At 38.0% G+C, this 72,089-nt stretch overlaps 3 protein-coding genes across 3 annotated transcripts; 2 read left to right on the top strand and 1 right to left on the bottom strand.

Moving 5' to 3' along the window:
• Positions 1 to 10,559: 10,559 nt before the first annotated feature.
• Positions 10,560 to 11,681, bottom strand: LOC127234225 (neuropeptide Y receptor type 6). The gene has a single exon (XM_051201073.1). It carries the CDS (start codon positions 11,673 to 11,675, stop codon positions 10,560 to 10,562), a length of 1,116 nt encoding a protein of 371 aa, XP_051057030.1. The 5' UTR covers positions 11,676 to 11,681.
• Positions 11,682 to 44,066: 32,385 nt separating this feature from the next.
• LOC127234279 (ovomucoid) lies at positions 44,067 to 46,838 on the top strand. The gene is made up of 4 exons (XM_051201174.1): positions 44,067 to 44,121; positions 44,968 to 45,005; positions 45,897 to 46,009; positions 46,793 to 46,838. Exons 1-4 carry the CDS (start codon positions 44,067 to 44,069, stop codon positions 46,836 to 46,838), a joined length of 252 nt encoding a protein of 83 aa, XP_051057131.1.
• A 10,633-nt stretch (positions 46,839 to 57,471) lies between these two features.
• On the top strand, positions 57,472 to 60,046 carry LOC127234278 (ovomucoid). The gene is made up of 4 exons (XM_051201173.1): positions 57,472 to 57,523; positions 58,233 to 58,270; positions 59,140 to 59,252; positions 60,001 to 60,046. The coding sequence occupies exons 1-4, from the start codon at positions 57,472 to 57,474 to the stop codon at positions 60,044 to 60,046; spliced, it is 249 nt and encodes an 82-aa protein (XP_051057130.1).
• Positions 60,047 to 72,089: the final 12,043 nt, after the last annotated feature.

Genomic DNA, 72,089 nt, shown 5'->3' with positions numbered 1-72,089 from the left:
TTTGTGTGGGATCAACAGCAAATTAGAGACAGTAAAAGAAAAGATTAGTACATTTGAAGAAGTAATGACTGCAACTATGCAATATGATGGCCAGAGAATGAAGACTGGGGAGAAAAGAGAATGACACTTAGCAGGCTATGGGGCAACTTCAAGCCATCTATCTGATGTATATATAACGGGTTGGAGAAGGGCAGAGATTCCAGGGAAGCATTTGAAGAGATAATGGCTGGAACAGTTTTAGTTGTCTTAACAGGACCTACAGGTGTCTTTTGTATTGCATTGAACAACTCTTCAAAAAAAAATGAGAACAATCTCATGAACACAGATGAAGCCTTAGCACCTGCAGAAACCCTTTTAAAGTTTCTTGTGTACTTTAAGGCAATGAATTGTGTAGTTTCCCCCTTGGAATTACCCATGAGAAATTTTGATTTATTTCTTTTTGTTTTTCTCTTCTGTTTGGCCTTAAGTTGCTGTCCATTCTTCTTTAAGGAAAGTATTTATTTATTTTTATTTTATGTTTTGTCTGCATGCATGTCTGCTTTGTCTGCATGCACATAAGCTCTACATGTGGGCAGTACCGATGGAAACCAGAAGAGGGCTCCTCTGGAACTGTAGTCACAAACAGATGTGAACTGCCATGTGAATGTTGAGAATAGAACTTGGGTCCCCAGGAAGAGCATCTATTGCTCTTAATTGCTGAGTTATCTCTCCAGCCCTGAGTATCCACTGTTGTTAACATATAAGCCATCTTTCTAGCCCCCTGTCCACCATTCCTAAAGTGAATACATTCTTTCACACACCAAATATGTTCAACATGCTCCTGGTTGCTGGAGGAAGTCCTATGCCAATTTCTGAGCTGCCTCTGGACTGCAGGCTCCTATTCATATGCACATCGACACTCAGCTTCCCTAATATGAGCTTTTGGCTAACTTTAGTTTTGTCAGTCAATTCATTTTAAAGGCTAAGTATTTATAATCAAATCAATTCTACAGGAGTTGGTGAATTAATGAACAATACTACCAGGTTAACATTCACCCTTAAAAAACATTCAGAAATACATTGTGATTTCTATTTTTTCTCTGCATAGGCCCAATTACAATATTATTCCTTCAATAGACACTTCTCTATCAGTGCCTTGAATCATTCTGTGCTGCAGCACAGCAGAAAGAGACTTACAGAGAAATGCAAGTTGTTAGCATACAGGGCAGCATAGGAGATGAGATCAGAAGTGATGGCGCTCACTGAGGGATTTGCAGTGGTTTGGACAGTGAGAAGGTGAAGGAGACGGCAGGCAAGTGGAGAATGATCAAAGGCATAGAGCTAACAAGCTAAGGTGCTGTTTGATCACCTTTGGTATCTTTAGACAGACACACAACTCTGTATCCTAGTTCACTTGCTTCACACATAGACACACACCTTTTAAAATGAGTGTTTCAGAGTTTTTCCCCCTATACTTTATTCCTGTGGTCACAGCACAATTCATGGGAGTTGTGGGTCTACCATGTGGGCCCCGGGGATTGAACTCAGGTCTTTAGGTTTGGCAGCAATCACCCCTAACCACTGAGAAATCTCATGAACCCTAAATGAGTGATTTAATAATGCCTACTTTATAGATCTAGGAACCGAGGCTGGGGGAGGTGTTGTCTATAACTTTTCCATGTTCTCTAAAATGGCAGAGCTTGGATTAGGAGCAAGGTCTACATATTCAAAGTCCATCCTCTCATTCCATAAATAACTGAAAAAATAACTCGTGTTCTGGGTGTGACAGGGTGAGAGCAAGACGGACGTGGAGGAGGATCTGTGAGGCTTGGCTTGAGAAGGGATTTATGTGCTGAATGCAAGGGCTATCATCTTATCCATATCTAAGGCCTGGCCCCTAACCATCAAGCCAGAAGGAAGCTGCTTAATGATCTTCTAATTTACAAGCACCCAATTTACATCTCACATGTGCTTACAATTTGTGTTTTCCTTAATCAAAGAACTTTTTTTTTTGTTTTTTTTTTTTTTTTTTTAAAGCATCTATTTTTAAGGTTTACAATCTGGTGATTTCGTGTGCACGCATATTGTGAAATAGTCACCATGATCAAGGTAACTTAATGTGTTTGACCTCTTTTGGTGATGATAGACTGTCATGTAGAAGTGTAAAAGGAAATTAACCCCTTCTTTCTCAATTGCTTTTGACCATGGTGCTTTATCGTAGCAATAGAAAGCAAAAGTAACACAGTGGATGAGGGCAAAGCAGGAAATCTCTGCTGTTGGCTTCAGACACTCCCTGATGACACTCTTAACTATGTGATTGGTGGGGGCTAGGTCACTGTACATTTCAAAGTGTTTACCTAATGGTCACAAAGATGTTAACTCACACACAAAGGAGGGCAATAAATGGCGATTAAGAGGCCTTGAGGTTATCCAAGATTATTTGGCTCTGGACCTGTAACATCCCAAACTCTCCACAGCCACTGAGGTTCTAATCAATTAACCAGCCTTGCAGAAGGTTCAGTGGAAGAAGCTACAGCTATTTTCAGAGAACTTTGATTCATAGTAGTCTCTCTGAGCTTTGATTTCTTCTATAGTAGAAGGGAATTGTACCAGTGTCTCCACAACTACACAGAATTAATAAGAGAGTAAAATGAAAAAAATGTAGTTAATGGTATATTGTGAATCACGTAGCACTGTAAGTATAGCAGAAAGGAGAGTTTGATTCCCTATGGGGGGCATGTAGGCTGTCAAATCAGTTCTTTCAATGCCTCAATTCTGTCACAAGGTGGCAGCAGAGTCCCATCTTTGCTCCCGTCATAAAAAATAAATATATATTTCTTATTTTACATATCGATCCCAGTTCCCTCTCCCTCCCTTCCATGCCCCCGACCCCGCTCCAATCCTACCCCCAACTCCACAGGAAGGGTGATGTCTTCCAGGAGGGATCTTCAAAATCTGTCAAGTCATTTGGAGTAGGGACTAGGCCGCCCCTCCTGCCTCTAGGCTAAGGGGAATGATCTTCCAAAGTCCTTTTGTGCAACAGGGATACATTCTGGTTCCACTGCCAGAGGACCCTTAGACTGCCCATAGACTTCTAACTGAGACCCATGTTCAGGGGGGTCTGAGTCGGTCCAATGCTGTTTCCCAGCTATCAGTCTGAGAATCCATTAGCTCCCCCTTGTTCAAGTCAGCTGTCTCTGTGGGTTTCTGTGGCCTGGTCTTGACCCCTTTTCTTATCACTCCTTCCTCTCTGCAACTGGATTCCAGGAGTTCGGCTCAGTGTTTAGCTGTGGGTGTCTGCTTCTGTTTCCATCAGCTACTAGATGAGGGCTCCAGGATGGCATATAAGGTAATCATCAATCTCATTATCAGGGAAGGGCATTTAAGGTAGCCTTTTCACTGTTGCTCAGATTGTTAGTTGGGGTCATCCTTGTGGATCTCTGGACCTGTTTCTAGAGTAAGTTTTCTCTTCAAACCTATAATGACTTCCTCTATTAAGGTATGTCTTTTATTTATTTATTATTTTTATTTTACATATCGATCCCACTTCCCTCTCCCTCCCTCCCTTTCTCCTCCCCTCCCTCCCCCCTCTTTCCCTCTCTCCCCCCTTATACACACCCCTTCCTCCCTCCCCTCCCACCCCACTCCCACTCCACATGTAGGGTGATGCCATCCAGGAGGGGTCATCTAAATCTGTCAAGTCATTTGGAGTAGGGACTAGAACTTCTGGTCCTGTCATAGGTTTATCAGGTTAGAGTCCATGGTTCCTGGGGCACAATGTGCCTTCTAGTTCCTGAGAAACCAAAGTACTCCCTCAGGCAGTGAAGCATTCAGGCTGCTTTGTGCTTTTCTGTATCTTCCCTTAGTAGTCAAGGAAGCATGGACATGAGGGGAAAATTGGTTTTAGACATTCATCTTGAGTACTCTGTATAGCTTGCAATTTAATAGCATCCTGGCAACTACAACTGTATTGATCCTGACAATTGGCACTTCTGATAAAGGTATAAAAAGGCTGATTGTTCTCAAAACGTTGTCATAGCCTCAGTCTTGCTGTGGCCCCTCCAACCAGAGCCTGGTTTCATTCCTTGTGTCCATATTGGGTGACCTTGGCCAGGTAAGTAAGTATGGGCACTGGCAATAATCCATACTTAGCACTGTTATTTTTTTATGGTCTCTGGGGAAGGCATATTATATAATGATTCACAATTATAAAGTAACCCCATTTAAGTTCCTTTTATAAAGGCATATATGTACAATTAAAGAAAGTTTTGTAGTAATAGGTTGCCATATGGCATTTTCAAAAGTCTTCAGTGTTAGCTATCTCTCCCTACAGTCACTCCTCTGTCATGACCTCACATCTCAATCGAACACTTCCTGTTTCATTATCCTCTTTCCCTTACATACTACCTGCATCTTAGCCAGTTTCCATAGAAACCCATCTTCCATGGCCCCTTATTAAGTTTCCTGACTTCTGTGGGCACTACAATTTGAATGCACTCACCTAATGATTCAAAATTAGCACCTACGTGTGAGGAATAACACATAGTATTTATTTTTCTGGGACTCAGTTACTTCACTCAAAGTGATTGTGTCTAGCTCCATCCATTTACCTGCAGATTAAATTTTCCTTCCCCATCAAATAATATCCCCTCACACTATATCTCCATCATCTATTCATCGGGTGATGGATATGTCCATTGTTTGCAATCTCTTGGCTATTAGAAATAGAGTAGCAAAGTATGCGGAAGAGCAAATAACTCTGTAGTAGGATATAGAGTCCTTTGGGAATATGGTCAGGTGAGGTGTAGCTGAATGATACAGAAGATTTATATGTAGCTATTTGATGCCTCTCTACACTGATTTCCATAATGATTCCTCTAATAGTAAATGAGTGTTCCTCTTCCCCACAACCTTCCAAGTGTTTGCTCTCATTTGTTTGTTTTATCTTAGCTATTCTGACTAAGATGATATCTAAAAGTAGTTTTAATTTTCATTTTCCCAATGGCTAGGGATGTAGAATATTAAAAAAATTTTAAAGTCATTTTTATGTCTTCTGTTGAGAACTCTATGTTCAGTTGTATGTCCTGATCTTTAGTAAGGTTGTTTGTTTTCTTGGCATTTAATTATTTGGGTTCCTTGTATATTCTAGATGTCAACCCTCTGTGAGATGTATAACTGGGAACAGCCGTTCCTCTGCTCTCGGTAAGACCACGTGGAAATACATAGAAATGGGTTAATACTTAAGACAGAGCTAGCCGATAAGAAACAAGTAACTGGGCCAACAGCAGTGTATCAAATACAGAGTCTCTGTGTGTTATTTGTGGCTGGCGCAGCAGTGGGATAAGACCAGGCGGGCGGGCAGAAAAACCGTACTCCTTACAACTTTCTACTTCTGAGACGAAGATAATTCTAGATAAATGTATTTATAAAATCATGCATTCTCTGTTATAGCCACGTTATAGTGTTTCCTGTACTTTACCCTCCTTTTCTTTCCTCCTCCATCACTGTCTTGTCTTCCCCTCCCCCTCCTCTACTTTTTCTTTGTTTCCTCCTCCTCCTTTTCCTTCTATTTCTCACTCTGCAGTGTCAGGGATCAAACCCATTGTCTTGAACATTCTAGGCAGCTACTCTACCGCTTAGCTATACTGTCACAACTTCAGTTTGTTTGTTTACTTATTTTATTTATTTATTTAGGGTTTTTCCAGACAGGGTTTCTCTGTAGCTTTAGAGCCTGTCCTGGAACTCGCTCTGTAGACCAGGCTGGCCTCAAACTCACAGAGATCCTCCTGCCTTTGCCTTCTGAGTGCTGAGATTAAAGGCATATACTTATTTTTAAGGGGCTATCATCTATGATAGACATTAAACCTGGTGAGTACAGGATTATGTCTCTCTTGCTGTCTGTTGTACTTAAGCACATAGCAGATGTTTATTAAATATGTTGTTGATTGAATGGGTGGATAGATGATTTACTTAGAGCCCAAGCTAAATATTGGATAGCCTGCCTCTTTGTGCCATGCCTTCTCATAGATAGGTTCTTTGGATTCTTGGGTCTTAACTCTATAACTTTTGTTTTTAGCATCATCCTTTCCTTATTAAAGGAAAATTTGGTTTTCTGAAAGGACAGAGCTCCATTGTTTTTGATGTTATAGATATTTTAGTTTCTCACAGAATCCTAATTGTATCACTCGCCCAGAGGCCAGCTATCCTGGAAGGCTTTTTTGTTTTAAACAAAAACCTGGCACCACAGAAAAATAGCAGCTTTTACAGCATTTTAACCCAGTCCCAAGACCTGGCCATTAGCTAACTCACTGGCAAGTAGCATTTGAGCTAGTGGTGGTTTCTGCGAAAAAAGGTCCCATAAGCTCATATATTTGCATGGTTAGTCTCTAGTTGGCAAACTGTATGGAAGGATTATGTGGTGCATGTGGCCTTGTTGAAGCACTGTGTCACAGTGGTGGGTTTTGAGGTTTTAAAAGCCCATTCTATAGCTGGGCGTTGGTGGCACAGGCCTTTTTTTAGTCCCAGCACTCAGGAGTCTGGCAGATCTCTGTGAGTTCGAGGCCAGCCTGGTCTACAGAGCTAGTTCCAGGACAGGCTCCAAAACAGTACAGAGAAACCCTGTATTGAAAAACAAACAACAAACAAACAAAAAGCCCATCCTAAGCCCAGCGTCTCTCTCTGCTTGTGGGTCAAGTAGCTCTCTGCTACTACTCTGCCTGTGTAATGCCATGCTTTCCACAATTATGATCATGAACCAAGGAAGACCCCAGTTAAGTGCTTTTTCTTCTAAGAGTTGCCTTGATCATGATGTCTCCTCACAGAAATAGAGCAGTGACTAAGACAGCCATACACGTCCACCTTGTCCTTGAATCTCCCTGGTACACAAATGGATTTAGGGAGCACATTCCCCATGGAGGGATACTTCCTTAACCTAGAGGCAGGAGGGAGGGCTTAGACCCTATTCCAAATGACTTGACAGATTTTGATGATCCATCCAGGAAGGCATCACCCTCCCTGTGTAGTGGGGGAGGGGGTGGGATGGGAGAGGGTTGGGGTCATGGGAGGGAGGGAGGGATAGGGAGGGAGGAAGAGGGAACTGGGATCAACATGTAAAATAAGACAAAATTATATATGTGTGTGTGTGTGTGTGTGTGTGTGTGTGTCTGTGTGTCTGTGTGTGAGTGTGTATGTGTGTTTGTTTGTTTGTCCTCATGTCATCAAAGATTTCATGAGTGCTAATATTCAATAGCTGTTGGGCATCTGAGGGCAGACATTGAGTCTAGGGAATTGTAGGCCCTACTTTATACTCAGGTCCACACGCCACTTTCAAGCAAAATCTGTTATCTCCACGTTATTCTACACCTGTACTCTACAGATATTCACTGAACACTTTGTGGCTGATGTTACTAGAGTTGGCCTTGGAGTAATCAAAGTGAGAAATACATTGCTGTATTCAAGGAACACACATATATTTATGGTTTTTATAAATATGCATAATCTAAAAGGGGATTTATTATTATGTTGAGAAAATAATTTTCAAAACCTTTTTTGGTTTCCAAAGCTCTTTTTCTTTGTCTATTTCTAACGCATCTATGTGCGGGGGCAGTGAAAGGCAGGCATAGAAAGAATAAAACGTAGGGGGAAGTCTCCAAAAGTTCATAGGCAAGCCCAAAGGAACAGATTCAGCTGCGCGACATGGAGGAAAGCTGGGAAGGGACAGCTACCAGTTCCAGGAGGGCCGCCACCACCTTTCCATGCCTTCCACTTCTCCCTCAGGAGAAATGTCTCAGCTTCAGCTATGAGTTCCACTGGGCACATAAATGGAGGGAAAGAGACCTCTTCAGTTCACAAGAAGCACTTACCTTCTCTCTTCTTTATTTTATCTTTGACTTCTGGGAAGAATTCCTGAACACAGCCTGAAACACTATTTTTTTTTTTTTTTTTTTTTTTTTTTTTGTCTGTTGAATCCCTTCCCCATTCCCCAGTATTCTCACTTGTGGCTGAAAAGTAAATTAATTCCACCTTTGACATTTACTCTCTATTTAGTTGGTCTTAATTTTCCTATAGGCAGCTTTCAGTCTGGCCAAACCAAAGGAAAACATTCAGAACCCTTGAGCGAATACAGCCTTGTGGAAACACACCGTAGACATTCCTTTAAAAAAACAAGAACAACAACAACAAAAAATCCAAACTTTTGGATACTCCCCTAACCTAGAGGCAGGAGGGAGAGCCTAGTCCCTATTCCAAATGACTTGGCAGATTTTGTTGATCCCTCCTAGAAGGCATCACCCTCCCTGTGGAGTGTGTGTGTGTGTGGAATGGGTTGGGAGGGTGGTTCGGGAACATGGGAGGGAGGGAGGGAAGAAGGGAGGGATCGATATATAAAATAAGAAAAAAAAATTAACAAGAAAAGTACTCGACATCTAGCAAGGCGACTCTGAATATATATTTCCAAAGGAATTAAATCAGTATGTCAGAGCCAGAACATAGGCCTTGAGTCCCAGCCTAGTACCCACTTTTCAGTGCCCACAGTGGCAGGAGGGCAAATAGCCTGTGAAGAAAGCTTCGTGGCAGCCCGGACAGCCCCCAGCTATGTACAGAGACTGAGCAAGAGTTTTCAGCCACAGGCTAAGACTTTCAGGTGTCACACACTGGCTCCTTTGGTCTGGTGCTCATTCAAGCTGGGAACTAACAGGGAAATCCCAACCTTTCTTTTACACCCATTTCCATGGTCACATGAGGGGTAGTACTGAGTGGCAGCCTGGACCCAGAAATCTCATGGGTTTTGGCAGGCTCTTTATTCCCTTACCCAAATCTGGCAGCTCTCCTAATCATTCCCCTCTTTTGCATACACCCAGCCAGGCAGGGCCTGCCAGAGCCTGTGTGAGCCTAGGTTTAGTTCTCAGACAGCCCTTCTCTACCTGTCTTAACGGAAGGCCCTTTGAAAAACTGAAGAGCTTGGTGTGGTGGCTCAGGACAAACAGAGGCAAGTCTGTTGCCCTGAGTTAGACGACAGCCTGGTTACAAGGAGAGATATCCTCTCCCAGATGTTCCTTTCCTTCACTGCTTTTCAAAGTTAAAAAAATATAATAATAAACACAAGACAATCAACAGTTACGGTGTTAGTGACTCCTACTTTATGAGCGTAAGAAAAGTTTAGAAGACAAGTAAAAGGAGCAGAATAGAAGAAAATCCACTCTTACGGCACCTGGGTGAGTCCAATAGAGGAGATGGTGTCTTGTGTGGGTTAGGAGAGGGAATACGATTAATGTTTGTTGAGTGTTTTCTCTGCTTTTAGCAATTTGAGCAGGGTTGCTTTAGCAATGAAACTAGGGTTAGTATTTCTTTACTAAGGGGGGGGGATGATTACGTTGGATATTCATTACAAAACTTGCTCTATAAGAAGAGGTAGAATGGGTAAGGAGAGAGACTCATTGTTTAGTTCACTTGGGTGCCCTGCAGTTTTTCTGTGGTTCATTCATCCTCAAGTGGCAAAGAATACAAGTTCTGATGAGAACAAGAAAAGGATGAAAGGATGCAGGAAGGGCGAAGGCACTGATAATATTCCAAAAACCAGAAAAAAATCACAGGTATTAAGAGAATATTTATTCAAAAGAAAACACATTTGCATTTGTTTACAGTTCAAGTAGGCTGCAGTCCAAATTTAATAGGTATCAGGGATGTCTAAGGGAATAGCAAAGCTGTTGAAACAATAGGTCAGTTATCTTGTTAAAAATAATCTAGCTCATGCTCCTATGTAATGTGGGTCCTTTAATAATGTTTAACTAATGAGAGAGATGATAGTTTTCTGAAATGCTGTAGTTGATTATATTGTTTCTGTTGATAAAATCTCCCAGTTTACAAAGTTACAATGACTCCTATTTAATAAATACAAAGACATCAGGACAAAAGGCCATTTTGTAATGAAATCTCTATTGATATAGATCATTCATTAGTTAAAATAGTATCTGGCATAATTGGAGTGCTAATGAATCTGTGACTAGTTTCCCTAGTCTTTAAATATAGCATGTTAGTAAAGAGAAATGTAGTATTATCACAAGTTAAGGATCTGATTCAGGTAAGGAAATAACTACAATGTCAGTCTAAATGTTACAATCTATTTTCAACTTTATTCCAGATATAATTAACTAATAAATCATAACATCATATTTTCCAATTTAACTAATTAAATGAATAGTTATGTAATTGAAAATTACAATTTCATCTGAAAGTGGAATTGCTTTGATGTGGTTTTTGCTGGCTGGATAGCACAGCTAGTTACTTTGTGGCTATTCCAGTGAATAGCAGGAACTTTGTACGCCAGCCATATCCGCTATCCTTGTAATATGCTTTCTCATCTTTGCTCTTTATCACAGCAATGGTGGCTAGGTTTATTGGGTTATTATTCCAAGGGAAAAAAAGTGTGGGGCTGTAGATGAATGGGATAGACATGCTTAACTTAAAGCAAAACTGGGCCTCAAGGTATTGTGTTTAGCTCTGGCTTCCTTTGCATCTCACCGTATTCCATGCTCTTCCTTTCCCTTCTTTTTCTGAAGGGCTTTGGTTTTGGTTACTAGTTTCTATACCCCTGTTGTTATGTGAGCCAGTCTTAACGATCCCTTGGATTCATCTGTCTGCATAGTGGATAAGGCGATATTTTCGTATCTTTCCTGAGGTGCCATACACCAACAGTGGTGAATAAGCATCATTAGGTCCTTCTGGAAATTTTTGTTGAGAAAGCCATAAAAGAGAGGGTTTATGCATGTAGAAACCATTGCAACTAAGTGGCAAACTACAAATACCAGGTCGTGGTGGCAGCTCATCAGCATCTCATGATACCAGTCAAAGATGACATTGAAGATGTTCAAGGGCAGCCAACAGGCACCAAAAGTCACTACAATGGAAATCAGCATCACATTTATTCTCTTGTTCTCATTGAGGCGACTCTCATTTTCCCTCCTCCTGTCCACCTTCTTAGTTCTTTTTCGGAGGCAGATAACAATCCTCAGGTAGCAAATAAGAATGAAACCCAGAGGGACAAAATACTGGAGCATAAACAACGACGTGGAAAAGAGGAGTTGGTTCAGTTTGGAAGGCCAGATCTCCACACAGGCTACCCGGTGGGTGTAGATGTCATTAGGGAGAGATAGATTGTGAAAGGGCTCGTTGGTGAGGTGGTAGGACAGGAATAAGGGAATAGACAACGAAAGGGAAATGAGCCAAATCAAGATGATGCCCCAGTAGGCATGAGATACCCTGGGCTTCCAGCCCCGGGGGTTCACAATCAGCTGATATCGTTCAATAGCAATCAACACAAGAGAGAATATGGACACTGAGATGGAGACACTTTGCACATAGGAAGTGAGTTTACACATGGTGTTCCCAAATACCCAGTGGTCCATCAGAGTATAGATGACTGTGAAAGGGATGCACATGACACATACCAAGATGTCAGAGAGGGACAGATTGGCGATCAGTATGTTGGTAACATTTTGAGCTTCTCTCTGCTTCTTAAAGATGATGATGATAAGAGAGAGGTTTCCAAAAATGCCCATGATTAGGACCACAGTATATGCTATGAGCAGCAAGAGTATGGCTAGAAAAGGGGGTTGACAGGACTCAAAGTAGAAAAATGCAGAGTTGTTGCTCTTGGCACTGGTTTTATTAGGTGGTGGTTGGTATAGGGGCACTTCCATTATGTCAGGATTGTAATAAGGGGTTTTCTAAGCTTGCTTGTATCATCGGTGGATGTTTGGCCATCAGTTCTTGAGGGACACCTGGCTCTGAAACTCTCAGTAGATAATCAGTGGATTTAATCTTGCTGATCTCTGTCTATATTTGGTGGAAACATGAATGATATCAGCATGCTCTTGAGATCCTAAAAATCAAACAGAAACCAGAGAATTAATGTAAGTTTTTGCTTTTATGAGAGAGGGTCTCAGATACCCTGAGCTTTTCTCAAACTCCATATGCATGAAAGGTTGACCTTAAACTTCTCATCCTCCTTCCTCCACTTCCTGAGTGCAGGGATTACAGGCATTCATCACCATACAAGATTTCATGTAGTCCTGGGAGCAGAACCTAGGATTTCATGCATGTGAAGTGAACATCTCCAGCCACAAAATCTTAACAATATAGATATTACTGTTAACAGTATAGATAATTCTATATATAGGCAATGTTCTTGAGGATGTGGACGTGAGTTAAGTTGGTCTGTTTAGCCATGCTCTCTCCTCACTTCATGCAAACATTTTATTAGTTTTACGAGTATAAGTAAAAGTGTGACAACACCCAGTTAACTATGTAAGGAAGTGTGCATATATATATATATATATATATATATATATATATATATGCATATATATATGCATCTTCTACAGCAGGATCAAATAAATATGTACCTTCTTCATCCAATAGATTATGCAAATCACTACGTTAGAGATTGTACCATGGAGATCAGGAGACTATGTTTGGATTTGTATCTGTCAGAGTATGTTTGTCTTCACTTCAAAACTCTTGGTTGATATGCATGGTAACAATATTAAGAGGTGGGATTTTAAGTAGGCCAAATGGTCTTTCCCATTATGGATTAGTGTCCTAGAAAAGGGAATAAGGCCTAAGCATGTAGCATAGTTGTAGAGTGCTCCCTTAACATATTCAAGGCTTTGTGTTCCATCTGCTCCAAAAACCCATCCACCATGCACTCATGCATGTATCCACCTATCAAGAGTTTGCTGGTTTTATCCCTCTACATATAAGGACTCAGTACTTGTGTCCGCTACAAGAGCATCACCCTGGGAAGCAGACAGTGGTTCTTACCACACATGAACTTGCTGACTCATTGATCCTGAACTTACTAGAGACCAGAACTACAAGAAGTAAATTTCTATTGATTATAAATTATATAACCTATGGTATCCCATACAGCAACACAAAGGAACTGGAGTAAGACAAGTTCCAGGCAAACATGTCCAATCTTTTGACCCTGGAACACAACATTGTCACCTACAAAGTTCATGCTTGAGAACACTGTAATTAAGTTACCAAAAAAAAAAAAAAAAAAAAAACCAAACAAAAAACAAAACAAACAAACAAACAAACAAAAACTGGAAAAAAAGCCATTCTCATAACTACCACCAGCCACTTGTATCCTGCAGGCTATAGACTGAACACCCGAGAGCATTAATGGAAATGATTTATATCAGATTCCTATCTGAATAATGGGAGTGAATAATGCCTATCTGTCTGAGTAGTGTGAAGATTATGTTACATGGTACAACAGAAGTATGTTTGGGACCCTGCTCCGATTTTGAGAGTCAAAGAAGGAATTAAATGCACAGACATCTATTACTTAGAATTAGTTGTTTTTATAACCCAATCCATCAATTTTTTTTTCCTCCAGACTCCATCTAATGTCCAGCGGATAAGGAGGCCTGGTCCCATGGCTCAGCATAGTTTAGAGTGGTTGTATTCAGTGGAATTATGCACATCAGGAGACATCACAAGCTTAATAACTAAGAATAAACAGTGATATTTCAGATTTCCACCCAAAAGAGGGCACATGGGAGAAGGATAGAAGGAAGGGATGAAAAACCTCCTCACATTTGTTTATTCTTCAGGCATCTGGGGAAAGAAGCACAAATAAAGTTGATAAAGAAAACTGAGCAATAGGAATGGGAGGGGATGGACCTTTCTTTGCTGTGTGAAATTACTTTGGCCTGCTCTTCCCTGAGCTCAAAGGCTTTGAAGATTGCTGCTGGACAGAAAGCACCTCAAGAATATTTTTGTCTGCTCAATAAATACCACAATGAAGAGCACCGTAACAACACCACAGATGAATAGGAGCCACTGATAAACACAGTATACTTTATAAAGAAAGCCTCAAGGGACTTGTTGGCGATGTGGTGATAGGAGAAATAGCAATGTTTAAAAACAGCAAAATAAAGGATTAGGACTTGGATGATTCAGGGTTTCTATAGACCCGAAGTTAACAGATATTGGCTGAAGGGAAATTTCAAAATGTATTTAAGCGCTTCGGGTCAGTTGATAGACTTGAACTATACGTGAGAAATAGAAAGCTCTGATTGCTATTTAAAGGCTTCCCACCAAGCAAATTCACTTGGAGTGGAAAAGGAATTATAAGGAGATGGGCAGTAACTACATATGCTGTCTGGTGTGCTAGTGTGGCATGGGACTTCCTCAAAGAGGACATATCTGCTGTCAGCTAGCTGCCCCTCCTCTAGTGTTCAATTTATTCATCAGTCAAATTAAATTTAAAAATGGCCTCTTCATTTCATAACTTTGTATAAGGGCCAATGGAATGATAGCTTGGAAACATTTCATAAATGGCTAAACACTATTCATTATTGCACCGTTGACCATGCCATTTACTCAAGCAGAACTAATCTGGCCTCTGGCCTCCAGACACTGAAATGATCTTGCATCTGCTATGTGGTTTATATCTCCAGTATCACATTTGTGGGGAGAGGTGGAAACATTCTAGTTCTATCTAATTTACAGAAAAACTAAGTCTCAAAAGCCCCTAAGGAGTTAGCTGGAGCCAAACAAACTCATCAAAGTAGTGTTAGTGATTTTCTCTATGGTTATTATTGTCTGTAAGAAACACAATAGAGGAGAGAAAGAAAAGAGATACCTTAATAGAGGGAGCCATTATAGGTTTAAAGAGAAATCTGGCACTAGGGAAATGTCCAGATATCCACAAGGATTACTATCTTAAGTCATCTTTCTTAAGCCTCTATCTTAAGATAGAGAGGCTATCTTAAATGCCCTTCCCCTATAATGAGATTAATGACTACCTTAAAAGCCATCCTAGAGCCTTCAACCAGTAGCTGATGGAAGCAGAAGCAGAGATCCACAGCTGAACACTGAGCTGAACTCCTGGAATCCAGTTGTAGAGAGGGAGGAGTGATGAGCAAAGGGGTCAAGACCATGCTGGGGAAACTCACAGAAACAGCTGTGGGAGTTCACAGACACCAATTTGACAGCTGGGGAACCAGCATAGTACTGAATCAGGCCCCCTGAACATGGGTATCAGTTGTGAGGCCTGGGCAGTCTATGGGGCCTCTGACAGTGGAACCAGTATTTATCCCTAGTGCAGGAATGGACGTTGGGAGTCCATTCCCTATGGAGGGATACTCTCTCAGACTAGATACACAGATCCCTGCCCGAAAAGATGTGACTGACTTTGATGATCCCCCATGGGAGACCTCACTCTCCTTGGGGAGTAGATGGGTGTTAGTGGGGAGAATGGAAGGATGGGAGGGAGAGGAAACTGGGATTGGTATGTAAAATAAGATTGTTTTAAATTTAAATACAAATTTACATAAAAAACCGCACTTCCTATGAATCCTGTGAAGACAGCTGTGATAACAGCTTTCTCTTTACTGATGTGAAAATCCACAGTACAACTGAGTCCCCAATAGATGGGCAATGGAGAAAGGAGTAAACATCAGCAGCCTTTAATTTTGCGCCTTCTTACTGACATCTTCACAATGGATTGGGGTACTCACTATCCTCCAACAGCAGGTGCAAGGCCATGTAGAAACCTGTGTACTCCCTTGTGTGTTGATTAGTATTCAAGGGGAAAAATGCAGAGAGTCTCAGAGCTCAGAAAAGTCAGAATGGGCTTCATCTGGGAGGGACTCAGAGTTGAATACAAGAGCTGCCTTGGCCAATGACCTCTGCACAGCTAAAAGACTAGTAGTGAAATTCCTAAATATGGCCTTCAAGTTGTACAATGAGCTTTGCACTGTACATAATTGGTAACTCTGAAGTTTAAATGTGTAAATCCTGCTTATCTGGAAGTAGAGTAATGCTGAGCTCAAGTTCATAAAAAAATTCTTAGAATACAATTCTATTTTAGGAATGTTCATCTTGTATTGCTCAGTTGGGAATGGTCTAGAGATGTGAGACCTCAAAGGACCAAGTGACACTTTGCTCAGTTTAAGGGTAATATAAAACAGAGGTATTCTCCAACCTTCAGCTTGATTATATCTCTATCATGGAGTGCCTATCTCAACTTGTTTCATTTATGTCTTGTGGGGTAATAATTTCCCATTAAATTAATTTAAAATGTTTTTGTGTTTATTTCAAGATAAATAAAATAAGAGCATTACTCTATGGATATCTCTATGAACGTTTTTATTTCCATATCTGGATATCTTTTTGTTAGAGTGTATCTGTCTTTCTTGGTTAGCACAAGTCTTTTGGGAGTAAAAGAAAGAGAAGTTTTGTATAGAATTTGTGTGTGTTTGCTTTTGATCATTCTGTTCTTTTCTTATCATTAACTCCCTCATGTTGTGTCTGTCTGTCCTTCTCTAATTCCTTTTTCCTTTTTTAACTAAGACAGCTAAGGAGAACAAAAGCATATTTTAAATTATTTAGAACTTTATTTGGCTTGGATGAAACTCTAAACTCTTTGGCTTGATAATGACCCTTCTGTATGCCTCTCATTTGGCACACAGCTCAAATCACCTGCCTGTCAGAGTTCCATGTTCTTGCCACTATTTTCTGCTGCTTCCTGTTATAAATTTCTTTTAAAGTTCTATATTTTATACTATTAATTGTTGAAAACAGGGCAGGGACATTCTGTAACACACACACACACACACACACACACACACACACACACACACACCAGAACTCTTTCTTCCCCCTTAAGTTTCTGATAACACATGTTCTATGGTTGTGTTAATACAAATAGGATCTTTAGTTGTTAGAGAATGAATGATTTTCAAAGTACTGCACTTTATTTTTTTTAGTTTATTCACCAAACATTCATGTACCGATAAGGTGGGTTGTCTTAATGTTATCACTGCACAATCTTGTGTTCTAACAGGAATGACACTTCAGTTTTGAGTTACATGTTATGGAAACTAGGACCCACTGATTTGTTCATGATCAACTAGAACTGTGCATTCCAAATCATTGCCAAAACATATTTTTGCGTATTTGGTCATTTAATTTGTTTAAAAATTAGTCAAATAAATTGTCCTATGAAGACAAGTGGAAGTAGAATTTTGTCCATCCCTAAGAATGCAGACCTACAGTGAGTAACCACATTTAGCATCAAGAAACAAATCGTACATTCTCATAGTTGTATTACAAGGTTCAGTTGGCCTGATCATTCAACATTATGCAAACTTCTTTATTCTGTTTAATTATCTTCCCATTAAAAATCAATTATATATTTAGCTTCTTACAGAATTGTGTTGCATCTTATACTTTGAGGATTGCATTTGAACAAAGTATTTGTTGACTACATACATTTTATTTTATTTTTTCTGCTGAAAATAGTTTGTATGTTTTTTCTCTTGAACTTGACAAGTTGCTCAGCTCATGTCAGAGGTTAGTGGATAATACACACATTTGATCACCCAGAGCTGCTCTTCAAAACAAGTCACCACACATCTTTGAAATGGCTTTACTTTTTTTTTTTTTTTTGTTGTTTTGTTTTTTTTTTTTTTTTTTTGAAATGCAATGGCTGAGCTTGCCATTTTAGGAATATTATATTCTTCAATTCTTAAAACAGCACCATATCCAATATACCACAGAAAGAAGGCTTAGCTTTGCCAATGGAAATAAGTTTCCTGGCATTTAAAGTTTACTTACTAGTAAATAAGCAAAAGCAGTTAAGTCTTCATTGTATAAATAGTAGCTCTGGTAACTTGATATTTTCCCTACAATAGTGCATTCTAAAGCTATGGATTATTTCTTCAGATCACAAAAAACAAGAAGCAAATTGATACAATTAAAATCAAAAGCAGGAACATTTCAATTTTGAGAATCTCATACTTTAAAATCAGAATATCTCTCAGCACAAAACACATATCTGAAAACCATATTTATGTGATTAAAAAATTTCTTACAAGTTTGCTTCCCAGTCTTTTACCTGCTAGAAATTTCCGGCTCTGTTACTGCCTTTTCATCTCCCTCATGTTTCTTTCTTCAGTCTTGGTATATTTAAAGTTTATTTCCCTGCAGAAGGATGCCATGTGAGCTATCTCTCCAAGTCCCAATGCTTCGTTCTCCCCTCCCGATGCATTTCTCCTGGAAGCATTTCACTTCAGGAGGTACTCCCTGTAGTTGGAGTCAGGACACAGGCAGGGACGATGGAGTTCTGCCATCCAGTGGGTGTTGCAGGTCACTGAGGAAGAGGCAGGGAGGAGTCAGGAACCTTGGCAGCAGAGAAGCTTAGCTGCTGCTGCTGAAGGGATGTTGTGAAAATGTCACAAATGTCCCTCTCTAGCTTCTGCAGAGACGATAATAAGAGTGCAACTTGAAAATCTATAGCACTGTCTGGCACGTATAGTTATACTTTTCAGAAAAGATTAGTTTTGTGAAAATCTGGAAGTTCAATTAAAGAGGCCCTGGAAAATTATTAGTAAACATTAATAGTTGTAGAAAATTTATTTTTACTTGATAGGTGGATTTCATTCTACATTGTGCCATAATTTGTGGTATTGGTAAAAGGCTTTTAATATTAAAATTAGAAAAAGATCAATTAAAAAAATCTATTTTGAGACAGAGCATCATGTCTGGCTTTGAACTTATTAGATAGTTGTAGTTTTCACCTGCCAAGGACTGAGATTACAGCTATGTACCACTATATCAGACGTGAATATGATTTTTATTTAAGACTTTGACAACTGACTGCTTATGACTCTAAATGAAAGTCAACACCGAAAATGACTTGTGCTTGAGAAACTGTTAGGAGAAGCAGACTGTTCCTCATGCAAATTTTTGTTATTTAAAATACATGTTCTGTATAAAAAGGAGGCATTTTAAGATAACATAGCAATAACTCCAAAAAAAAAAAAAAAAAAAAAAAAGCACATTTAATTGTGGCTAAAAGCCAGAAACAGTAACTAACATACACATTAGAATCATTCATAGTGAAGTCGTTGTAATAAAGAGTTAAATAAATATAAAATTAAAGAATCTGGAATTTGAAGAACTTCAGGTCAGGAACTTAAGCATCATGGTGATACACAATATCTTAATAAATGACAGATTATCACCAAAAAGTGATATAAACATTTCATCAAGTTTCAAATTTCAAAACCTGAATTGTCTGCTTTCTCTAAATGCATATGAATATTTTCTTCTATGCATGACAAGCAACCTGCACCCATAAAATCCTAGCATTATGGTTGCCTAAACCACACCTAAAAAATAAAACCACCAGTTGACATATCAGTGTGGGTAAGGGAACTCACACAAGGCTTAATTAACCCTCTAGACAAAATTCTATGTGCAAGTAATTGTTGTATTTTTAAAATATATACATTTATTATTTTTCTTATTTTACATATTGACCCCAGTTCTTCCTCCCTCCCTCCCTCCATTCTTCCCTCTCTCTGTCCCTCCAATGCCCCCTGGTCCCCTTTCCATCCCATCCCCCCCACTCCACAGGGAGGGTGATGCCTTCCAGGAGGGGTCAACAAAGTCCATCAAGGCATTTGGAGAAGGGACTAGGCCCTCCCGCCTGCCTCTAAGCTAAGGGAGTATCCCTCCATGGGGAATGTGTTCCCAAAGTCCTTTCGTGCACCAGGAATTCACTCTGGTTTCACTGTCAGAGGTCCCTTAGACTGCCCAGGGGGTCTGGCTTGGTTCAATGCTGGTTTCCCAGCCATCAGTCTGGGGGTCCATGAGCTACCCCTTGTTTAGGTCAGCTGTGTCTGTGGGTTTCTGTTGCCTGGTCTTGACCCTGTTTTCTTATCTCTCTGCAACTGGATTCCAGGAGTTAGGCTCAGTGTTTAGCTGTGGGTATCTGCTTCTGTTTCCATCAGCTACTAGATGCGGCTCTATGATGGCATATAAGTTAGTTATCAATCCCATTATAAGGGAAAGGCATTTAAGGTAGCCTATTCACTGTTGCTCAGATTGTTAGTTGGGGTCATCTTTGTAGGTCTCTGGACATTTCTCTAGAGTCAGTTTTCTCTTCAAACCTATAATGGCTCCCTCTATTATGGTATCTCTCTCTCTCTCTCTCTATCTCTCTCTGCTCTCTTCTATTCATCCCCTGATTCAATCTTTTTAGTCCTATATGTTCTGCACTCTTCCCCTTCTCTTTTTCCTATCTCCCTCTCCACTTACTGCCCCTCCCCCACTCTTAATATGCTCAGGAGATCTTGTTCCTTTCCCCTTCTGTGAGGGACCTTGAATGAATCTCTTAGGTTCCTCCTTGTATCTTAGTTTCTCTGGTGGTGTAAATTATAGGCTGGTAATCCTCTGATTTGTGTCTAAAATCCATATATGAGTGAGTACATATCATATTCCTCTTTTTGTGACTAGGTTACCTCATTCAGGATAGTTTCTTCAAGTGCCATCCATTTGCCTGTGAATTTCAAGATTCCATTGTTTTTTTTTTTTTCCGTTAAGTAGTATTCCATCGAGTAAATGTGCCACATCTTCTTTATCCATTCTTTAGCTGAGGAGCATCTAGGTTGCTTCCAGATTCTTGCTATTACATATAATGCTGCTATGAACATAGTTGAACAGATGTCTTTGTTGCATGGATGTGGATCATTTGCGTATATGCCTAAGACGGGGATTGCTGGGTCCTGTGGTAGACTGATTCCCATTTTCTGAGGAACTGCCATACTGATCTCCAAAATGGCTGTACAAGTTTGCACTCCCACTAGCAATGGAGCAGCGTTCTCTTTCTCCACATCCTCTTCAGCATAAGCTGTCATTGATGTTTCTGATTTTAGCTATCCTGACAGGAGTAAGATGGTATCTCAGAGTTGTTTTGATTTGCATTTCCCTGATGGCTAAGGATATTGAGCACTTTCTTAAGTGTCTTTCAGCCATTTTGGATTCCTCTTCCTTGAAAATTCTCTCCAGTTCTGTATCCTTTTTTAAAATAGGGTTATTTGGTGTTTTGGTGGTTTGGTTTCTTGAGTTCTTTGTATATTTTGGAGAACAGCCATCTGTCAGATGTAGGGTTGGTGAAGATCTTTTCCCAGTCTCTGGGCTGCCAAAAATACATGTTCTCTTCATCTGTTACCTTCAGTCCATTAGATCAAACCATGATCTTGATTATTTTAATTCTAGGTTCTGTAGTTTTATTTATTTATTTAGTATCACAAATAAATGCTATTTCCAATACAAAGGGCACAAGAAAAATAAGTCAGACCTGGACCATGATGGTTCATAGTTTTTATTTGACCCACCAATTATTTTCTAATTTTCTTAAGCCAGATATTTTTTTTCCTGAAGATTGGTGAACTGCTCCAGACTTAGTCTCATCTACATCAGATCTGAGAAATGAGCCTTCCCAGCATACAATGTGATGCTTTGTAAACAGGTGGGGCTGTCAGTGAGAATCTGTGAAAAGAAACTGTTCCACAAAGACTGCTGGGTTGACTAGAACTACAGTAATGTGGAGAAGTTGGATTGTTTCAGGTCCACATCCTAAGAATATTGTCAGATAATATCCCAGACCTATTTAAAAAGCTTCCCCTGCCTTGTTGTAACTGCCTCTCTGTTGTACCTCTCAATGCATTCTAAACCTGCCTTTGTTCCATTACTAAAAGACTTCATGGAACTTCTTCCACATGGAAACATGGAACTGGGGTAACCTAGCTCCATGTTTCATGGGCCATGGTAAAGTTGGCTCCAGAATAAACTACCTCTTATTTTCTTATATCTTTGAGGGGATCCCCCTTCTGTCTCTCAGTTAAGTCATGCTCTCTCTGTGTTTATGAACACAGTGTAAATTAGGCAAAAGAGAGGATCAGATGGATTTTCTGCTTTTTATTCCTGTGTCTGGGAGCCACATGAAGAATACAACTTACATCTCAGTTGCAGTGCCCTTCCTGAAATTAAAAAAAAGGAAATCTTGAAAATAGTTGGACAATGAAGGGGAAGAAAACAAGATAGAAATAATAGAAGATATTCCTTAGATCTAATTAATACAAAAAAAAAAAAAAAAAAAAAAGAAAAGGAAATCCATGATTCACAGGTAAGTGTGGGTACTTATTAATAGCCAGTGTTGAGTAAATATGGTAGTCATGGACTGCTTGAATTAGGAAGCAATTTTAAGCAAAGGGGAAAGCATCCATGGCCTGGTTTGCGAGGTTAGAGAATACGGAAGAAGATAGAATCAGCCTGAGATCTGTGGAAGCAGAGAAAATAAATAAATAATGAAACTATTTTTTTTCTTAACACAAAGAGTTAAAAATCTGAATAGGTGAGAAAAATTATTTTCCTTAACAGCTGAATATTTCATTGTATAAATGTACCATATCTCTATCATTCATTTATCAGGTGACAGACATCTAGGTGTTTCCATTTCTTGGCTATTATGAATAGAGTAGCAATGAACATGAATGAGCAGGTATCTCTATAGTAGGATATAGAGTTCTTTGAGTATGTGCTGGAACTTGTAGTATAGCTAGAACTTGTACATTGATTTTCACCTTTTTTTGGGGAATCCTTACCCTGAATTCCCTAGTGGCTATACAAGTTTGTATTCCCACCAGCTGTGAATAAGTATCCATCTTGACCTGTATATTCACCAGCACAAGTTATCATTTGTTTTATTTATCTAGGCCATTTTGGATGGGGTAAGATGGAATCTCAGAGTGGTTTTAATTTGCATTTACCTGACAGCTAAGAATATCGAACATTTTTAAAAGTACTTCTCAGCTACTGGTTTTTAATCTTTTGAGAAGTCTCTGTTTGGTTTTGTGCCCCATTTTAGATTTGGAGTCTTCCTTGTTAATTTAGCTTCTCTGGATCTGGACTGTTCTCCTTTAGTTAACAGCTAATATCTACTTATGAGTGAATACATACCATGTTTGTTTTTCTGGCTCTGGGTTACCAAACTAGGGATGATTTTTTTTCTAGTCTATTAATTTGCCTGCAAATTTCATGATGTCATTGTTTTTTAACAGGTGAATAATATTTCATTATGTAAATGTACCACATTTTCTTTATCTATTCTTTGATTGAGGGGCATCTAGAATGTTTCCAGTTTCCGGCTATTATGAATAAAGCTGATAATAGAGCAAGTGTCCTTGTAGTAGGATGGAGTGTCCTTTAGGTGTATGCCCAGTGTGGGTTAAAGTAGATAGATTCTTAGTTTTCTAAGAAACTGCCATATTGAGTTCAAAAGTGGCTATACAAGTTTGCACTCCTATCAGCAGTGGATGAATGTTCCACTTGCTCCATAGCCTGCCCTCTCCCTCCCTCCCTCCCTTCCATGCCCCTGATCCCTTTCTCATCCCATCTCCCCCCCCACTCCACAGGGAGGGTGATGCCTTCCAGGAGGGATCATCAAAATCTGTCAAGTCATTTGGAGAAGGGACTAGGCCCTCCCGCCTGCCTCTTGGTTAAGGGAGTATCCCTCTATGGGGAATGGGTTCCCAAAGTCCTTTTGTGTACCAGGGATACATCCTGGTTCCACTGTCAGAGGTCCCTTAGACTGCCCAGGCCTTCTAACTGAGATCCATGCTCAGGGGGTCTGAGTCAGCCCAATGCTGGTTTTCCAGCTATCATTTTGGGGGTCCATGAGCTCCCCCTTGTTCAGGTAAGCTGTCTCTGTGGGTTTCTGTAGCCTGGTCTTGATCCCTTTGTTATCACTCCTCCCTCTCTGCAACTGGATTCCAGGAGTTAGGCTCAGTGGTTAGCTGTGGGTGTCTGCTTCTGCTTCCATCAGCTAGTAGATGAGGGATCTATGGTCCTTGCCAGCGTTCTCACAGGCAGAACTCCTTACTGCTTTTGGGCTTCAGCTCAACTTGGTTCTAGCCATTGATTTGACCTGCTCAGCTATCATTATCATCCTTTTCACTCATCAGGACCTACTGTCAGTGCATCTGCTCAGTGAGTGCTGTGAACCAAACTCACATCGTTTGGAAGAACAGAAAGTATGTGTAACTGCTGGGAAAGTACAAGAAAATGAAAGGAAAAACAGAAAAATCATTTCAAGAATTGTAAGTAGACCCATATTTACATCCTGGGTGGTCTTCAACACTTAGGCACATTATCTGCTGGGAGTAAAGGTGTCCACCACTGCAATCATACCTAAGCTTTTCTTTAATTTCTTTTTTTTCCAAGTTGGAAACTTAGCTGGGTGAGATCTTTCCCTTTATTCCATTTTGGGATCTTTCCCTTTATTCTGTTTCTTAATCTGTATATCTCCTTGAACACAGGGACTTAACTCCATTCTACCTCCAGGTGCACACTTTCTCCTCAAATTGTACTCTTTGTAACTTTCCTGCTCAGTTTGTTCCTTTTCATTATAGATGTTCATCTGAGTGAAAAGTAATAACCAGATAACAGAGCCAATACTAGGTTGTTTTGGAATTTCCTCTGCCAAAGAAATTAATCCCAAACTCTTACGTTTAGCCTGCAGCAAACTTTTTGGACAAGGGCATAATGCAGCTATGTTCTTTCCCAAAATATGACAAGAATGATCTCTAGAAGCCTGTTAAGATGATCGCTCACAGTTCAAATCGTACTCATCACCACTGTCATCCATGTCCCCCCTAGGATGGACCATCAAGCCCCACTTAAGTACTCATCCCTTTTCTTTTCTTTTTCTGTGTTTCTACTTGTTTTTTAAAATAATTATTTTATTTTTAAATCGCAGTTCTCCTTCCCTCCCCTAATCCCACTCCCTTCACTTTCCCCTCACCTTACCCATCAGCTCCTCAGGGAGGGTATGACCTTCCATGGTAAGTCAACAAAGCCTGTCCCATCATCACAATGAGGCCTGACAAAGCCCCCTGCCCCCTGTCTAGGATGAGCAAGGCATCTTTCCATAGGAAATGGGCTCTAAAGAGCCAGTTCATGTACTAGGGATGAATCCTGGATTCACTGCCAGTGGCCTTGTTAACTGTCCAATCCATCTACTGCCATCTGCATTCAGTTTGGTCCTATGTAGGTTCTGCAGCTGCCAGACTGGAGTTGGTGAGCTTTTACTAGCTCAGGTCAGTTGTTTCTGTTTGATCCTTTTGCTTATATTGTTGTTTATCCATCTCTTTGACTGAACTGTGGGAGCTTGACCTAATAGTTGTGGATCTCTGGATCTTCTTCCATCAGTTACTGGATGAAGGTTTGACAGTATGGTAGTCTTCAATCTGATTTCAGGGGAAGGCCACTTCAGCCTCCCTCTCCATTATTGCTTAGAGTTTTATCTGGGAATTTCCCTAGTGCTAAGTTTCTTGTTAATCCCCAAATGCTTCCCTCTATAAAGATATTTCTTTCCTTGCTCTCTCTCTCTCTGTTCTTCTCCCAACTTGAATTTCCTATCCCTCATGTTGTCCTCCCCACTTCCCTTTCCCCCTCCACTCTCCCCTTCTACCCCACCCCGCCCCTCTCATGCTCCCAATTTACTCAGGAGATTTTGTCTATTTCCCCTTCCCAGACGGATCCATGTATGTTTCTCTTAGGGTCTTCTTTGCCACCTAGCTTCTCTGGGGTTGTGGACTATAGTCTGGTTATCCTTTGTGTTATGCCTAATATCAATTTATTTATTTAAATTAGAAACAATCTTATTTTACATATCAATCCCAGTTCCCTCTCCCTCCCATTCTCTTATGCACCCCCATCTCATCCTTCTTCTGCTCCATGGAAAGGGTGAGGCCTTCTATGGGGGATCGTCAAAGGCTGTCACATCATTTGGGGTAGGGCCTAGGCCCTTTCCTGTGTGTCTGGGCTGAAGAGACTATTCCTCTATGGACAGTGGGCTCCCACTGTCCATTTGTACACTAGGTATAAATGCTGCTCCATTACCAGGGGCCCATAGACTACCCAGGCCTCCTAACTCTCACCTATGTGCAGGGGGCTTAGTTCTGTCCTATGCTGGTTTTCAAGCAGTCAGTCTGGAGTCCATGAGGTTCCCCCTTGTTTAGGTCAGCTGCTTCTGTGGGTTTCCCCAGCAAGGTCTTTATTCTTTTGTTCAGCACTCCTCCCTCTCTACAGCTGGATTCCAGGAATTTGGCTCAGTGCTTAGCTGTGGGTCTCTGCTTCTGCTTCCCTCACCTACTGGATGAAGAATCTATCATGGCATATATAGTAGCCATCAATTTCATTATAAGGGAAGGGCATTTAAGATAACCTTTCCTCTATTGCTTAGATTCTTAGTTGGGTTCATCCTCGTATATCTCTGGACATTTCCCTAGTGCTGGATCTCTCTCTAAACCTATAATGCATTACAAGCAGTTTTCCCACCAGAGCTATGCCAGCCTCCAATAACACACAGAGACACTCTATTAGATATAAAACTGTTGGCCAGTCACTAGCATTTCTTATTAGCTAGCTCTATCTTAAATATTAACCCATTTCTATCAATCTAAGTGTTTCCACATAGTTTTATCTTACCGGGGTCTGGGACTTCTTCCTCTCTAGTCCCTACATTTTGACTCTCTCAACTACACCTCCCAGAATCCTCCTTTTCTCCTAGTCCCACCTATCTTGCTTTCCTATTTGCCAACAGTGCTTTATTCATTAACCAATAAGAGAAACATATTTACAGAATGATATCTCCCATCAATAATGACTCCCTCTATTAAGGTATCACTTTTCTTGCTTGAAGTTCTTGTCATACGAGTTTTCCACTTGTTTGGTTAGAGTTAACACAAGATATTTTATGTTATTTGTGGCTATTGTAAAGGAAGATGTTTCTCTAATTTCTTCTTCAGTCCATTTATCATCTGCACATAAGAAAGCTACTTACTTTTTTGAGTTAATCTTGTATCTTGCTCCATTACTGAAGGTGTTTTTCAGTTGTAAGAGTTCTCTGGTAGAATTTTGGGGTCACTTATGTAAACTATCATATCATCAGCAAATAATGAGAGTTTGACTTCTTTTCCAACTTGTATCTCTTTAATCTCCTTTTGTTGTCTTATTGCTCTAGCTAGAACTTTGAGTACTGTGTTGAACAGATATGAAGAGAGTGGACAGCCTTGTCTTGTTTCTGATTACAGTGAGATTGCTTAGTGTTTCTCTCTATTTAGTTTGATGGTGGATGTTGGGTTACTGCTCTATATTGACTTTATTATGTTTAGGTATATTCCTTGAATCCCTATTATCTCAAGACCTGTATCATGAAGGTGTGTTGAATTTTTTTCGAAGGCTTTTCAGGATCTAATGAGATGATCACATAGATTTTTTTCTTTTAGTTTGTTTATATGGATGAGTTTTTGTATGTTGAACCATCCCTGCATCTCTGGGATGAATCTTACTTGGTCATGGTGGATGAGTTTTCTGATGTGTTCTTGGATTCAGTTTGCCAGTATTATATTGTGTATTTTTGCATGTCTGTTCATGAGAGACATTAGTCTGTAATTCTCTTTCTTAGTTGTGTCTTTGTGTGGTTTGTGTACCAGGACAACCGTAGCCTTGTAAAAAGAGTTTAGCAATGTTACTTCTGTTTCTTTTGTATGGAATACTTTGAAAGCATTGGTATTAGTTCTTCTTTGAACATATGGTAGAATTCGACACTGAAATCTCCAGGGCCTGGGCTTTTTTTTTTTTTTTTTTTTTTTTTTTGGGAGACTATTAATAACTGTTTCTTTTTCCTTAAAGGTTATAGGTATATTTAAGTTTTTTATCTGTTCTTGATTTAATTTTGGTATGTGGTACTAATCTAGAAAATTGTCCATTTCCTTAAAGTTTCTAATTTTGTGGAGTACAGATTTTTGAAGTATGATCTTTTGATTCTCTGGATTTTCTCATTGTCTGTTGTTATGTCCCCATTTTCATTTCTGATTTTGTTAATTTAGATATCCTCTCTATGTCTTTTGGTTAGTTTGGATAAAGGTTTGTCTATTTTATTGAATTTCTCAAAGAACCAACTCTTTGTCTAATTGATTCTTTGTATTGTTTTATTTGTTTCTATTTTATTTCAGCCCTCAATTTGACTATTTCTTCCCATCTACTTCTGTTTGAGTTTGCTTCTTTTTGTTCTAGTGCTTTCAGTTGTTCTGTTAATTCACTAGTGTGAGATTTTTCCATCTTCTTTATGTAGGCATTTAGTTCTATGAACTTTCCTCTCAGCACTGCTTTTATTGTGTCCCGCAAGTTTGAGTATGTTGTGTGGTCATTTTCATTATATTAAATTTCTTTCTTTATTTCTTGTGTGACCCATTGTTAGTTTTGTTGTTAACTGCTCAATTTCCATGCATTTGTGGGCTTTCTGAAATTAATGTCACTGTTGAATTCTAACATTAAGCTCTAGTGATCTGATAGGATATAGGGGTTTATTCCATTTTTTTTTTGTAGCTGTTGAGATTTGCTTTGTTACTGAGTATGTGGTCTATTTTTGAGAATGTTTCATGGGACGCTGTAAAGAAAGTATTATGTTTTGTGTTTGGGTGGAATATTCTATGGATGTCTGTTAAGTTCATTTGGATCATCACAGATGTTAGTTCCCTTATTTCTCTGTTAAGCTTCTGTCTCACAGACCTGTCCAGTGTTGAGAATGGTATGTTGAAGTCTCCCACCATTAATGGGTGACACTTGATTTGTGATTTAAGCTTTAGTAATTTTTCTTTTACAAATGTGGGAGCCCTTGTGAGTGGAGTTTAGGTGTTTAAAATTGAGATTTCCTCTTGATGGAGTTTCCTGTGATGAATATGAAATGCTCTTCTTTATCTTTTTTTTAAATCTATTTTAGTTTGAAGTCTATTTTTTTTTTTTTTAGATATTAGGATAGCTACACAAGCTTTTTTTTTTATTAGGTTCATTTGATTGAAAAATCTTTTCCCAACCTTTTAATCTGAGGTAATGTCTGTCTTTGAAGTTGACATGTTTCTTGTATGCAGCAGAAGGAAAGGTCCTATTTTTTGTATCCATTCTGTTAGCCTATGTCTTTTCATATGCATATTGAGTCCATTGGTATTAAGGGACATTAATGACCAGTAGTTGTTAATTCCTGTTATTTTTTGTTTTATTGTTGGTGGTAATGTGTGTGTTTCCCTTCTTTAGGATTTGCTAGTGTGAGATTATCTGTAGCCTATGTTTTCATGAGTGCAGCTAACTTCCTTGGGTTGGAGTTTTACTTCTACTACTTTCTGTAGAACTGGGTTTGTGTATAGGTATTGTTTATATCTGGTTTTATCAAGGAATATGTTTTTTTTCTGTGTCTATGGTCATTTAAATTTTTGCTGGGTAAAGTAATATGGGCGGGTATCCCTGGTCTCTTAGTGTCTGTAAAACATCTGTCCAGGACCTTCTGGTTTCAGAGTCTCCATTGAGAAGTTGGTTTTTATTCTGATAGGTCTGTCTTCATATGTTAGTTGGCCTTTTTCCTTTGCAACCCTTAATGTTCTTTCTTTATTTTGTATGTTTAGTGCTTTGATTATTATGGGTGAGATGACTTTTTTTTGGTGCAGTCTATTTTATCTTCATAGGCATATCCTTTTTAGGTTGGGAAAGTTCTATGATTTTGGTGAATATATTTTTTGTGTCTTTGAGCTGGTATTCTTCTCCTTTTCCTATTCTTATTATTCTTAGGTCTTTTCATGGTGTTCCAGAATTCCTGGATGTTTGGGGTTAATCCTTTGCTGGATTTAATATTTTGTTTGACCAATGAGTCTTTTTTTTTTTATATCTCCATTGCCTGTGATCTGTCTTTCATCTCTTGGTTATGTTTGCATCTATAGTCCATACTCATTTACCATATTTTCCCTTTCCATAATTCCCTCAGTTTGTGTTTTCTTTGTTGACTCTATTTAAATTTTCATGTTTTGAACTATTTCCTTCAACTGCTTGTTTTCTTTCTTGACTTTCTTTAATGGATTTATTTATTTCCTCCAATTTTTGTTTGTCTTTTCCTCAACTTCTTTAAGGGATTTTTCATTTCCTATTTAAGGTCCTCTAACATCTTCATAAAGTTATTTTAAGGTCTTTTTCTTCTGTTTCATCTGTGTTTATATGTTCAGGTCTTGGTGTTGTAGACCTACATTGCTCTTTATGTTGTTAAATGTATTCTTACTTTTCTGTCTACTGATCTAGGTTTATAATTATAGGTACACATGTTTATTCTTCCTCCAGTCAGTACAGATGGTGTATGCCTCTGCTGACTGGCTGCTGGGGCTCTTCCTCCAATTGGGGCAGTTGGAGCCTGTTCCTCTGGGAGCCTCTGGTGACTGGTTCTCTGCAATTTTTATGAAGGCACTTAGTGCTATGAACTTTTCTTTCAGTATAGCTTTTATTGTGTCACATTTTCATTGGATTCTTAGAAGTCTTTAGTTTCTTTCTTTCTTTCTTCTTTGACCCAGCAGTCACTCAGTAGAGAGTCATTCAGTTTCCCTGACTTTGCAGGCTTTCTGTTGTTGGTGAAACCCAGCTTTAGTCTTTTGTGGTCTGATAGGATAACAGGGGGTTATTTCAATTTCTTGTATCTTTTGAGACTTGATTTGTAACCTAATATGTGGTCAGTGCTGAAAAGAAAGAATTTTGAATTTCATTATAAAATCATGTATGTAAAAACACATTTCATTAAATTGTCTGTGTTGTTTTAGAAAATGGTAGTATCTACTTTGAGTCCTTTGATCACACTTATAAACCTTCCTTTGACTTCTGCACCAGCTATTTCGTTTAAGTCATTTTTACCAGAGGAGAAAGAAACCCATTTTGTTTTTCATGTTACTTGTATTATTTCATTGAGATCAACACATCATGGTTTAAATCGCTGGTTAAATTTCTGTTGTTATTCTTGTTCTTTAAGTTAGGTTGCCTTTCTTCCCCCCTCCCTCCCATCTATCTCTTTGCAGTGTCCAGGAGGCAGACTAGGTTGTAGTTATTTTATAGTCATGACTTCATCTATTAAACTGGTGTTCAAGCACCAGACTCTAAGTCCAGTCTGTTCTTGTTGCCAAATACTGTTTGCAGCAACTGTTCCTATCCTTCAGTTAACCCACTCTAATAATTGAATAGCACATGCCTGTAAACCAGACACTTGTTCTATACTGATTAGCAAACCAGACACTTGTTCTATACTGATTAGCTTAGGGAGTAAGGGAAAGTGACTGTGATGATTCTGTGTACAATGACATATTAGTTATTTTGTCATGAGTGGAAAGGAAAACAAAAGAAAGTGAAGTAATCTCAGTGAGACTATGCATTAGCTTCTGGATGGGAAGTAGAGGAGGGGTGAGAATAACTAAAGCAAAGTAAAAAAAAAATTAGGGTAGAATTTGTGGGAGTTTAGTTAGTGGTATGCTAAAAAGAGAGGTTCAAGATATGTACCCAGATATCATAAACCAGGCCAGCCTCTGACCTTTGCGAGGTGTAAGAGTAAGAGGAGAGGGTACAGAAAAAGACATGAAGGAAAACAAGGAAAAGCAGGAAGTGAGAGCAAAACTGTAGAATATATATGAGCAGTAGGTGGCAGTATGGGTCTGCTACAGTGACTTTCCGGACTATGTGATAAATATTTGTTTTGGAGAGGAAGACAGCAGGGTGAAGGTGATGAAACACTGGCAGATAAATAATAGCTGTAGTGGGGAAAGAGAAGTGTGGGGTTATAAGGAAATGTGATCAAATGAATGTTATTTTGTCTCCAGTCTGTTGTTCCATTTGCTGGTCCTAGTTTGGGATACACACTGGATTGACTTTCACTAGCCCTGTTTCCCCTGCATGTAGACTTTTATAGCCATTACAAACGCTGTCCTAATGCAGCCTCTGCATTCCCACAGGGCTGGCAGTTGTGTGGTGCCCAGATCAGTTTAGCATTTTAGCACTCCTGCTTAGCTTATGCAGTGTTGCCTTTGTCCACTAGGGTGCAGTCTCTGGGAAGCTCTTATATCACATTCCATCTGGAGCAGCTATTACAGGTTTTTCTGGTAGGATTAGCCTGGAGTCTGCAGCTGTGGTAATGACTACTTTGGTTACACTTGCAGTGTGAAGTCCAATCTCAAGATAGAGGAAGTCCATGAGTCTGATGGCAGAAGAGGATTGTTGGGCCCTTGATTAAATCAATTTGAAGACTGAAGACATAGCCACAGGAGTGATGTAATAGTTCTTTTCATAAAGTTCAATTTCTTTAATTATTTGAGACTTTCATGCCATGTATTATGAAAGTATTTATCCTCCAACTCCTCCAGATACCCTATCTCTCTACCTCCCCAACTTCATGTTTTCTTCCCTCCCTCCCTCCCTCCCTCCCTCCCTCCCTCCTCCCTCCCTTCTTCTCTGCCTTCTTTACTTCATCAAGTCTAAGGTATGGTTTGTGTTGGATAAGCCTCTTAGGTGTGGGTCCTGTCCTGAATATGGTCAGTATAACAGAAGCCAAATTATTCCTATTTGTAGATGATATGATATTATGCATAAGAAGTCCAAAAACTTCCACCACAGAATTTCTAAAAACAAACATTGCAGCATGTTGTCAGGATACAGAATCAACTTATAAAAATCAGTAGCTTTTCTGCACACCACCAACACACAAGCTGAGAAAGAGATCATGACACATGCCTATCTTCTATATTTTAAATAGTACTTCATGTGAAAATCAATTGTATTTCATAATGATTTGTCAAGGCTCTATTCATTAAATTTACATGTCCATTGTGTATATATTATATTTTCCGATTTTGTGTTTTCATGGAATTTCTGTGTGGGTGAATGTGTGTGTGTGTGTGTGTGTGTGTGTGTGTGTGTGTGTATGTTTTTTGAGCTTCCTCTTTGTCTCCTCTGTTTCTTTATTTGTTTTGTCCTATTCTGTTATTTTGCTTCATTTTATCTAATTTTATTTTATTAGCATTATTTTTAGATGCATGTTTGTATCCTAATGTGTGTGTGTGTGTGTAAGGGAGAGAGAGAGACAGACAGAGAGAGAGAGAGAGAGAGAGAGAGAGAGAGAGAGAGAGAAGGGGTGTGGATTCAGTTGTGTGGGGAAATAGAAACTAAGAGGAGAGGAGATCATAATCATAATATATTCTATTAAATTTTGTTTTCAGTTTAAAAAATAAAGATTATGGCCAAATATGAGATAGAAATACATTTCTCAGTATTACATTTTATATTCATTTAAAGCAATGGCCTCCTTTTTAATGTTCTAGGTTTAATGAAGTATAAACTATCAGTAAGTGTTTATTTTTTTTTTTACAAACATCCTTATCTACTCAGGGACCAGGAAAGCAATAGATTGAAAACACAGCAGCAGGAAAGTGTGGCTCAGGACAGGCATAGTGAGAATATATTCCCAGTGTCTATAGTTGTAGAAAAGTTGGAGAGACGTAGTTAATAAAGTGTAGCAGCCCCGCCCCCCCCCCCCCGTGCTCTTTCTACTCTACACTTTTGAATTCTGTTTATGTGGAGCTTCCTTGAACGAGGCTGATGATGAGACTCAGCTTGGAGGATTTGCCCATGCAATGCTCAGGCCTTTTCTCCTACCAATTCACTGCTGTGACAGCAATGTCTTCACTGTTGTTAGAATTTTTCCATGATTCTAGCATATGTCTACTTAAAAAATGTAATAACCTATGTCCATGTCTAAATACCATTTTCAACTAATTTTTCTCAGTGTTTCTCTCTTCCTCTTATAATTCATTCATTTTGAAAAGATTTATGCATCTTCCCTTTTCTAGAATAAATGACTACTTTCATTTTTTAGTACTTAAGAGTTTGTGAGGTCAAATTGTCCCCATGTCTCTGTCCAAGAAAAGATCTACTGAGAAGGATTTGATAGGCTTCACTCATGACCCACCTTACAACATCCAGGGCAAATTCATGATGCCTCCATGCCTTATCTTCCCTGTGCAATCCTCTAGTCCATAGTGCTCATCGCTTATAGATAAATTAGAGACTTTGCTGATAGGCTTTGATTGAGAAAATAAAAGTGATCATTGGAATGAATAAAATATCCACAATCCCTGAATTGTTGTTTTTAAACGTAATATCTCTCTGTATTAGGTAGGTCAAGTGGGGCTCCCAGCAAAACAGCCCTGTGTGAAGGCTTCTCTGGGTTAGTGTCCTTCCACACATAATAACAACAGAGGCTTTGTTTTTGAAAATACAGATTCAAATGTCTTTTTCTCCCCTGCTCTGTCTCTACTGTTAGTATTTTATCACTCTACTATCTATCTAATCTATCTATCTATCTATCTATCTATCTATCTATCTATCTATCTATCCATCATCGATCATTTGTAATCTTTGAGTGGTCTTCTGCAATCATATTTTATGACCTTGTTGAATCCTATTTTAGGAGTCTGGGTGGATAGAACGGTTTTCTTAAAATCAAGAATATCTGTCAGACTGATCCCTGGTTGTTTTATTTTCTCTCCAAGGTACTGTGTGCTCCAAAGATTTCTTGTGTGTCTTTTATAAAATGTTGGTTTCCTCAAGAGTGATGTACATCACCTTATCATTTCTTCTTTATTCTGGTGAGTACATTTTCCTGTCCTGGATGAGAACCTCAAGCATATGCTAAAAAGGCAACAACTCTGAAAAACCACAATTGAGCTTGTCTTATTTGGGTTGTAGTCCTTAAACTGGTCATGTTACAAAAGTTTCAGAAATTAGAGCAGTGGATTGTTTCTTCTAACTAGTTCACATTGGAGAAGTTTGAAGAAAGCAGTGGGTTAGAACAGGCTGTGTAGACTTTCAGTGTTTGCTCATTTGTACTCCACATTGCTAACGCAATCCTATTGTTAAATGCCAAGTCAGGGAAAGAATAATGTCCTCAATTATGCCATTATTTGAAAACCCAATTTGTTTGACAGCTTAAGTCCTCTACGTTCAGGCCTGCATTAGGGGGTGTTTTATTCTCTGTCAAGTTCAAGATTGTCAGTGAATTTCAAAATAAGGCACTTATGAAACATTACCTAGAACCTTTGAATTACAGGTGTTCAATTTTTTTCTACCTTAAGTGAATATATAACAGATATTTTGAGTTCCAAAGCCAGGGTATTTCACATAAAAAGTTATATAAAGTTCGTATGTCCAGATCTATTAACAAATGTAAGATGGTAGTTTTATATACGGAAGTAGTATATAGTACTATGTTTCACAGAGCTATGTATATTGCGAAATTAGAATTGTCTAGATTTGCATGCATTTTTAGTTAAATTTTTACTACTGCCACAAAATCCTCATTTATTACTTACAGCTGTAGGCAATTTTTATCAATGTCTGCTACACTAAGATGTAGGTACTTCTCACCAAAACAATGTGGACAAGGTTGTTTTTATACATTTTTTTTATACATATATCTGTCTTCTCTGATCTGTTTTCAGAAAGTTCCTTTGTAAGACCAATATTTTTCCGGAGAATAGTAAGTTACTATTATTATATGTAGAAATTTAAAACTAAAGTTTTCTTTTTTATAAACTGAGTAATTTAATTTAAACTTTAGCAAAGAAAATAAACTCCTCAAAAGTTAAAAAATGGTGTATTTTTTATACTATATCAAAACATCATTTCAGAAATGTTACAAGATGTATCAAGGAATATCTTAACCCCAAATTGCAGCCATTGGAAATCAGATATGTAAGTAAATATCTATGGCCCACAGCTCTGTGGTTAACTTAACATAAAAAATAACGTTTCATAAATGAATTGTCCATCTAAATACCAATATGTATGTACATCTGTGACATGTGTTATAAGATGTGTAAAAATGTGAGTCACATGTATATAAAACAATATAGTATTGTTTTCTCTGTAAAAATTACCAAAGTATCTAAAGTATAAAATGTGTGTTTATGAACATGACAAAGAATGAGCTATATTGACAAGTAAATGTACAGTATGTATGTGCACCAAATTGCAATGAAATTACAGAAGAATAAGTGAATAATTAGTAAAAAGCTAAATTTGGTGATGGGGGATGAAGGAGATGTTGTCTGGTGGAGAATCATAGATGTCATAATGTGAGTTGTCTCCTTTACATGATCATGTTACACCAGCTGTGAGGGATTCTTATTAGTAGAGGTTTACAAATGATAATAATTTTCACATTTCTGTATGTGTTATATGACTTTTACATTTATGTATAGATTATATTTAAACAATTATGCATGGCATTACATGTTAATAAGAAAGAACATTTTATTCAATAGTGCACCATCTAATATATTTATGTTATCTTTGTGTGTTTTACAGAAACCATGTAGTGCATATAATCCTCTAGGGTATTGTACCATAGAGTATAATCCAGTCTGCGGAACTGATGGCAAAACATATACCAACAAGTGCATTTTCTGCCTTGCACACAAGTAAGAATACAATACTAAATATAACTTCTTCCTAGATAATGAAGTCTTAGTGGTAAAATCTCAGGTTTGTGTTATTGATGTTCCATGCTCATAGTACACAGAAAAAATGACCCTACAAACCAATGTGCTATAAAAGACAAAGAAACATATGTACCTCCCTTTAACATTGTGATTTCTGAAAGTAGCTTTTGCATTGGGGGATTTAAGAACATAGTTTTGTTGAACATTGTGCAAAACAAGTAAATCAATTAACTTAATTATTAGGAATTACTAATTGCAGATATGTAAATAATATGAGATAATCCCAAAGTCCTGTTCCTCAATAGATCTCTGCTACAGTCTGAAATCTATCATGGCAGAAAGAAACTCCCTGGAAGGATCCTCTTATCCCCTGAACTCCACAAACAATTCTACAATTCAATCTTTCCCTTTTGAAAATTACATGGTACACTTTGCAAAGAGTACGATGCATCCTTTCAATAATTTCTTTAAACATTTTTGACCTCTTTTATTTTTTTTCTTTACAGAAAAAGTCATGCTTCCATTAATTTGGAACATTATGGTAAATGCTGAGTTTTTGATGCAACTACATATTTCTATCAATCTTATTATGATCACAGTTTTGCTCTGAAGTCTACAGTGCTTTGGAGATTTTGTCATCAAGTTCTACAGTCCTAGATGATTGGGTGAATCTGTGTGTAGGATACAGGATAGAAGGCTGGGCTCTCCCTGCTTATTTCACTTCTGAGATTTTAGGATTTCAAAGTTTTACCATCTATGGTCAACTACTTAATGACACCTAAAAATCTAAAATTGTAATTCTACATCCTGTAAACTGACAACTTAAAGCAATGAATGCCTTAGTAATTGTTCTTAAGACAAATTTAAAGTATGGTCTTTATCAAGAAAATCTTATGGTTATGGAAGTTTGATTTCCAGCACTCATGTCAGGAGGCTTATATCCTCCATTTCCATGGGGATATCCTACCATCATCTGTCTGTGTGGACACATGACTGACATGCTATACACCCCACCACAAACATAAACCAAAGTAAAAATAAAATTCTCTTTGCTTACTTGTAATCTGAGGTAACCCAAATGTATACTTTTGACAAATACATCTGACAAGCTTTTAAATAAAGTGCTGATTTTCAATTATTTTGTGTGGGAATGACTTTTTTTTTTAATAACTCCTGCCTCAGGAGTTGAACTTTTGTGCCCTGACTTTGCAATGGATTTGACTATATTCACCAATCTTAAAACATCTCCCTCTTCTTTATGACCTTTCCATGCTCCTGAGACATTAGGTTTTTTTTTTTTTTGTTTGTTTGTTTCTTTGTCTCCTTCTGTTTCTTTTTCTTTTCTTTTTTTATTTGATTTTATATATCAAAGTCCAATTAAATGAAAACAAACATTTATACACAATATTTGGGAATTTGGGCGTCGTTCTTTCCAAACTACTTCCTGTTGGTAAGGGGTACTGTCTTGGGGGATTCGAAGTTACTGGGGAAAAGGATTTCCATTTTTGTTTCCACAGAAAATGAAAAGATGTGGATTCCTTCCAGACTAATGTGGTTTGATCACGCCAGACCACCTGAAACAGAGTACAAGCTGATCCTACATTCAAAACAGCTGGACAAAACAGCCCTACAGACTACAGCCAGGATATCTGAATCTTCTTCTAATCCCCCAAGAGAGCCCTCCTTCTGTTTCTTTAGGGGAGTTTCTTGTTTCCTCTTCAAGGACCTCTGCCACATTCATAAAGTTGTTTTGAAGTCATTTTCTTCTGTTTCATCTGAGTTGGGCTGTTCAGGTCTTGCTGCTGTAAAACCCCTAGACTCTGGTGGTGTCATATTACTCTTTATGTTGTTGAATGTGGTCTTATACTGTTGTCTTCCCATATCTTACTCCAGTGGGTGCAGTTGGAGCCTCTCCAGGTGAGTGTAGGGCCAAGGCTCCAATGGTGGCAAATGCAGCACTGGATGGTTTGAGCTGCTCCCAGGTCTTAGGATTCAGTGGGCATGATGGCATGACATGACTTTGTCAAGGACCTCTAACACAGGGACTTGAGAGGGGGTAGGAAAGGCCTGGTGCTCACCTCTCCAAGTGGATTCAGGGTCAAGGCTTTGAATGTATTATTTTGTGTGTTTGTGTGTGTGTGTGTGTGTGTGTGTGTGTGTGTGTGTGTGTGTTTCTGAAACCTTGTCCTCTCCCTCTGCATCTAGATTCTAGTTCGACTCAATGTTTAGTTATGGATGTTTTGCTTCTATATCAAACATGTACTAGATTGAGGGCTCCATGATCGTGGATAAGTTAGTTGTTGCTCTCACTATTCGGGAAGGGCATTTATGATAGCCTTTCCACGGTTGCTCAAATTGTTAGTTGGTAGCAGTCTTGTAGCTCTTTAGACCTTTCTTTAGGTTCAGTTTTCTCTTCAAACCAATAATGGCTCCCCCTTTTATGTTCTCTCTCTCTCTCTCTCTTCTGACTTCTATTCCTACCCTGACTCAATCTCCCTAGTCGCACATGCTTTTCTCTCCTCCCTTCTCTTTCTCCTACTTCTCTCTCCATTCACTGCCCCCTCCCCCACTTCCCCTGTGCTCTGGGGGATATGTCCCTTACCCCTTCCATGAGGGACTTTATATGAATCTCTTAGAATACACCTTGTATCCTAGTTCCTCTGGTGGTGTGAATTATAGGCAAAGGTGATCCTTTGCTCTAGGTCTAAAATCCATATGTGAGTGAGTAGATACCATTTTCCTCTTTTTGTGACTGGGTTACCTCATTCAGGATGGTTTCTTCAAGTGCCATCCACTTGCCTGCAAATTTCAAGATTCCATTATTTTTTTCTGCAGAGTAGTATTCCATTGTGTAGATGTGCTACATCTTCTTTATCCATTCTTCAGTTGAGGGGCATTTAGGTTGCTTCCAGGTTCTTGCTATTATTACAAATAATGCTGCTATGAACATAGTTGAGCACATGTCTTTGTTGCATGGATGTGGATCATTTGGGTATATGCCTAAGAGGACGATTGTTGGGTCCTGTAGTAAACTGATTCCCATTTTCCCAAGGAACCACCATACTGATCTCCAAAATGGCTGTATGAGTTTGCACTCTCACCAGCAGTGGAGGAGTGTTCCCCTTTTTCCACATCCTCTCCAACATAAACTCTCATTGTTATTTTTCATTTTAGCCATTCTGACAGGAGTAAGATGGTATCTCAGAGTTGTTTTGATTTGCATTTCCCTGATAACTAAGGATGTTGAGCACTTTCTTAAGTGTCTTTCAGCCATTTTAGATTCCTCTATTGAGAATTCTCTATTTAATTCTGTACCCCATTTTTTATTCAAATTGAGGGCTGAAATCAATAAAGCAGAAACAATACAAAGAATCAATGTAACAAAGAGTATATTCTTTGAGAAAATCAACAAGATAGACAAACTTTTATCCAAACTAACCAAAAAGCAGAGAAAGAACATGCAAAGTAACAAGATCAGAAATGAAGAGAGGGACATAACAACAGACACTGAGGAAATCCAGAGAATCTTCAGGTCATACTTTGAAAATATGTACTCCACCAAATTTGAAAATTCAATGGAAATGAACAATTTTCTGATACCTATCACTTACTAAAATTAATCAAGAACAGATAAGCAATTTAAATAGACTTATAACCCCTAATGAAACAGAAGCAGTCACCAAAAGTCTCCCAGCAAAAAAAAAAAAAAAAAAAAAAAAAAAAAAGGAAAAGGGTCAGATGTATGATTTCAGTGCAGAATTCTACCAGAAATTCAAAGAATAACTAATACCAATACTCCTCAAAGTGATCCACACAATAGAAGCAGAAGAGGCATTGCCAAACTCTTTTTACAAGGCTACAATTACCTTAGTATCCAACTCATACAAAGACATAACTAAGAAAGAGAACTACAGACCAACATTCCTCATGAACATTGATGCAAAAATACCCAATAAAATACTGGCAAATCGAATCCAAAAACACATGAGAAATCATTCACCATGACCAAGTAGGCTTAATCCTGGGGATGCAGGGATGATTCAACATAGGAATTATCTATCAATTTCATCCACCATATAAAAAAAATTGAAAAAACCCACATGATCATTTCACTAGATGCTGAAAAAGCCTTTGACAAAATCCAATACTCCTTCATCATTAAGGAAGTTATTGGAGAGATCAGGGATAAAAGGAACATACCTAAATATAATAAAAGCAATATACAGCAAATCAACAGCCAATATCAAACTAAATGGAGAGAAGTCAATGCAATTTCTCTAAAATCAGGATCAAGTCAAGGCAGTCCACTCTCTCCATATCTCTTCAATATTATACTTGAAGTTTTGCATAGAGCAATAAGAAAACAAAAGAAGATCGGGGGATACAAATTGGAAAGGAAGAAGTCAAACTCTCATTATTTGCAGATGATATGATAGTTTATACAAGTGATCAGAAAACGTCTATCAGGGAACTCCTACAGCTGATAAACACCTTCAGCAAAGTGGCAGGATACAAGATTAACTAAAAAAAAATAAGTAGTCCTCCTATATACAGACAATAAAGGGGCTGAGAAAGAAATCAGAGAAATATCACCTTTTACATTAGCCACAAACTACATAAAATATCTTGGGATAACACTAACCAAACAAGTGAAAGACCTATATAATAAGAACTTATATAATAAGAACTTTGAGTCTTTAAAGTAAGAAATTAAAGAAAATACTAGAAAATGGAAAGATCCCCCATACTCTTGAATAGGTAGGATAAACATAGTAAAAACAGAAATTTTGCCAAAAGCAATCTACAGATTCAATGCGATCCCCATCAAAATCATAGCACAATTCTTCACAGACCTTTAAAGAACAATACTCTACTTTATATGGTAAAACAAAAGACCCAGGATATCCAAAACAACCCTGTAAATAGAGGAACTTCCAGAGGCATCACCATCCTTGACTTCAAGCTCTATTATGGGCTATAGTCCTGAAAACAGCTTGGTATTGGCGCAAAAATATACAGGAATACCAATGGAATAGAATTGAAAGCCCTGATATTTACCCACACACCTATGAACACCTGATTTTTGACAAAGCAGCTAAAATTATACAATGGAAGGAGGAAAGCATCTTCAACAAATGGCCCTGACACAACTGGATGATGGAATGTAGAAGACTGCAGATAGACCCCATGTCTATCGCCAGGCACAAAACTTAAGTCCAAATGTATCAAAAACCTCAACATAAATCTAGCCACACTAAACCTCTTACACGAGAAAGTGGGAGGTGCTCTTAAACAAATTGGTAAGGAGAGTGCTTCCTGAACAAAACATCAGTAGCACAGACAATTAATAAATGGGATTTCCTGAAATTGAAAGGCTTCTGTAAGGCAAAGGACACAGTCAATAAGAAAAAACAGCATCCCACAGAATGGGAATAGATATTCATCAACCCCACATCTGACAGAGGGCTGATTTTCAAAACTATACAAAGAACTCAAGAAGCTAGTTACCAAAACACTAAAACACCATATAATCCAATTAAAATGTAAGGTACAAAAGTAAATAGAGAATTCTCAATAGGGGAATCTAAAATGGCTGAAAGACACTTAAGAAAGTGCTCAACATCCTTAGTTATCAGGGAAATGCAAATCAAAACAACTCTGAGATACCATCTTACTCCTGTCAGAATGGCTAAAATGAAAAACACCAAAGACAGTTTATGTTGGAGAGGATGTGGAAAAAAGGGTACACTCCTCTGCTGCTGGTGGGAATGTAAACTCCTACAGCTTCTTTAGAAATCAGTATGGCAGTTCCTCAGGAAAATGGGAATCAGTCTACCACAAGATCCAGTAATTCCACTCTTGAGCATATACCCAAAAGATGTACATTCATACAACAAGGACATCTGTTCAACTATATGTTTCTTGAGGTTTTCCTTGTCTCTTTTTTTTCTGTTTCTTCATTTGTTTTGCCCAATTCTGTTATTTTGTTTTATTTTTTTGCAATCTATTTATTTTTTTTATTTTTATTTTACATATCAATCCCAGTTCCCTCTCCCTCTCTCCCTCTCTCCCTCTATCTCTCTCTCCCACTCTCTCATGCCCCCTGACCACCCAAACTCCCCTTCCCCCCCACTCCACATGTAGGGTGATTCCCTCCAGGAGGGGTCATCTATATGTGTCAAGTCATTTGGAGTAGGGACTCTAATTTTATTTTATGGACATTTATTTTAGATGCCTGTTCGTATCTTAATGAGAGAGAGAAAGAAATGGTGTGGGTTCAGAAAGGTGAGGAAATTCAGGAGGATCTATGAGGAAGGGGAGTCAAATCAGAATATGTTGTATTAAAATTTTATTTTCAGTTTTTAAAAAATTAAGGTTATTCCCAAACAAGAGATAGAAATACATTTCTTCAATTTCATATTTATATTTATTTAAAGCAATGGTTTAAATGTTCCAGATGTAATGAAGTATAGACTACCAATAAGTGTTTATGTATTTTTTGACATATATCCCTAGATACTCAGGGAAGAAGAGAGCAATTGATTGAAAGAGCTTTCAAAGCATAGCTGCTTTGACAGCAGCAATGTCTTCATCATTATTAGAATGCTTCCATGATTCTAGCATATGTGTACTTAAAAATTTTAATAACTTTCTGGTCAGTGGTGGCACACACCTTTATTCCCAGCACTTGAAAGGCAGAGGCAGGCAGATCTCCATGAGTTTGAGATCAGCCTGGTCTAGGTGAGCTATTTCCAGGACAGGTTCCAAAGCTACACAGAGAAAGCCTGCCTGGAAAAACCAAAATAATAATGATAGCAATAATAATAATGATGATAATAATAATAACAACAACTATGCCCATGTGTAAATACTACTTTCTAACTTATTTTTCCTAATTGTTTCTCTTTTCCTCTTACAACTCATTCATTTGGAGAAGATTTATGTACCTTCCATTTTCTACAGTAAATGATTACTTTAATTCTTGTAGTTCTTCTGATTTCAGAGCTCAAATTGTCCCCAAGTCTCCTGCCAAGAAAAGATCTTCTGAGAAGTATTTTATAGGCTTCACTCATGAACTGCTTTACAACCTTCAGGGCTAATTCATGATGCCTCCGTGTCTTATCTTCGCTGTGCAATCAATCCTCTTAGACCATAGTGCTCATCACTCATAGATAAATTGGAGACTTTGCTGATATATTCTGATTGAAGAAATAAAAGTGAACATTGGAGTGAACAAAATAGCCACCGTCCCTGAACTGTTGTCCTTAACCTAAATATCTCTCTGTATTAGGTAGGTCAAGTGGGGCTCCCAGCAAGACAGCCTTGTGGGAGGGCTTTTCCAGGTTAGTGTTCTTCCTAAATTAATGACAATGTTGGCTTTATTTTTGAAAACACAGATTTAAATGTCTCCTTTTCCTCCTCTCCTCTTTCACACACACATTAGCAATTTTCCTGTGTTAGTATTTTCCAAATTTACTTTTTATGCTTTTATATATGTATGTGTGTGTACACACACACACACACACACACACACACACACACACTCACCTATCTATCTGTCTATCTATCTATCTATCTATCTGTCTGTCTGTCTGTCTGTCTGTCTGTCTGTCTGTCTGTCTATCTATCTATCTATCTATCTATCATCTGGAATATCTGGGTGGTCTTCTGTGATCATATTTTATGACCTTGTTAAATCCTATTTTAGAAACAGGTAAAAGGGAATATTATCTTAATTAGGAATCTGGGTGTATGGAACTGTTTTATCAATATCAAGAACCTCTGTCAGACTGATCCCTGGTTGTTTTTATTTGCTGTCCAAGGTATTGTGTTTACAAACACTCCAAAGGTTTCTCGTGTATCGTTCATAAAATGTTGTTCTTCTCAAGAGTGATGTACATCACCTTGCTTTTTCTTCTTTATTCTGGTGAGTACATTATCCTGTCTTGGATGAGAACCTTGAACATATTCTTAAAAATCCAGGGAGGCAATAACTCTGAAAAGCCACAAATGAGCTTGTCTTACTTGGGTTGTAGTCCTTAAACTGGTCATGTTACAAAAGTTTCAAAAATTAGAGCAGTGGATTGCTTCTTCTAACTAGTTCACATTGGAGAAGTTTGAAGAAAGCAGTGGGTTAGAACAGGCTGTGTAGACTTTCAGTCTCTGCTCATTTGTACTGCACATTGCTAAGGCAATCCTATTGTTAAATGCCAAGTCAGGGAAAGAATAATGTCCTTAAATATGCCATTCTTGGAAAATCCATTTTATTTTATGACTTTAGGCCCTCTAAGTTCAGGCTTACATTAAGAGGTGTTTTAATTCTTCATATAGTAAAAGATTCTAGGTGAATTTCAAAATTAGCATTTGTGAAAGTTTACCTGGATCCTTGAAATTATAGCTGTTTAAACTTTTTCAATTTAAGTGAATACATGATAGATATTTGAACTCTGAGCCAGGGTATTTCTCATAATACCTTATAGAAAGTTATTATGTTCAGATCTATTACAAATGGACAATTATACTTTTATATAGGAGAGTAGTGTATAGTACTACTTTTCACACCACTTTATTTTTTGGAAAATAGTATTGTCTATATTTACATGTATTTTTAGTTAAGCCTTTACTACTCTCACCCAATTTTCATATTTAACTTAATTTAAATTTAAATTAAAACAATGTCTGGTACCTTTAGATGTAGGTACTTCTCACCAAAACAATATGGAAAAGGTTGTTTTTTATTAATCTTTATGTGTCTTCTCTGCTCCATTTTCAGAAAGTGCCTTTATAAGATCACTATTTTACAGGAAACGAGTAAGTTACTATTACTTTATATGAAAATTAAAAAGTAAAGTTTTCTTTTTTTTTAAACAGAGCAATTTTATGTAAAATTTACCCAATAAAATAAATTATTCAAAAGTTAAAACATTGTATATTGTATTACTATAAGTCCAAAACATCAATTGAAAGGCAAGCGAAATTATTATTGATACAATGTGTGACAATGAATATCTCAACTTCAAATTCGAGCCATTGTGAATCACATATGTAATTCAATATATATATATACACACAGCCCAGTAGGGACACCTCAGTGATTATCACTTAAAATGGTAATTTCCACATCCTTATATGGTAGAATGTTACATTTGAAAGTAAGTGTTAAACATGAAAATAAATAAATTGTCTCTAAATATCAATATAAATGTATATCTGTCACAGAATGCATAAAGTAAATCACACACACACAAACATATTATTGCTTTTGTTGTATAAATTACAAAATATCTAAATGTGAATGTGTGTTTATGAACATGAACTTAATTTATTTGTGTTGACATGTAAATAGGCAGTATATGTGCATCAAATTGGAGAGAATTTACAGAGAAATAGTGAATAATAAAACAAGTTCAATTTGGTGATGGGGGATGAAGGGATTGTTGTTTGCTGAGGAATCACAGATGTAATAATGTGAGTTGTTTGCTTTACAAGCTCATGTTATACCAGCTGTATGGTGTTCTTATTATTAGAGGCTTACAAACTAAAAAATAATCATTTTCACATGTTTTATATGTGTTATATGTCCTTTACATCTATGTGTAGATTACATCTAAACCAATTTTTTGTGACAATAAATGAGTGATGAACTTTTTATTCAATGGCTCATAATCTAATACATTTATGTTATCTTTTTGTGTTTTTCAGACACTATGTTCTAGTTATAGTCCTAAAGGATATTGTACCAGAGAGTATTATCCAGTCTGTGGAAACAATGGCAAAACTTATGGCAACAAATGCACTTTTTGTGTTGCACACAGGTAAGAATACAGTACTAAATACAAGTTCTTCCCAAGTAATGAAGACTTAATAGCAAAATCTCAGGTTTGTGTTATTGATACTCCATGCTCATAGTACACAGAAAAAATGACCCTACAAACCAATGTACTATGAATGACTAAGAAACATGTATACCTCCCTTTAGTATTGTGATTTCTGAGAGTCCTTTTGAATTTGGAACTTAAGGATATAGTTGTATTGAACATTGTACAAAGAAAGAAATAAATGAACTTAATTATTAGGAACTACTAATTGCAGACGTGTAAATGTTACAAGATAATTCCAAAGCCCTGATGCTCAATAGATCTCAGTTATAGTCTGAAATCTATCATGGCAGAAAGAAACTTCCTGGAAGGATACTCTTACATCATGAACTACATGAACAATTCTACACCATAGGATGTTCTAGGATACCTCCATTTAATATTCCTGCCCGTTTTGCTCTGTGAATGAGATAGCTGTGTCTCATGGCTTTTCCACTGAACAATCCAGTAATCAAGGTCTACAAACAATCCTTAATTCTTTTCTTTTGTTTTGAGTTCACAACTAAGGCAGAGCTGGGACAATAGAAATGGTTCAGGGAACCCACTGATGGAAGCATTCAGATGCTGGGAGCAGTTGGAGTCTAGTTGATAATAGAAAGGAGAAATTAATGCCTACAATTCAATCTTTTCCCTTTGAAAATAGCATGATGCACTTCCCAAAGAGTTTGATGTATTCTTTCAATAATTTCTATTTGACCACTTTTATTTTTTTCTTTATAGAAACAGCGGTGGTTCCATTAAGTTTTCACATTATGGTAAATGCTGAGTTTTTGATGCTGCTACATATTACTATGGATCTTATTATTATCACAGTTTTTGCTCTGAAGTCTACAGTGCTATGGAGATTTTGTCATCAGGTTCTACAGTCCTAGAAGATTGGGTGAATATGTCTACAGGATACAGGACAGAAGGCTGGGTCCTCACTGCTCTTTTCACTTCTGAGTTCCTGGGATTTCAAGATATTATCTTCTATAGTCAACTACTTTTTGATACCTAAAAATCCAAAACCTTAATTTTGCATTCTGTAAACTGACAACTTAAAACCATCAATGCCCCAGCTTTGTTCTTAATAAAAATTTAAAGTATACTCTTTATCAAGAAAATATTTTGGGAGATGGAAAGAATATCCAGTGGTTAGGGAAGTTTGATTTCTGGCACCCATGGCTTATATCCTCCATCTCCATGGGGATCTCATACCATCTCCTGTCCACTTTGGAACCTCCACAGAAATGTTATATACACACACATATACATAAACATAAACAAATTAAATAAAATTATCTTTTCTTACTTGTAATGTGAGGTAACCAATTGTATACTTTTCACAAATACAGATGATAAGCTTTGAAACAAAATTGTGGCTATTGAATAATTTCAGTGGGAATGACTTTTTCTGGAAATAACTCATGCCTCAGGAGTTGAACTTTTGTGCCGCGACTTCACAATGAATTTGACTAGATTAATCAAGACTTAAATATTAAACCATCTTCACCCTCTTCTTTGTGATCTTTCCATGTCCCTGAGCCAGAACAATGTGTGAAAGTATTGTGGAAAGTTTTCACCAGAAGCAGCAGGCTACCAGTGTTGTCAGGGTATCCACTACAGAAGACTACTGGCACATTCATTAAAGCCAATAGAAAGTCTTTATTATCCAGTAGATGTCTACACTGGGTGTTCAGGATTCCAGTGTAGTACTGAACCTTTCTTAGTGTGAGCTTTTAAGTACAAGAATCATATTTTGAGTTGACAAACTTCAGTAAACAAGAACAGTTAGCCTGAAGCAGAACTACAGATGCCAAAAAGCAAGGTTAGTACATTTAGAGACTTTCCCAGAACTATGGCTTTTTAACAGATTAGGCCTTTGTTTTAGTTTTGCTAGGTGGTGATGTATATGTGCTGAATTTTAAGCCTGAATAGGACTTCTATCATGGAGTCAGTTGTGCTAAGACCAAGTGACTCTGCAGCATCATTTGTACAAGAGTGTCAAGGCTTCCTAAGCAGAGTGCCACTTCCTGATGTCTGTTGTAATGTCAAGGTTTCTGATTGACATTTCTAAATTTAAAACTCCTACATGCAGAATAAAGCTGAAGCCCAGTCATGATCATTCCAATACTGGAAGCTCAGTATGTAGTCCAAAACTTAAGGATGTTTGGCAGTATTGGGACCATTTCTATTTCTTTTTGATAGGAAGAGTGTTATAACTGGAAAGTGTTGTGAAAATATGTTGTTATGGAATATTACTTTAACTAGGCAAAAGATGAGTTACACTATTTTTATGCTGCCTTTGTTAATGATGTAAATACATGTTGCATATGTTTTACATTGCCTGTCTAAGGCACTTAATTGGTCTAATAAAGAGCTGAATGGCCAAGAGCTAGGCAGTGAGAGGGATGGTCAAGTCTGGTGGGCAGAGATAAGAAACAGGGGCAGAAATCAAGACTCAAGAATAAGGATGTGAAGATAAGGATGGAGAAATAGAGGGCTATGACTCAGAGAGTTTGCATGTTCTAGAGGGTTCCATAGAAAATGGGCAGTTTCAAAACTAATTATGACCTGTGTATACTGCAGAAGGGTTACTTGGGAAGGAATTGTGAAGCCACTTTTTGGGTGATATAAGTAAGAAGACTGAATTGTAAAAATTGGCTTGAGTAGTATTTGCTGTGATTTTATATCAGTTATTCTGAGAGCATTGGGCAAAAATCTTGTTCCTGGTACTACTGGTTAACAGTGGTTACTAAGGGAACTCTAAAGTGTACAATGGCATAGCATAGAGTCACAGGTAACGTTCTTGTGGGTGGCTATTTCCACAGCAATGAGATAAACTACCTTTTTACCCTAAGTACTTTTATACTGCTGTCTGGGGGGGGGGTAGCCCCAAGTAGCACAGGGCCTTAATAGGAATCTTCAGCATCAGCATAAGCTAATTGTTTTCTACCTGAGGGGGTTTAATCTCTTTCTGGCTTCCTTCTTTATTCTCAGTTCTTCTCATGTTCTTTCTGTGTTTCTAGTGTATCCCTTCTTTCTACAGCTTATATACCACAACAAAGTGTTTTAGGCAATGTAGGATTACAGTGTGGTTACATTCTGCTTTTTAAGTGAATGATTACAGTTACAAAATAAACAGTAAAATACAGAAAACAGATCTTGGAAACAACCTAGATGCCCCTCAACCAAAGAATGGATAAAGAAAATGTAGTACATTTACACAGTGGAGTACTACTCAGCAGAAAAATAAACAATGAAATCTTGAAATTCCAAGCAAATGGATGGAACTAGAAGAAACCATCCTGAGTGAGGTAACCCAGACACAGAAAGAAAAACATGGTATGTAGTCACACATAAGTGGATATTAGACACAGAGCAAAGGATAACCAGCCTATAATCCACAACCCCAAAGAAGCTAGGAAGCAAGAAAAACCCTAAGAGACACATACATGGACACCCAGAGAAGGAGAAAGGGACAGGACCTACTGTGCAAATTGGGAGCACAGGGGGAGGGGGAGGGAGGGAGGAGAAAGAGAAATGGGTGAGAAAATGAGGGATCAGAAAGATCAAGTTGTGGGAAGAATAAAAAAGGAGAACAAGAAAAGAGATATCATAATAGAGGGAGCCATCATAGGTTTAAAGATAAATCTGGCACTAGGGAAATGCCAGGGATCCATAAGGATGATTTCAGCTAAGAATCTATGCACTAGTGGTTTTCGCTATTTGGTGGGATATTGGGATGACTTGTAGTGTTACAACGACACTGGCAAAGGACCAGTAATTCATACTTTAGAAGAATTTCAACAAGTGGATATCCTATGTAAGATTCCCTTTTCTAAAGAATTTCACTGCATTTTTTTTTTTGTGAGATTGGGTATGTAAGTGGATGCTCATAAGATGTGGTGCATGTGTAGACATGATAAGACAAGTTGTGAGTCAGCTCTCTTCACAAATAATTTGGGTTGCATGGATTATACTCAGGTTCTCAGGCTTAAAGGTAGGTGCCTCTACCTGCTGAAAAGCTGGAAAAGTAATAAACTTATTTATTTCAATTTTTTAGTTATCAATTGTTATTGAATTTCATACAATGTGTTTTGATTACAATTACATCAACCCCTTCCCTAACTATTCCCAGGTTTCAGCCCTCCTTACCCACTTAACTTTATTCTCTCTCTCTCTCTCTCTCTTTCAAACTCATTGTGTTGGTCAGTTACTACTGGGCTTGTGATATGCTCTGCATTGTAGTCGATATACTAAGTGCCACACTCTTAAAGGAAGCTGACTTACCCTCTCCTAGAAGCAATAAGATGCCAGTAGCTTTTCGGCCATTGCTGGGACTTCTTGCCCATTTCTTCTCCTTCATGTTCTTATTTTTTTTTCTGGCTTGAGCTTGTTCAGGCCTTACATGTTGTAACAAATGCTTTGAACTCATATGAGCTATTTACTTATTGCATCCAGAAAACATTGCTTCTTTAAGTTATCTCTGACTTTTGCAGTCTTTATGCCTTCTCTTTCATATAGATCTCTGGGTCTTCAGGAGTGTTGTATAATATACACATACCATTTAGGGTGAGGGCCTTATGAAACCTTCTGTTTTCTTCATGGTGACTGGTTGTTATATGCCTTTTTGATGCAAGGAGAAATTACTCTGAGAAGGGTTGAGTGATGTAATTTTTCTCCCATCTTTCTACTCTGAGATAGCTAGCATCTGTTGGTTTTGGTGAGGTGTGTCTTACAGAGCTAACAAAAAAGTGGAACCCGTTTTCTGATCCAGTCTATTACTATGACTCCTTTTAAAAGAGACACTTTATACAGGTATTAAGTGGGATCTTAGTAGGCAAGCAGTTTTGATATTACTAGGAATCTAAATACTCCAAATAGTCGAGTCTGCTCTTGAATTTGTTGGGGGTACTTTAAATGTCAGTGTACCATGACTCTAGAGACATTGAAGATTGTAAGCTTACACCCAGATGACTCAATTCTCTTTTCAACAGGGTTTAGAAAGCTTTCTACAGCCAACCAGAGATGTATAGTTCTAAACCTGAACTTCAGATTCACAGTGAGAACAGGTATTGTCTTAACAGTATTCCTCCTAGCTCTACTGAATCAAGAAGAGAGTATTCTAGGAAATATAAAATTCAGAACTTACTCTGTTTATGGAAAACTCTGGGATACTTCATGGCAGATCAAGATGTGAGGATCTAGAGCCAGCCTGTTTCCCAGGAACCCTCATTTCTGTAAGGTGACTCTGATAAATAGATCTTTCCTATTCTGAGAAAAAGGCCAATTCAGTTTCTTTTGCCAGACATATGGGTCCTGACATATTGGAGACATTCATGAAGGGTTTAGTGTTCATTTATTTGCAGGTATCCTTGCATGTGCACCTGAAGTAGGCCTATGTTTGCCCTTGTGATCCTTGTAGCTAATTATGTAAAATGTAAGGATATGCATCTGGCCAACCACACATACAAAGTCTAGCACAATTATTTGGGCTCCCTTCTCTCCTCCCTAATCCCAGTAATCTTCTGCCAGATCTTGGTTATTGAACACTGAGAAGGCAATGTTCAACAGCTGGCTCTGAGGGGAAAGAAACTGCATTTGCAGTGTCTAAGGTATCCTATTAAGTTGAGGCATGCTGGTGGAGCCCTGGTTGTTGAATTTCCCAAAGGCCTCTGTTAGTCAGTTGAGAAATATGGCAGCGTTTTCTTCCCTTCCTTCAGTGACATGTTTGACTTTGTTATAGTGAAGCTGTTTCTTATTTCAACTGTTAATTCCTTTGTAATAAAGCTTATTAGTAACATTATTATTTGTCTGGGCCACTACTAGGATATAATTCCAGTCAGCATATTCTTTATCTGGGAAGACATACACATGCCTGATACACATTAGCACAGTGATGGAATAAATCATTTGCTTGAGATTTAGCTTCCTCCCATATGTTGTGTCTTCAGTAGGCATGGTAAAGAATGAAGACTACGCTTACAGGACTTCTCAAGTAACTTAATAGGCTGAAGTGAAGGTTCTTGGTGTGACTGCTGGTCCTTGAGATGTGTGAAGTCTGTTACTGAAAGAGTGTCATATGCTTGGATTGTTTCAATGGAGCCAGGCACTTTTCTGAAAGGGAGTGCTCTAGGCCTAGGAAAGGGGTGCCATTAGGAGGATCTACTTCTGTAGGATCCAGTCCTACAGTATTGTTTGTGTTCTGAAGACTTGGGGTAAATGGGAGAATGTGCTGGTGTGAGGAGCTCTGTAGAGTGAGCACAGATACTTCATCTTAGTCTAGTTCAGGGTTCATCTAGAATACCACAGTGTTCCCACTTTGTTTTCTCTTTGCATTGTCTGCTTTCTTGGCATGTAGTCCTAAGAGCCTGAACAAAAGGCTCTCAGATAATTCCTCTTGCCTCACATACAATAGACCCCATTTTAGGATGGTATTATAATGTGAGCTTTTACCCATTAATCAGATTTTTCTATCACCACTTTTACAGTGGCTAGACTCTCCTTTCAAAAAAAATATTTCTTTTTAATCATAGTCTCTTTTTTTGTTTATGTTCTCAGTAACAAAACTATCCCAACTCCTGAGGTTACATCATGATGACTACTAAAATGAAACTGAAGGAGCTATTCTAGAGTGGAAAAGTACATCTCCTCTTTGGTCCTCCAGGCCCTCCCTCAAAGACCTCAGATGGTTAATCTATCTTCCTCCCTCTCTCAGGGTCCACTGCTTGAAGGCCATCAAATGTATCCACAAAATCAGCAGAAACACTGGGTTGTGATCTAAATGGTTTTTATGCTAGTTTTCACTCAGCTAACGTTTAAACTGTCCACACCTCTTGTCCTCTACAAGTCTGCTGCTCACAAATTGAATGAAAAACCTTACTGAGGTTTCAAGTACACAGGTTCTTTTCCTACCTGAGATGGTGACTGTGCCTCTTCCCACAGTGTCTGTGGTTAGTCCTCCCAGTTTTCTGCAACTGACTAGTTTTAAAAGGATGGGTGCAAAGGAAATGAAGGGATGTAGGACAGAGGCCACCATTTAGGGCACCCAAGTTCTTAGAAGGCAGAGAACCTTATATTGCCATCATAGAACCTTCACCCAGTAGGTGATAGAAGAAGCAGCGATCCACAGCTAAGCATTGAAACAAACTCCTGGAGTTCAGTTGTAGAGAGGGAGGAATGATGAACAAAGTGGTGAAGACCACATTGAAGAAACACACAGAAACAGCTGACCCAAACATGTGGGAGCTCCAGACTGACTGCTGGGGAACCTGCATATGACTGAACCAGGCTCCCTGAATGTGTCAGAAGGGGGCCTGGGAAGTCTATGGGGCCACTGGCAGTGGAACCAGTATTTATCCTTAGTGCATGAACTGGCTTTTTGGAGCCCATTCCCCATGGAGGGATATCTTGCTCAGCCTTGATATATAGGGGAGGGTCTTGGTCCTGCCCCATATGATGTGACAGACTTTGAAGATTCTCCATTGGAAGCTTCACCATCTCTGAGGAGTGGATGGGGTATTGGATAGGGAGATAATAGGTGGAGTAGGGGGATGGGAAGGAGAGGGAACTGGAATTCGTATGTAAAATAAGATTGTATTGTAAAAAAAAAAAAGTGTTACCCATGTGGGGAGGATAAATCCAAAGAGATTTATCAAAGTGGAGTATTTAAAACAATGTGTGTAAATGTCTTGCATGGTAGGGGAAATAAAATGATTTTAATTCCTTTTCCTGAATCATAGTTTTATGACAATTATTTTTGTGTTTTCTTTATTATTATTATTATTATTATTATTATTATTATTATTATTATTTTATTTAAATTAAAAGTATCAACAGCTTCTAGAGGCTGTGCCCAGATCACAGTTTAGAGCTCCTGCTTATCTTAAGTAGTGTTGCCTTTGTCCACTGGGGTGCTGAAGGTGACTCCAGCTGCAGTTCTGGGAAGCCCTTCTATCACATTCCATCTGGAACAGCTATTACAGGTTTTTTTCTTCTTTTTTCTGGTACAAGTAGCCTAGAGTCTGCAGCTGTGGTAGTGGTTGCTTTGGTTACACTTGCAGCATAAAGTGCAGTCTCAATATAGAGGAAGTTCATGGGTCTAATGGCAGAAAAGAGTTGTTGGACCCTTGATCAAGTCAATTTGTAGTTTATAGAAGTAACTATAGGACTGCTGTAATATTCTTTTTATAAAGTTCAATGTCTTTAATGTTTGAAAATTTCATGCCATGTGCTTTGAACGTGTTTATCCTCCAAGTCCTCCAGATTCCCCTAGCTCTCTACCTACCCAACTTTATCTTTTCCTACTTCCCTCCCTCTTTCCTTCCCCCTCTCTTTCTCCCTCCTTCTTTCCTCCTTTCTCCCTTCCTCCCCCCTCCCTCCCTCCCTCCTCCCTTCCTTCCCCCCTCTCCCTTCCTCCCCCTTACCTCCCTCCCTCCTTCCTTCCTTCCTTCCCTTCCTTCCTTCCTTCCATCCTTCCCCCCTCATCAATTCTGCAATTCTGTTTCATGATGGATAAGCCTCTTAGATATGGGTCCTGCTCTGGAGTGTGGTCAGTACAACAGAAATAAAATTATTTCTATTTTAATATAATATATTATCCATAAGAAGTCCCAAAACTTTCACCAGATAATTTCCAGAAACAACCATTTCAGCAAAGTGTCAGGATACAAACACAACTTGTAGAAATCAGTAGCTTTTCTACACACCACCAACAAACATACTGAGAACGAGATCATGGACACGCACGCATCTTCTATATTTTAAGTAACCCTTCTGTAGTTGGAGGTTTCTTGTCTCCCATGCCAGTTCCCACATAACCACTCAGAGGGTTAATATTAATTATAATTGTTTAGCCAATGGCTCCGGCATATTACTGACTATCACTCACAATTAAATTAACCCATTTTTATTAATTTATAATCTTACCATGAGGTTCATGGTTTGCTAGCTCACATCTTGCTTCTCCAGTGGCTACATGTTGTTTCTCCAACTCTGCTTCTTCCCTCTCAGTATCTTTGTTTGGATTTAACTCCTGGCTTTCTTATCCTTGGCCATTGGCCAAATCAACTTTATTTAACAACCAACTAAAGCAACATATATTTGTAGCATGCAGAAGGACATCCTGATGGGGGATGTTCTTCTGTATATATGTTTCCCTTATTGGTTCATGAATAAAACATTGATTGGTCAGTCGAGGATGGAAGATAGGAGGGGCTAGGAGATGATGAAAATTCTGGGAGAGAGAGAGAGAGAGAGAGAGAGAGAGAGAGAGAGAGAGAGAGAGAGAGAGAGAGAGGAAGAGAGAGTCACCGTGAAGCCATGTAGCTGGCAAAGGAGTAACAGGTCCGTGCATTCTCTGGTAAGCCAAGACCACATGATAATAATAGATTAATAGTTATGAGTTAATAATTAAGGGAGTAGTAGCCAGTAAGAAGCCCTTGTAAGCAGTACGGTTTTTCCACCCGCCGCCCGGTCTTGTTCCGCCGCTGTGCCAGCCCCAATTAACACACAGAGACTCTGTATTTGATATAATTCTGTTGGCCTGTTTCTTATTTCTTATTGGCTAGCTCTGTCTTAACTATTAACCCATTTCTGCTGATCTATGTATTTCTTTTACCGGGGAGCCGGCTGGCATACTGCTTTCTCCAGACTCTCCATCTTGACTCTCCTTCTTACTACTTCCTATTTCCTCCTCGTTTCCTAGTCCCGCCTATCTAGCTTTCCTATTGGCCAACAGTGCTTTATTCATTAAACCAGTATGAGAAACATATATACATAATGACATCTCCCATCAAGCCCTAAGAAACATATATACATAATGACATCTCCCATTAAGCCCTAAGAAACATATATACATAATGACATCTCCCATCAAGCCCTAGCCATCAGCCAACATTTTTATAATTAATATAGTGTTTGTGTGTTAGCAACTACATCCTATATCACCCTTCCTTTGAAATCAATTTTATCCCATAATGCTTTGCCAGGGCTTTGTCTATTCTTTAACCTTCCCTGTCATTTGTGTATATATTATAGTTTTCATATTTGTGTTTTATGGTATTTCTGTGTGTGTGCAAGTATGTATGTGTCTCTATATAATTTGTGAGCTTTTTCCTTGTCTCTTTTTCTGGTTTTTTCATTTGTTTTGTTCTATCCTGTTATTTTTTATTTTATCTAATTTTATTTTATGAACACTATATTTTTAGTTGCCTGTTTGTATCTTAATGAGAGATAGAGGTAGAGGTAGAGAGAGAGAGAGACAGAGAGAGAGAGAGAGAGAGAGAGAGAGAGAGAGAGAGAGAGAGAGTATGGATTCAGGTAGCTGTGGAAATTTGGGAGTATCTATAAGGAGGGGAAATAAAAAAATCAGAATATATTGTATTAAAATTTTAGTTTTAGTTAAAAAATTCAAGATTCTCCCAACTAAGAGATAGAAATACATTTCTGAGTCTAGGAGAGCTAGTTCTAGGACAGGCTCCAAAGCTACACAGAGAAACTCTGTCTCCGGAAAAAAAAAAAAAAAAAAAAAAAAAAGCTTATGTTCATGTCTAAATATCACTTTTTTCCTATTGTTTCTCTTTTCCTCTTGCAATTCATTCATTCGAAAAAGATACATGCATCTTTCCTTTTCTAGAATAAATGACTACTTTCATTGTTTTAGTACCTATGAGATCAAATTGTCCCCATGTCTCCAGCCAAGAAAAGATTTTCTCAGAAGTATTTGATAGGCTTCACTCATGAACTGCTTTACAAACCTCCAGGGTGATTTCATGATGCCTCCGTGTCTTATCTTCCCTGTGCAATCAATCCTCTTAGCCCATAGTGTTCATTGCTCATAGATAAATTGGAGACTTTTTAGATAGACCGTGATTGAGGAAATAAAAGTGAACACTGGAATGAACAAAATAGCCACAGTCCCCAAACTGTTGTCCTTAACCTAAATATCTCTCTGTATTAGGTAGTTCAAATAGGGCTCTCAGCAAGACAGCCTTGTGTGAGGGCTTCTCTAGGTTAGTGTTCTTCCTAAAATAATGACAGTGGAGGCTGTTTTGAAAATACAGATTTAAATGTCACCCTTTCCTCCCCTTCTCTGTTAGTATTTTCCTACTTTACTTTTTATACATACATGTATACATGTATGCATGTATGTATCTATCTATCTGTCATCCCTATCTATAACTATAATCTATTATCTATCATTCATAATATCTGGGTGGTCTTCTGTGATCACATTTTATGACCATTTAAAACATAGTTTAGAAACTGATAAGAGGGAATATTATCTTAATTAGGAATCTGGGTGTATGGAACTGTTTTATCAAAATCAAGAACCTCTGTCAGACTGATCCCTGGTTGTTTTTATTTGCTGTCCAAGGTACTGTGTTTGCCAACACTCCAAAGGTGTCTCTCATAAAATGTTCTTCTCAAGAGTGATGTGCATCATATTTTCATTTCTTCTTTATTCTGGTGAGTACATTTTCCTGTCCTGGATGAGAACTTTGAACATATTCTAAAAAATCCAGGGAGGCAAAAATCTCTAAATATGGCATATGAATGAATGAGCTTGTCTTACTTGGGTTGAAGCCCTTAAACTCATCATGTTGCAAATGTCTCTAAAATTAGGGCAGTGGATAGCTTTTCCTAACTAATCCACATTGCAGAAGTTTGAAGATAGCAGTAGATTAGAAGATAGCTTCAGGCCCTGTACATTCAGGCCTATATCAGGGAGTGTTTTATTCTCCATCTAGTTCAAGATTTTCTGTGAATTTCAAAATGAGGCACTTGTGAAACTTTACCTAGAACCTTGGAATTACAGCTGTTTAATATTTTACATGAAAGATATTTTGAACTCTGAAACCAGGGTACTTCACATAAAAAGTTATATAAAGTTAATGTGTCCAGATCTATTAATAAATTTAAGATGATACTTTTATATAGTAGTATATAGTACTACATTTCACAGGCTATATATATTTGAAAATTAGAATTGTCCAGATTTTCCATGTATTTTTAGTTAATTTTTTTTACTGTTGCCATGAAATTCTCATTTATTACTTATAGCTGTAGGCAATTTACATCAATGTCTGCTACATTTCGATGTTGGTACTTCTTGCTAAAACAATGTGGACAAGCTTGTTTTTGTACATTTTATCTGACTTCTCTGCTTTGTTTTCAGAAAGTGCCTTTATAAAATCACTAATTTACAGGAGACCAGTAAGTTACTACTATTTTGTATGGAAATTTAAAAGTAAAGATACATTTTCTTTTATAAACTGAGGGATTTCATGTAAAATTTGCCAAAGAAACTCTTCTAAAGTTAAAAAATAGAATTTTTAATACAATAAGCACCAAATAGAAATCCAGAAATGCAAGCCAATTTATCATTGGTACCAGATTTGACAAAGAGTATCTTAATCTCAAATTCCTATCATTAACAATCTAATGTGTAATTACATATCTATATAGCCCAATGTGGACAGCACAATGGTTAATTTAACATTAGAAATGATGCCTTCCACATACTGTATTGTACAATGTTACCTTTGAAATGTAAATATTAAATTGAAAATAAGTGAATTGTCCCTCTAAATATTAATATATCAATGACATGTGAGTCACATGTATGCAATATATACTCCATTGCTTTCTTTGTACAAAATAACAAATTATCTAAAATTGAAATTATTTGTTTATGAACATGTACATAAATGAGATATATTGAAATATAAATATACAGTACATGTGTACATCAAATTGCAGAGAATTTACAGAGGAATAAGAGAATAGCCAAAAAAAAGTTCAATTTGATAATGATGAGATGAAGGAAATGTCTGGTGGGGAATCACAGATGTCATAATGTGAGTTGTCTGCTTTATAAGACCATGTTACATCAGCTGTGTGGTGTTCTTATTAGTAGGGGCTTACAAACTAAAAATGTGATAATTATTTTCATGTGGTTTATATGTTATATGTCCTTTACATCTATGTGTAGATTATATTTAAACTGTTTTTTATGACATGAAGAGCACTTTATTCAATTGCCCATCATCTAATACATTTATGTTATCTTTTTGTGTTTTCAGACAGTGTGTGGGATGTATAATCGTCTAGGTATTTGTTCCAGAGAGTATTTTCCAGTCTGTGGAACCAATCGCCGTACTTATATCAACAAATGCATTTTCTGTATTGCATACAGGTAAGAATACAATACTAAATACAAGTTCTTCCTAAGTTATGAAGACTTAGTAGCAAAATCTTAGATCAGTTTTACTGATATTTCATGTTCATAATAAACAGAAAAAATGACCTTACAAACCAATGTGCTATGAAAGACAAAGGAACATATACATCTCCCTTTAATATTATGATTTCTGAAAGTGGCTTTTGCATTTGAAACTTAAGAATATAGCTGCATTGAACGTACATGCAAACAAGTCTTTATTACAGTCTGCAATCTATCATAGTAGAAAGAGATTCTTGGGAGGATCCTTTTTCCTCTGAACTCCATGAACAATTCTACAACACAGGATGTTCTAGGATATCTCCATTTACTATTCTTGCCTTTCTGTTATGTGATCAGATAGCCTAGTCTCATATATAAATATTTCTTTTGCTATCTCACGTCACATGATCTCATTGGCTTTTCCACTGATTGATCCAAGTAATCAAGATCTATTAACAATCCCTAATTCTTTTTTGAGTATGGTCACGCTACATGACTAAGGCAGAACTGAGATAATAGAAAATGTTCAGAATACCCAGAGATGGAAGTGTGAAGGTCCTGGGAGCAGTCAGGGTCTAGTTGCTCATCAAAGAAAAAAATAATTTCTACAATTCAGTCTTTCCCCTATGAAAATTACATGATACACTTCCCAAAGAGGTTTATGTATTCTTTCAATACTTTATCTAAACACTGTTGACCTCATTTATTCTTTTCTTTACAGAGAAAGTCGTGGTTCCATTAATTTGGCACGTTATGGTAAATGCTGAGTTTTTGATGCAGCTACATAGTCCTATGGATCTTGCTATGTTCACAATTTTACTCTGAAGTCTACAGTGCTTTGGAGATTTTGTTATCAGTTTTTTATAGTCCTAGAAGATTGGGTGAATCAGTGTGTAGGATATGGGACAGAAAGCTGGGCTCTCCCTGCTCATTTCACTTCTGAGATTTTGAGATTTCGAAGTTTTACCATCTATAGTCAACTACTTAATGACACCTAAGAATGCAAAATCTTAATTTTACATTCTGCAAGCTGACAACTTAAACAATCAATGCCATAAGAATAGTTCTAAATAAAATTTTAAAGTACACTCTTTATTAAGAATATCTTTTGGGGGAATGGAATGATTTCCCTGTGGTAGGGTGAGCTTGGCAATCTTGGAGAGAACCCAAGTTTGGGTTCCAGCACCCATGTCAGGAGGCTTACAACCTTCATATCCAGGGCTGTCTCATATCATCTTCTCACTACAGTGGATATTTGCACAGATATGTTATACATGCGTACTGACAATAAAATAATTCTTTTAAGAACAATGGTCTTTGCTTCCTTGGAATACAAGGTAACTTTTGACAAATACATATGACCAGTTTTGAAGTAAAGTGCTGATTTTCAAATAGTATCACTGGGAATGACTTTTTATGGAAATAACTCCTTCCTCAGGAGTTGAACTTTTGTCCTCTGACCTCATAATGAATTTGACTATATGCATCAAGACGGTTTAATTTTAAACTGTCCTTTTCCTTTTCTTCATGATCTTTCCATGCCCCTGAGGCAGAACAATGTGTTAGCATATTGTGGGAAATGTTCACCTGAAGCAGTAGGTTGAAAAAAAAAACCCTTGAAAACAAATGTGCATTAGAAAGATTGAAAGTGAGATGTGGTTCTAGATTGATAACTTCTGTTTTCAGTCAAGTGTTTCTAGGTAAGTAAAGGAAACACTTCACTTTTGAAACCTATTGAAATTCCTTGCGTCTTTGCTCATTTATAGTCACTCTATAGTCTACCTATACATACATATGAATATGTATGTAGTAACACAATATACCTATGTATATGTGGTGTGTGTATATGTGTGTTTATTGTATGATGTGTGATACAAGTGTTAGTATTAGTAACAGAATTTGTAATAAAGGAACCCATGTTTGCTTCAGCTAAAATCATGGGGAGAGCCAGAATACCCAGCAAATGGCTTCCAGTGAAATCAACATTCCTTGTTAATGGTTTTTATTAAATACATTAGCATTGTGAAAAGGCAAAATCAAACAGACAAGCGAAAATGGAAGACAAAAGAATCCCCATTCCTTCTTATACAATGTTTTATGCACTGTTCAATAAACATAGAGCAATTAGCTTTGCTGAGGACAGCTGGAAGGTGGAGAAGTAGAAAAATTAGCTTGGGAAAAGAGGAAGAATCTGTTCTTTAATAGAGCACTACTAACTCTGGTGTTACATCTGAGGAGGGGGTCCTTTCTCCTGAATTCAGAGATTCAGACCAGAAAATTCTCTGGCAAAGGGAGACTTAAATGTGAATATTAGTAAGCTTTCACTAAGTGATAACTATTGTTTTTTTAATTTAAACCATAATTTAGATAATATGAAAATGAATCACAGAGACACCTGAGCTGTAACTGACTTGAATTTTCCTGGTCTTAGTTGGGTTTTTTATTTTTATGAAGAGACACCATGACCACAACAACTCTTACAAAGGAAAACATTTATTTAGGGTGGCTTATATATTCAGAGTTTTAATTCATTATCTTCATGGTGTAACGTGGTGGAGTGCAGGCAGATACGGTGCTTGAGAAGTAGCCAAGTGTACTACAACTTGACGTGTAGGTAAGAGAAAGTTGTCTGTTCCTTTGGCATAGCTTGAGCATGTATAAGACCTCAAAGCCCCCCCTCCATAGTGACACACTTTCTTCAACAAGATCATACGTACTCCAAGAAAGTTACACTTCCTAATAATACCATTACATTTGGTGGCAATTGTCTTTCAAATGTCCACACCCTTCCTCTGGATTAGATTTCATGGTAACAGAAGACATTATAAAAAGTTCCACAGAGGTCAGCTTGGTCTCTTGAATAGTTAGTGCTGTTACACAGAGAATCCCAGTCTCAAACAAACAAACATACAAAATCAGTCAATCAATCAGAAGTCCTTATCAATCAATCAATTAACCAATCAATCAAAAGTTCTTACCTGTGCCTATATGTTGAATTTTATTCCTTATCTTTTTTTAATTGCTAAGTGCTTTTATTTTAAAACATGAATTCATGAATGTATTGCAAAAGGAACATACAAGAACATATACCTAAACATACATAGAAAACAATTTCTTCCGCTATGACTTTAAATTCTGCATTTGGATGATACTTTACACATATCTGTTCAAATAACCCCTCTCCATAGTCAGAAAAATTAGATAAGAATGTATGTACACAGGAGATTAATAAATTCCTTGGGCGTAATGATATGAAAACATAAGAGTCTTTTTCATCTCAGGTATAGGGTAGCTGCTTGTATAGGATTGGTTTCTCATTTGGCTGATCTGAGAAATCATATACATAGGTACCAACCCTGTGAACATTGTAAAATTTAATGACATAAAATAGAGTTAATAAAAGCAACTGCTATAAAAACAAAACTTTGGGAGACATTCTATAGTTTCAAGTCAATCCCTTGTATGAATCTGTCAAGCAGCATTTACACAATAGTGTGAGATCCATCTTGAGGCTGCTAGGATTAAGATCAGGCATTCCACCAGGATTTGCGGAAGTTTTGTTTGATCAACAGTGATGGAATCTGTGACCTCTACAGAGTCATGAAAAAGGGTTTCTCTCACAACGGAAGTAGTTTTCTGATTCCGTGTCTGACACGGATTTGCTAAAATTGTGTATCCCAGTCTCAAAATAAGTGACTTTGGCTCTCACAAAATAAATGAAAGAAGGAGAGGGAACACACAAACACACACACACACACACACACACACACACACACACACACACGGGAAAAATAGATACACACTATTTCCTGAGTCTCCTTCTCCTATTAGGAACTCACATGTTACCATCCCATAATACTTGCTGAGCAGTAACACTAACAGGAAGGCTGCCTGCAGTCTCCATGTTAGAGATAAGACATTTCTCTGGTTGTGGCTCATCCTGCACAGAAAGCACCTTGTAAATCCCTAGGTCACTGAGATCTGTAGTAGGTGATTGGCCTGAGTGGAGGGTTGTAGAATTTGTCAAAACAAAAGGACAGCATTTACACAGTTTTATTTCTTGAGTACAGAGAACCACAGATGTCTGGGTTTTAACACTAATGATCTGCTTCTCCTAGCAGGTCCATGTCTTGTTATCACTCCTGTACATTTTAGCATCTCTTTACTTTGAAGTCCTCAAAAGGTATAGTGCTTTTGTGGGTCTTAGACTTTGGTTTGTTTGTTTGATGAGTACTTTTTAGTTTATCTTTTATTATAGCATTTACAAATGTTGCTCACACAGGCCAAGCCCCTGAGACAGGGTGGGCAAGTGTACAGTACTTCAAAAGAGCAAGAATATTCTTAGTTGTCTGGAAAAAATGTAATTATAAAGTTTCAATATGAGAAGAACGAATTAAATGTGATATTTTTCATTTTCATGCTAAGAAAATCTAAAAAGATTTAACTCTGGGGATGATAGAACAGTTTGACAACAACAAATGTGAGCAGCATTTTGGTAAAAACAACAAAAACAAACAGTAAACCAAATTAAAACAAAATAAAACCCCCAGAATTCTTTTTTCACTAATGATTCCTTATCATTTAAGATATCTATTACAGGGTAATGTGGTACATGTTGAGGTCCTTGATCCATTTAGAATTGAGTTTTGTGCAAAATGAAAAATAAGAATCTATTTTTTTTTGCACATTAAAATCTAGTTTTTTTTTTTTTTTAAACTTCAATTCAATGCCCATTTTGGCATCTTTTACAAAGATCAGGTAGCTGTTCCTGCTGTACTTACATTTGGTTCCTCTTCTAAACAATTTATTTATAAATTCATTTTTTTTTGTGCCAGTCCATGCTGTTTTTATTCTGTAGAGTCAGAATATCAAATCAGGCATTATAATACCTTCTGCATTATACTTTTTTTTTTAGAACTGCCTTGGCTACCTTTGCTTTTTTGCGTGTTATTTTTATGTCTGTAAAAAAGGCCCTTCTATTTTAACTGGAACTGCATTGGATCTTTGCCAACCATTTAACTGTGACAAAGTTATTATATGGCATATACAAATAAATCAAAATACTAAACATCAAGAGAAAAAAACCCATTCATCTGAAAAGAACATTCTCAAAGGAAGGTGTACAAATCTCTATTAAAACAGTTCACCTAAGAAAGCATCCAACATCCTTAGCCATTAAGGAAATCCTGATATAAAGGAGTATATTATCAGTTCACAGCATCACACTTGGAATAGCCTTCATTAGGAACACAAATGACAACGAATGCAGGGAATGGGGAACATTTATACACTGGTGAGACTGTAAATTATTTCATACACTGAGAGTGAAGTCAGTTTTCCTTTTTTTATTATTCTTTTTTTATTTTTTAAACTTTTTTAATTTTACATGTCTATCCCAGTTCCCTCTCCCTCCCTCCCTCCCTCCCTCTTACCCTCTCTGCCCCCTCACATGCACCCTGACCACCCGTCCCATCCCCTCATCCCAATTCCACATGTAGGGCAATGCCATCCAGGTGGGGTCATGTATATCTATCAAGTCAATTGAAATAGAGACTAGGGCTTATCTCCTGTCTCTAGGTTAAGGCAGTATCCCTTCCTGGGGGATGTGTCCGCAAGGTCTTTTTGTGTACCAGGAATACATCCTGGTTCCACTGTCTGAGATCCCCTAGACTGCTCAGTCCTTCTAGCTGAGACCCATATTCAGGGGGGCCTGAGTCAGTCCCATGCTGGATTCCCAGCTATCAGTCTGGGGGGCCTGTTAGCTCCTCCTCGTTCAGGTCAGCTGTCTCTATGTGTTTCTGCAACCTGGACTTGTCCTCTTCCTCTGCATCTGGATTCTAGTTCGACTCAGTGTTTAGTTATGGGTGTTTGCTTCTGTTTCCAACACGTACTAGATGAGGGCTCCATGATGGTGGATAAGTTAGTTGTTGATCTCACTATCTGGGAAGGGCATTTATGGTAGCCTTTCCACAGTTGCTCAAATTGTTAGTTGGTGGCAGTCTTGTAGCTCTCTAGACCTTTCTTTAGGTTCAGTTTTCTCTTCAAACCAATAATGGCTCCCTCTTTTATGTTCTCTCTCTCTCTCTCTCTCTCTCTCTCTCTCTCTCTCTGTCTCTCTTTCTCTCTTCTGACTCCTATTCCTACCCTGACTCAAATTTCCTAGTCCCACATACTTTCTTCTCCTCCCCATCTCTTTCTCCTAGTTCTCTCTCCATTCCCTGCCCCCCAAACCCCTGTGCTCTGTGGGACTTGTCCTTTTGCCTTTCTGTGAGGGACCTTATATGAATCTCTTAGAATCCACCTTGTATCTTAGTTACTCTAGTGGTGTGAAGTATAGGCTGATGATTCTTTGTTGTAGATCTAAAATTCATATATGAGTGAGTACATACCATGTTCCTCTTTTTGTGACTGGGTTACGTCATTCAGGATGGTTTCTTCAAGTTCCATCCACTTGCCTGCAAATTTCAAGATTCCATTATTTTTTTCCGCAGAGTAGTACTCCATTGTGTAGATGTGCCACATCTTCTTTATCCATTCTTCAGTTGAGGGGCATCTAGGTTGTTCCAGGTTCTTGCTATTACAAATAATGCTGCTATGAACATAATTGAGCACATGTCTTTGTTGCATGGATGTGGATCATTTGGGTATATGCCTAAGAGGGGGATTGCCGTGTCCTGTGGTAGACTGATTCCCAATTTCCTGAGGAATCACCATACTGATCTCCAAAATGGCTGTACAAGTTTGCACTCCCACCAGCAGTGGAGCAGTGTTCCCTTTTCTCCCAGCATAAGTTGTCACACAATAGGTGTTTCTAATTTTAGTCATTCTGGCAGGAGTAAGATGGAATCTCAAAATTGTTTTGATTTGCATTTCCCTGATACCTATGGATGTTGAGCACTTAAGTGTTTTTCAGCCTTTTTGATTTCCTCTATTGAGAATTCTTTCTTCAGTTCTGTACCCCATTTTTAATAGGGTTATTTGGTATTTTGTTGACTAGTTTCTTGAGTTCTTTGTATATTTTGGAGATCAGCCCTTTGTCGGATGTAGGATTAAAATCCCACCACAATTCTTCACTGACCTTGAAAGGATAATAATCAACTTTATATGGAAACACAAAAGACCCAGGATAGCCAAAACAATCCTGTACAATAAAAGAACTTCAGGAAGCATCACCATCCCTGACTTTAAGTGCTACTAGAGAGCTATAGTTCTGAAAATAGCCTGGTATTGGCACAAAAATAGACAGGTAGACCAATAGAATCGAATCGAAAATCCTGATATAAACCCACACACCTATGAACACCTGATTTTCGACAAAACAGCTAAAAGAATACAATGGGAGGGGGGAGGAAAACATCTTCAACAAATGGTGCTGGCACAATTGGATGATGGTGTGTTGAAAACTGCAGATAGACCCATGTCTGTCACTATGCACAAAACTCAAGTCCAAATGGATCAAACACCTCAACATCAATCCAGCCACATTGAACCTCTTAGAAGAGAAAGTAGGAGGTACCCTTGAACAAATTGGTACAGGAGACCGCTTCCTGAACATAATTCCAGGAGCACAGACACTGAGATAAACAATTAATAAATGTGACCTTTTCAAACTTAGAAGCTTCTGTAAGGCAAAGGACACAGTGTCCAAGACCAAATGGCAGCCCACAGACTGGAAGTCAGTTTTCTTTAAGAGTGTTGCCACCACTAGATCTCCTGTGCTCCAGTGAAGCCATGTGTCTTTGAGCGTATGGGTAGCACAAACTGGACTTGATGGATGAAAAACTAAAATAGGACACAATGTTTGGTTGATCATGAGTGGATGGATCTAGAAAGAGTTGGGGGAGAGGTGAATATGGAAATATCGGTATACTAGTACAAAGGCAATTGCTTATCCATTTATTGATAGCTAAGGAATGGAACTACCCCGAATTCCCACCAGTAATGAATGGATAAAGAAGATGGATAAGGAAATTGAGTATTACTCAGGTGTAAAGAAGCAGAAATGATGAAAGTTTCAGGCAAATGGATGTATGTAGAAATAATTATATTGAGTGATACAACTCAGGCCAGTCAAGACAAACACAGCATATTCTTTCTAAGATGTGGTTCTTGGATTCAAGCCTTTCATTTTATGTGTTTAATTTGGAGCACAAGTCGAAGCTAGAAAACCAGAAAAGTATCACAGGGGATGGATCAGAAAAGTGCCACTGGGGTGGATAGCAGGGACATTCATGTTTTTACCATTAGCAAGTGACAAATTTCCAAATAAAGGCTAAACAATTTTTCTGCATCTCTTGACTGATTCAGAGTGCATTTATACAATTACCTGCTTAAATCTGAAGGGTCACCACAAACCACCAACTTTCAGCTGTCTTTTTGCTATTTATATTTTTGTTTAAGGATAAGAATAATGACTTGTGACCCATTCAAGAAACAAAACTCTCAATTGCACAAAGGTTGATTTTTGTAAAACGTATTATTGTAAAACAGACTCTTATAGAAAATGTTTATGACAAAATTATTGATTTAAAAAGCTATGCAGTTATTACTTTCTAAGAAAAAAATGTCATTCTCCCTATAAATATCCTTCCATATTAGAAGCTAAGACAACTTACATATTTGATTATCTAATTTCCATTATTATTAATAAGAATATTTTAGCCAATTATTTAAGCAATATTGTGCCTTTGCAAATACCCATTTCCTAGGACAAAAGGTGGACACAATCATCAACAAAATGTAACAAAAATATATTGTTTGTTATGTCACCACAAGTGCTATTTGAAAGGAAATGGGAGTCAATATGTCTTATTCCACTCTGCTTTGTCTATGGTGCTAGAAAGTGACACTTCTCACAACTCTGACAACAGCACATATTTACTTAACATTTTACCTGTGTGATAACAAAATGAAGTCATTACCATTGAATTTTATTGTTGTGAGAACTGATGTCTATACAACATTGTGCAGATTAGATATCTGGCATGAGACAATATGGTGAAAACTAGGTCTTAGGGGACGCTGAGTAAACACAAATTGGCTAACGTTAGACATCCAGGGAACTACAATATAAACAGTAATACAATGTGCCGTACAACTATTCCTGGTGAAATGCAACTTATTTGTGAGTTTTGTATAAATACAGCCTTGAGGTCAGAGGCTTTTGTCAATTTTTATTTAGCAACCTGCTTTAGCATGCCTGTCTGTAGGCCTGGTGTTTCCTTCAGTGTAGCGTATATGCTTATCTCTGTGTGCCTGTGTGTCGATGTGCCTGTGTTTACCCATGTGTGATTTGTGTGAGCCAGCATGTGCTTGGGTACCTGCCAGTAGCAGCATGTCTTAACTCTTTAAGCATTCTCATGCTTTCTTAAACTTTCTTGTCTCCTGTGACCCTTTTTCTTCCATGGGTATTGGAGTTTGTACCTCACATGAGTTTCTCATGTAGAAAAATTCTGTAAGTACTTATTTATACTGGCTACAAAACTGATGGTTGATCTCTGGATGCTTTTCCATGCTTTGAAATTCTGTTACCTTTCTAGGCACTTGTTTGGAAAATTTATATTACCTTCACACTTTTCTGTTGATGAGGACAAACTTTCTCTAACCTCTTTCTAAGGGGAGACCTTTGATAATCCACCTGGTGTTGTTGCTTGGAATGCGGTAAAGCCTCTGGGCAGAATGCCTGCATCTCTGTATAATGGACCTCTAGTCTCATGAATTTATCAAATAAGTACTGTAGGCAAGCATGTGGGTCACCCACCTACCCTAATATACTTTATTGCTCCAGGAATCCCTGGTAGGCATACTTGCCAAGCTGCCTCACTCTCCAGATACCAAACTTCATTTTCTTTTTCTTTTTTTATTTTACTTTATTATTATTATTATTATTTATTTTACATGATGATCCCAGTTCCCTCTCCTTTCCTCCCTCCCTCCCTCCCTCCTCTTCCCACTCCCTCCCTCCATCCATCCTTCCCTCCATCCATCCTTCCCTCCATCCCTCCTTCTTACCCTCTCTCTCCCCTCACATGTACCCTGACCACACTCACCTCCCATCCCCCCACCCCCATTTCACATGTAGGGCTATGCCATCCAGGTGGGGTCATGTAAATCTGTCAAGTCATTTGAAGTAGAGACTAGGACTTCTCTCCTGTCTCTAGGTAAAGGGAGTGTCCCCCCCCCATGGGGGATGTGTCTGCAAGGTCCTCTTGTGCCCCAGGAATACACCCTGGTTCCACTGTCTGAGATCCCCTAGACTGCTCAGTCCTTCTAGCTGAGACCCATGTTCAGGGGGTCTGAGTCAGTCCCATGCTGGATTCCCAGCTATCAGTCTGGGGGCCCATTAGCTCTTCCTTGTTCAGGTCAGCTGTCTCTATGTGTTTCTGCAACCTGGTCTTGTCCTCTCCCTCTGCATCTGGATTCTAGTTCGACTCAGTGTTTAGTTATGGGTGTTTGCTTCTGTTTCCAACACGTACTAGATGAGGGCTCCATGATGGTGGATAAGTTAGTTGTTGATCTCACTATCTGGGAAGGGCATTTATGGTAGCCTTTCCACAGTTGCTCAAATTGTTAGTTGGTGGCAGTCTTGTAGCTCTTTAGACCTTTCTTTAGGTACAGTTTTCTCTTCAAACCAATAATGGCTCCCTCTTTTATGTTCTCTCTCTCTCTCTCTCTCTCTCTCTCTCTCTCTCTCTCTCTCTCTCTCTTCTGTCTTCTATTCCTACCCTGACTCAATCTTCCTAGTCGTACAAAACTTCATTTTCAAGGCTTCCCACTCCTGGGGCAAGCTAAGCAATCCAGTATAAATCATAAGGTTGAATTTCAGCCATTAAGCAAAACCCAAGTTCCAACTTGAAAGCCTTTTAAACTGGGTGGGCTTACTTCCCAATCTTTGAATTACTGAATACTCTTTGCAGGAGTAAAATTGCTTGATCAAATATTTTCCATCATTGTAACTAAAAATAACGTGTTAGCAATAATGTGTGCTGTGAAATTGTCTACTCTTACAGGTAGATTTTCAGGGAAACTTTGTATATGCTAGTTTCCTAGGACAAAATAATAAGCACAAACATTAACAAAATATAAAATAAATTAAATATATTATCATATGTTATTCATGAATAGAAACAGCAATCAGCATAGGTTGCTGTACTGTGTATTTTCTCTGCATAGTATGTGAAAGGGACTGTCCTTATAGTCTTTCAAATAGACAAGCTATTTCATAACTTCACTTATATCTACAATTATTTGTTAAAAATGGTGAGATATAAAAAGAAATGATTCCAGTTAAGCTTACAGTATCCCTAGTAGAGAGAAATCCGAGAATTAGTGATAACAGCCTTATATCTGATGACAGTTCCCCAACTGTTTTCTGTGATGTAATTCTCCTTTATAGGCCCTTGCTTGGAAACTTGTCTGTTTTGTGATCTATCATGAATCATTGCTACTTTTGTTATCTTCATATTTTTGCATTTATTAGAACAAATTTTTCTCCAACCCTCTATGAAGGGAGATCTTTGAAAATTATCTGATGCTTTTGCTTGAGTGACTTTTGGCCTCCAGGAGGGACACCTGTATCTCTTCATCTTGGGCCACCAGTATTATGCAAATCAAGCCCACAGGTGAATTAAAAAAACTCTTTGGCTGGATCTCTATGACTGGTCAAAGAGGACAACCAAATTCCCCTTCTCCATACCCGCTAACCTCTGTCTCCGCTATCTTCCTGAGGTATGTTTAATTGAAAACTACTCTGGTATTCATGAAATATAGTATTTGTTGTAGAAATGACAATTCTCATTTTCCCAAAGAAGGCACTGAGATTGTAAAGTAGGTAGTATCCCCAGGGCCTAGGAACAGCATGGGAAAGTGGTCCTCCCTATGTGTCCTTCAACTCCTCTTACATATCCAGGAAGTCTCTGTTCTTACATATTTTTCTTGTTCCTTAATTGGATCAGGACAGGTGAGAGCAAGTAGTCCAACTTCATTAGGACTCTATGGCTTTAAAGCAATTCTTTGGCCAGCAGTAAACTTTGGTGAGGGAGTACAAATAACACCCTATAAACCTTGGACCCAGCAGTATTAATACACAGACTTTTCTTTGGTCTGTCATCCAAGGGGCCCTGTAAATGGTATCCTAGAACAAGCAGATATCACAAGTGGATGTTGGCTTAAAATACTTTATCTTTTTTAAATTAGTTTTTATTTAAATTAAGGTATGCAAAATACTTTTTCAATAAAAGTAAATAAATGATTTTTGAAAGTTGGCCATTTTGAGGGTATTGTTAAGTAATAGGTGAGTCAGAAGAAATTTAAAGTTAAGCTACAGTTATTTTGAATTAAATGAAAATGAGACATGGGAAAACATGTCACATGACACTGATATGCTACATAAGGAGGTGATTATAGTGTCACACCACACACACACACACACACACACACACACACACACGAGCAAAATTATTTTCTCTAAGATTTTAATTCAAGCCCCACTAGAAAATGCACCTATAGTGAGCAGAATGTATAAAAGTGTTGGGGAGTGAAGCAGATAAAAGAAGACCAGACACCAAATGAAAGAATTAGAAAACAAGTAAAACCCAGAATAGAACAGAAGTCATTAAAAGAAGATTCTTTGAAAAAATATATTTAGTAAAACTACTAGGCAGTTTATCAATAAGGTATGCCACAAATGAAGAGAAATGGGATTCAGTGATACTGTCACTCTATAGTATACCGATAGTGTGATAGAAAAAGTTGGACCATTCCCATTGACAGATTGATAATTTAAAAGAAATGTACAAATTCCTTGACCAC

This window comes from Phodopus roborovskii, unplaced genomic scaffold (assembly GCF_943737965.1).
Source record: "Phodopus roborovskii unplaced genomic scaffold, PHOROB, whole genome shotgun sequence".
Lineage (NCBI taxonomy): Eukaryota > Metazoa > Chordata > Mammalia > Rodentia > Cricetidae > Phodopus > Phodopus roborovskii.
This window is presented reverse-complemented; position numbering and strand designations above follow the sequence as displayed.

Excerpts from the sequence above, each read along its gene's own strand:
- LOC127234225 (XM_051201073.1), bottom strand. The coding sequence starts at position 11,675 with ATGGAAGTGCCCCTATACCAACCACCACCTAATAAAACCAGTGCCAAG.
- LOC127234278 (XM_051201173.1), top strand. The coding sequence starts at position 57,472 with ATGTTCTTCTCAAGAGTGATGTGCATCATATTTTCATTTCTTCTTTAT. Across the intron at positions 58,271-59,139 it reads CACTAATTTACAGGAGACCA|ACAGTGTGTGGGATGTATAA; the intron begins GTAAGTTACTAC and ends TTGTGTTTTCAG. Across the intron at positions 59,253-60,000 it reads ATTTTCTGTATTGCATACAG|AGAAAGTCGTGGTTCCATTA; the intron begins GTAAGAATACAA and ends TTTTCTTTACAG.
- LOC127234279 (XM_051201174.1), top strand. The coding sequence starts at position 44,067 with ATGTTGTTCTTCTCAAGAGTGATGTACATCACCTTGCTTTTTCTTCTT. Across the intron at positions 45,006-45,896 it reads CACTATTTTACAGGAAACGA|ACACTATGTTCTAGTTATAG; the intron begins GTAAGTTACTAT and ends TGTGTTTTTCAG. Across the intron at positions 46,010-46,792 it reads ACTTTTTGTGTTGCACACAG|AAACAGCGGTGGTTCCATTA; the intron begins GTAAGAATACAG and ends TTTTCTTTATAG.